This window comes from Rhynchophorus ferrugineus, unplaced genomic scaffold, assembly GCF_030347505.1.
Source record: "Rhynchophorus ferrugineus isolate W39M unplaced genomic scaffold, kcgeb_rfMv2 rfM2, whole genome shotgun sequence".
Classification (NCBI taxonomy): domain Eukaryota; kingdom Metazoa; phylum Arthropoda; class Insecta; order Coleoptera; family Curculionidae; genus Rhynchophorus; species Rhynchophorus ferrugineus.
The window spans coordinates 2,640,024-2,712,112 of NW_027472581.1; the positions used below are offsets into that span (position 1 = coordinate 2,640,024).

The 72,089-nt window shown below is 33.8% G+C and overlaps 18 non-coding genes across 18 annotated transcripts; all 18 read left to right on the plus strand.

Annotated features, from left to right (window-relative positions):
- The first annotated feature begins 19,552 nt into the window (after positions 1-19,552).
- TRNAA-UGC (transfer RNA alanine (anticodon UGC)) lies at positions 19,553-19,625 on the plus strand. The gene has a single exon. It is a non-coding gene; the product is annotated as a tRNA-Ala (tRNA).
- A 234-nt stretch (positions 19,626-19,859) lies between these two features.
- On the plus strand, positions 19,860-19,932 carry TRNAA-UGC (transfer RNA alanine (anticodon UGC)). The gene has a single exon. It is a non-coding gene; the product is annotated as a tRNA-Ala (tRNA).
- Positions 19,933-20,167: 235 nt separating this feature from the next.
- TRNAA-UGC (transfer RNA alanine (anticodon UGC)) lies at positions 20,168-20,240 on the plus strand. Its single transcript has one exon. It is a non-coding gene; the product is annotated as a tRNA-Ala (tRNA).
- Positions 20,241-22,465: 2,225 nt separating this feature from the next.
- TRNAA-UGC (transfer RNA alanine (anticodon UGC)) lies at positions 22,466-22,538 on the plus strand. Its single transcript has one exon. It is a non-coding gene; the product is annotated as a tRNA-Ala (tRNA).
- A 542-nt stretch (positions 22,539-23,080) lies between these two features.
- On the plus strand, positions 23,081-23,153 carry TRNAA-UGC (transfer RNA alanine (anticodon UGC)). Its single transcript has one exon. It is a non-coding gene; the product is annotated as a tRNA-Ala (tRNA).
- Positions 23,154-24,002: 849 nt separating this feature from the next.
- Positions 24,003-24,075, plus strand: TRNAA-UGC (transfer RNA alanine (anticodon UGC)). The gene has a single exon. It is a non-coding gene; the product is annotated as a tRNA-Ala (tRNA).
- Positions 24,076-24,155: 80 nt separating this feature from the next.
- TRNAA-UGC (transfer RNA alanine (anticodon UGC)) lies at positions 24,156-24,228 on the plus strand. Its single transcript has one exon. It is a non-coding gene; the product is annotated as a tRNA-Ala (tRNA).
- A 233-nt stretch (positions 24,229-24,461) lies between these two features.
- On the plus strand, positions 24,462-24,534 carry TRNAA-UGC (transfer RNA alanine (anticodon UGC)). Its single transcript has one exon. It is a non-coding gene; the product is annotated as a tRNA-Ala (tRNA).
- An 80-nt stretch (positions 24,535-24,614) lies between these two features.
- Positions 24,615-24,687, plus strand: TRNAA-UGC (transfer RNA alanine (anticodon UGC)). The gene has a single exon. It is a non-coding gene; the product is annotated as a tRNA-Ala (tRNA).
- Positions 24,688-24,920: 233 nt separating this feature from the next.
- On the plus strand, positions 24,921-24,993 carry TRNAA-UGC (transfer RNA alanine (anticodon UGC)). The gene has a single exon. It is a non-coding gene; the product is annotated as a tRNA-Ala (tRNA).
- Positions 24,994-25,532: 539 nt separating this feature from the next.
- TRNAA-UGC (transfer RNA alanine (anticodon UGC)) lies at positions 25,533-25,605 on the plus strand. The gene has a single exon. It is a non-coding gene; the product is annotated as a tRNA-Ala (tRNA).
- An 80-nt stretch (positions 25,606-25,685) lies between these two features.
- Positions 25,686-25,758, plus strand: TRNAA-UGC (transfer RNA alanine (anticodon UGC)). The gene has a single exon. It is a non-coding gene; the product is annotated as a tRNA-Ala (tRNA).
- An 80-nt stretch (positions 25,759-25,838) lies between these two features.
- Positions 25,839-25,911, plus strand: TRNAA-UGC (transfer RNA alanine (anticodon UGC)). The gene has a single exon. It is a non-coding gene; the product is annotated as a tRNA-Ala (tRNA).
- A 233-nt stretch (positions 25,912-26,144) lies between these two features.
- Positions 26,145-26,217, plus strand: TRNAA-AGC (transfer RNA alanine (anticodon AGC)). Its single transcript has one exon. It is a non-coding gene; the product is annotated as a tRNA-Ala (tRNA).
- Positions 26,218-26,297: 80 nt separating this feature from the next.
- Positions 26,298-26,370, plus strand: TRNAA-UGC (transfer RNA alanine (anticodon UGC)). Its single transcript has one exon. It is a non-coding gene; the product is annotated as a tRNA-Ala (tRNA).
- Positions 26,371-26,603: 233 nt separating this feature from the next.
- On the plus strand, positions 26,604-26,676 carry TRNAA-UGC (transfer RNA alanine (anticodon UGC)). Its single transcript has one exon. It is a non-coding gene; the product is annotated as a tRNA-Ala (tRNA).
- An 80-nt stretch (positions 26,677-26,756) lies between these two features.
- On the plus strand, positions 26,757-26,829 carry TRNAA-UGC (transfer RNA alanine (anticodon UGC)). The gene has a single exon. It is a non-coding gene; the product is annotated as a tRNA-Ala (tRNA).
- A 387-nt stretch (positions 26,830-27,216) lies between these two features.
- On the plus strand, positions 27,217-27,289 carry TRNAA-UGC (transfer RNA alanine (anticodon UGC)). Its single transcript has one exon. It is a non-coding gene; the product is annotated as a tRNA-Ala (tRNA).
- The last annotated feature ends 44,800 nt before the right edge of the window (positions 27,290-72,089 follow it).

The following is a 72,089-nucleotide window of genomic DNA, read 5'->3' on the forward strand; positions in this document are numbered from 1 at the left end:
AATAAACTTAATTTTTTCAAATAATTCTTAATTCGTATTTCAAGCCAGATTGACACGAATGGCGAAAAGTATTCCTTGACCAGGATGTAATCCCTAAATGTAATTGAAACAGTAATTTTCTCAATACATTGAATGTTCTATAATACAATGGATTTATTTACAGACATTACAGATGGATTTACAGATAAATTAATAGCAGAAATATTTTTTCAAAGGTAATCAATTACTGGTAACAAACTGGTAACTATAACGGGTATTTTTCCATATAATATTTTGAAGTAGACGAATCTATACCTTCAACTTCAGGCAGATAAGTACAGGGCATACCCAAAAACAACAACAACAAAGGAACCAAGTGTAACAAAGTGTACATGTGGTAATGTTGCCATCAAAATTTATATATATATATATATATATATATATATATATATATATATATATATATATATATATAATATTATTGGCATAAGTCGTATTTCCTAGAAGCACAAATATACCCAACATAGACGACTTTTGACTAGTCTTAATTTCCTTTTGTTATCAATTTCGTAAGAAATATGAGAATAATCTTCGAGAATTTCAGCAAGTTTATAGTTTGTCGTTTTTATAAAACATGCATGAAATTGATTCTTGCGATGCTCTTTGTTTTGTTCACAGTTTACTTTAAAATTAGAAAACCGCAAGAAACCATCACTAATATCAGTTGGTCTAAAATACATATTGCTTCAACATTTGACTTATTTACCAAATTTAGTTACATTTTGCGAGCTTTTCGGAAAATAACTACACATTATATTCTATGAATTAGATATTATTTGTTAAGCAAGTGTATTAAATTTGAGCAATATTATACTAAAAAATAAAATCATTTCTACAATTATAAATCCATTCTGTTCATTCTCGTCTCTGGAAATATCTGTCCCATTTCCCAGAATGTATTGAACAATAAGTTCTATATTTCAATATATAGTAAATAATTTTGATGACTGTCAATATTGAACCTTATTGTAATTAAAATTATTAAGAAATAACTTTGAAATAGCATTTTTTTTTAATTTAATGGCGAATCATAGAATTAATTAAGTTTAGAATAAGAATAATAACAGTACATAACATTAAGAAAATAATTCAGTAGCTGTAGTAACTAAATTTACTGATTAATATTATCGGTTCGTCATATACTAATGTATTATGAAAGAATATTTAAATAACTAATTAATGGCGAGTTTATATGGACATTTATCACTAATTTGGCACATTTGGTGTACGAGTTGAATTACAGTCGTCATATTAATATAGGGTGGATTATATATTCTTTTGTTTCGATAAGGCTACAAGGACTTCAATAAGTATCTAGAACATCCAAGATATGGTGCTCACGTATTCAAAAATGGTTTGCTTTTATTAGGTACCATGATATATTAGGCTACTGTTAATGGCTATTTTATAACCATGGTATAGTTTCATCTTTATTTAATTGTAACAAGAAGAAAAAATAATATTTTTGTTTAAGAAGTTGGTCTACTTATGTGTATTCATATGTATTCACAACAGATTCTGTATTCATACAGTATCTGTTGCAATGACAAGTAAGATAGAGACGTCTAGTTGCATAATATATTTATTTAAATATTTGTCTGCTACTTATGCAAATAAACCAACTCTTCCTGACACGTCAGCAACAGTCTACATGGACTTTCACTCTGTTTTAAGCATACATTTTTGAAATTCATTGAATTCAGTACTTCATCATATTCAGGATTGAGCATCGGTGAGCCTATAGGTTTTCGTCTCTTCTATCGTCTCGTCGAAATACAAATATAAAATGTACGCATTATTATCAATAAACGGATATTTTTTTATTTATTTTCACGTTACAAGTTAAATAACTATGTTAATGTATAATAATAATTTCTATAGTTGGCCATCTTAATTTTTAACTATCGTAAGCCTATTGATATCAGTTCTGCGATATAATGTTTGTGGTTTTAGATATGCTGAATCAGAAAATGTTTTTCTTTTTGTCATAGGATGACACGCTTGTTGGTAATTTAGGAAACTATGTTAAACGAGTTATTACATATTTTTTTAATCCAATACACGTTCACTAATCTATCCATAAAACTTTTATTTTTTCCAGTGAGCGTCTTCTTTGTACCTTTTTGATTGTGAGAGAGATAACAGAATAAGGATATGGAACGTTATAAGCCGTCTAATGTCTGGTCCAACCAAAATAACTTCCTTGACCTTTGCTACTGAGAGGCCTGGAAACTTTGAAACTACGTAATTTAAGTAAACTCCATCTTTGAAAATTGATTTTACAAATTTCTCCAACAATCTCAATTTGTATGCAGCAGTGTCAATATATTTTTTGTAAAGTTATCAATGTTTCTTAGAATACGTTCTTTTCGCTTGCTTCAAATTTCTTGGACAGCCAACTCGTTTTGTTCTAGTTATTTCCTGGATCTCCACCCTCTCTTAGATGCTCCACTTTGGGAAGAACCAACTCCAAGTTATTGTATGTTTCTTTGATATGTAAGAAATGGATTCCTACAGGAATGGAGGCATGAGAAGTTTCGTTGTGAAGCATAATTATATTGAGACTTCTTTTGATGAATCTATGAAAATCCTGAAAGAAAAAGTCTCCTAAATTCTGTTTTTATTCCATGTTTTTTTTTCAGCATACTATAATTTAGTATCAGAATTTTTTTCAAATAGAGAATTTTTCTCTAGAATTTAGAGAATTAGAATATTTTCAACAGAAATCTGTTGAAAATATTCTAACAGTCTTTTTTCAAGCCAACACTATGTAATCGCTGTTCAAATAAAATGTGACATGTATATTAGTCTCAAGTTAAATAATTAAAGTAGGGATTCGGCTTGCTTCTTTTACCGATTAACCCAGTTTTACTCTTTTCTGTTAGTCCCGACGTTCAAGGTGATCGAATATTGATTCTTTCGCCTGCCTGTTGCTTTCTGCCTACAAGGATGTACTTCTACGCCACTATAACGACATTTTATAGAATTAAATTCGTCACCTGTCAACAATTTGAAATATATACAATTAATTTGCACCAAAATATCATAATTTCGCATTAATCGACACACCATCTTCTTCTTACCTCTAATCTATAAAACAGCGACAAAAATCGTTAGTTTACATCAGATTGTGGCGCCATCTAACAAATTTAAATCTAAGTTCTAGCAAACCGGCACAAAATCCAATAAAATCGTTCCTGTAAAGTTTGCAGGAAACAATCCAAATATTGATTAATTTTTGCCCCGAACGGTTGTTTACGTTTCTGTTAAGAGATGGCGCTTGGTGTTGCGACATAGATAACAAAGACTTCCAACAGATGGGGCTAATATAAAATTGCAAATGTTTTAAATATATAGTTGCGGCATTAAAAAAAATTACTTTTTTTAATTATTAGATTGTAAATATCAGAACAAATATAGAATGGGTTATTTGTATTATTATTATTACTACTAATACTAATTCCTAGTTTATAATGTATGTTAATAACTGTTAATTATATTGACGAAAACATGGATTAATAATTGAAATGGAATATAGTTTATATGGTTAGAGGTCTATCTTATGAAAATAACTTTAAATAAATCATATTTTGGACAGAATTGGTTAATTAAGTACTGATGTTTTTAACATTAAATCAACATTGAATTCGTGCAACTTGAGCGTAACACGGAAACAGGCTGCAGGCTTAAGAGAACCAAACCGTGCGACATTGTATAGTTGTGTAGCGAAGTGTCCTGAATGATGAAAACATTGAAAATGCTACTAATTCTGTTTGGTTTTATTACAATATAGATTAGAGTCAATGGGTCTTCCTAGATACGCATAGGCTATTAAGTTACTGAAGAGACAAATTGTCAGTTAGTCAGCAACAACTAGTATTAATGTATTAAAAGAAAATATATATTAAGGCCAATAACAATCATAGACACATTGAATTATAACTGCTATAAACTAATGTAGCTATCAACTTAATGTAATTAATTATGTTTACCTAACAAACTTACGGGTAAAGCTACAAAATTGTATCAAAACCACTAATCATTGTATTAATTGATGTTTAGACTTAATTATATTGGATCAGGTACGGGAGTTCTATTTAATTAGTATAAAGCTAAAGCTAATGAGGTAGTGAATTAACAAAATCCTACAGATTTTTAAAATAGAAATAAAGTATCACTTTGCGTTTTAAATATATTGCCTGCAAATTATAGTTCGTTGACTTCGGACCTAAAAAAGTTAATTTATATTACCCGCCTAAATACAGAAGACGCAACCATTTAATCAAGCTTATTTCCGTAATGTAACTCAGGATAACAACTTTATTTATACAACGGTAAAGGCGATGAAATGACGCTACAGTTTTCTATAATTAGAGCCTTGCCCTCTGTAACATACTATTTATAATAGAAACAAAAGTTTATCTCTCTATAATATTGTCCATATAGTTTATAATCACTAGTAATAGAACTATGACTTTATTTATATTGGAGAGGTAAATATCTATTATATCATCAATCAATTTCTTGAGAATTATCTGACAAAAAATGCCAATAAAGATATATATTGGCTCAGTTAATTTAATGGCAATAACGAAGCTGTGATAGATGAGCTAGATATTACATACTTTAGTCCGATAACTTAAAATTTAATACAACAAACTACAAGAAGAAACTTGTGTTGCCAAAGTGATGCCTACAGTATTTTGCAAATTCGTTTTAAAATCAGATGATCTTTTCTTAGTGTTAGAGTTGGTCTGTATACTTACTTTTATTACTTTTTTATTACCATCCACAGATTTGGAGCTATTAAGCTGCAGTTTTCAGTCCCTAGTCCATTTGTAGATCTTGTTGAGCGCTACTTGTACTTTTTCTATAGTCTTAGAGAGAGATACATGGGCCCTCCCATTGCGATGACTTTCGTTTTGCTTTTATTCATTGCCTTTTTCATAGTGTCATGTTCCACCTGTTTTCCATAGATGTTGTGATCTATCAGTTGTCGTTACTACAATATCAGCTAATGCTCCTACCGATATTTCTGTTTTTCCATATTTTTCTTCCCTATATGTTGCCTTGTTTTGTCTATTTGATATGTCTTTCAATTCTAAACAGAGTTGGGCTTAAACACCCGCGTTGCTCCTGCTTGGGTTTTCGTTAAAAGTCCAGAAGGTTGTTTCCATAATATATAAAATGTCTTTTTATAATAGGATGCTTTTCAGATGAGAAATTGTTTTATTGAGCGAGAATGTTTTGTTAAGCCAGATTATTTTTGTCGGGCTAATTATAAGCTAATATTGTTAGTGTGCCGTTAGTCTTGTTGCGGTTTGAAGTTTGACTCATGGGAAGTCGTGTTGAATTGGTCGAGATTGTGAATATACTTAGAGCTTAAATTGATTTGTATTAAATATTAGATTAGATTTATAAATAATGTACCACATAAGTTAATCTCATGAATCTCGTATTACTTTCGTAGTTTTGGATACCGGAAAGAACCCAGAACCACGTGGCACTCATTGTGCAAAAATCTCCCAAAGGAAACGTTAAATTGGTTTGACATAGGACCCATAGATTGGCCCAACTAAGAGCTACGAGAAGCAGATAGGAAAAGTAGGCTACAATTGACAGAATCATTTTTTAACCAGAAAAGTGGCAACATATCATTAGTCAAAACGGTCCAAATATTATTAATTAATACCTCAAACTTATATGAATAAATTCGTTTTGAAAACACTAAAAAGAGCAAAATTAATTTTCCCCCAGCCATTATATTTATTGTGGCCTTGTGCTAGAAATCTTACAAATTTATTTTACATTTTTCCGTGGATTAGTCCCGTGCATTTTGGAAAGTGTTCAGTAATGCCTCGTTAAAATTTCTCGGCATAAAGAAAGCACTAAAAGTCTTTGTCAAGTCTCTTACACTTTACCGCCAGAAAGTTTTGTGGAGTAAAGCCGAGCTCTGGTTATATATCCTGTTTAACTTGATTGGCAATGTTCTTTAAAATCTTGGTAGGTAAATTTATTACGCAAGTTTTGAAAGGATAACAACGAAAAGTTAATCAATAAAACGCTAATTATTTTAAAAATTTTCTATAAATTTTGTAAATTTATTAACACATTATTCTTTTTTTTATTCATGAATATTCTCGGTAGATATTCATTCCGCCATTCCCTAAATATCATTTTTCAAAAGTTTCAAAAGTCTCCGCTTCGTTCTTTGCATGAAACAGTTTTTAAAGTAAATTAATAGTTTTTGTGTTCTAAACCTTTTCCTATTTTGTAACCTATATATAACAAAATTATTTTTCTTTTAAATCTGTTGAATATATCTTCAACCCTGTAACAATCTTAATATTGTCTCTTATAACAAACTTATATAAAGCTGTATTGCAACAGCACTCTATTAATTACTGCTGTACGCCTCATTTAATTAATTATGAGTACACAATAAACTTTAAGGCAAACCTGCAAAATTGTGTTCAAGCTAATATTGATAATTGTGTCAATTAAAATCTGCGCAGTCCTATGATATAATTAATTTGAATATACTGAAATTTACAATTTACATATTCTTGTAGTGCAAATTTAGATATTGTAAAAATATAACGAGATAATCGACATAATCTACTCGAATTATCGCATGTTGAATAATAGCTTTTAATAATTTGTATCTTCTACCATATTTCGATTTCTATAAAAGATTTATATTCATGGCACGCTGAAATGGCTCTTCCTTGTTTAAATAATTAGTAAAATTATTAACTGTTGTCTTTATATTCGTTCAACCAATTATTCAATCCAATGAAATGTTTTCAGTTTTCGGTTAAAAATTTTATACCTAACTGACCCTTAAACCTAAAACCTAAACACAAAAATATATATTTGTATTCTGTTAGTCATTTGTTGTGCCTGAGAAACTAATTAAAAATGTAAACTTTCAGGTTTTAAGTTTATGGCTTAAGGGTCATTTAAGTTTAAAATATTAAAAAATTATTATAACAGTCACGTTAATCACTACATAGTATAAAACAAAGTCGCATTTTCTGTCCCTATATCCCTATGTGCGCTTAAATCTTTAAAACTACGCAATGGATTTTGATGCGGTTTTTTTCAATAGATAGAGTGATTCAAGAGGAAGGTTTATATGTATAATACATGCATAATATACTAAGGCAACATTGCTAATTTTAGAGGTTTCTAACGTGATGTCGTAAATTAACCTATTTTTTTAGGCTTATTTAGCAATTAGCAAAAACGCTGCCTAACCCTACGAGTTAGATCAAATTAATGTACTACAGTATTGTACACCATAAAAAGGTCTACAAAAAAGTCCGCGATAGTATTTGTTTATCTTTTAGGGATAACCCACATTAACCATTTTTATTGTTTACTTTTTACGTGAGAAAATGGCTTATTTACGAAACTATTTTAAGCAATACGGCATTAATCCTTATCGAATTAAGTACCTTAAATACAGTGTGCAATTAATATAGATCAATATGGTTCCTTACAGCATGTAAATTAAACAAATATTTTCGGAGATATTACAAATTTAAAATTTGCGTTTAAAAATGTGTAATGTAATAAAAATTGTATGAATTTAGATATTCCAAAGATAGCAGGAAATCTTCATAGTAAGTATAGGGGAAGAGGAATTGTTTTACTCCAAATTTAATGCGTGCAGGCCAAGGGCAGTAATGAATGAACCAAAAATACTGGATCGATTTTAATCATGTTTTCATTGAGTGACATAGGCATATATATTTTATGCCCGTGCAAAGTCGGAGCGGGCCGCTATGTTTTTATATAAAACGTTCATATTTTTTCTGTAGTGTATTTAATTTAGTATCAGCATTGCACCCGTGCGAAGCCGGGGCGGGTCGTTAGTTTTATTATAATTTCTATTACGTTAAAACAGCATGTAATTTTTAAATTATCAGTATTAAAACAAAGACGAAATATCTTTATTTTTTTTGGCTCGAGGACTGCATCTCTCTATGTGTCATAAGTACGGCTTAACAGCACACATCCTATAATCCACCCCATGTATTCAACCGGCTGAACCTTTCCCCAATAACCTACCATTTCTTTACGCACTTCAATAACTACTTCACCAAACAGAATAATCTCAAAAAGACTTTCAAGAATTCGGGGCGTCTGTAATATTAAGTAAGAATTTTATACTGTTGGAATAAATATACTGATTTCTTATTGGTTCATAAACAACTTTCGTTTTATATTTGGTTCGTTCGATTTGCCTTGGACTCACAAAATATGTTCTGTGATGAGATATAATCGTTACAGGTTGTGCAGTGTTGTTGTTTTGATTATAATTTAATTAAATACTTTGATACTTATTAAGGATAATTGTTCATTGAACATATAAAATCGGTTTATAATAAATAACGTAACTTATGCTACATCCCGTTGCATAGTTATGTAGCATTAGTATATATTAATGACTACTTCTTCTTTTTATTGTTAAAAGTCTTCTTTTAAGTTCTTATTTTATGATAGACACTTTGGGCTTAACATGTATGTAAATATTTTAATATGCACTAGGTCTTACTTATAATTTCACTGAACTATATCATATGGTTTTACTCTCTTTGGTTTATAAAATAAGCCATCATTATGTAGGATGTAAGAATCCACAACATTCGTGCCTCCGTTCATGTCTTTTACCATAGTCTTTGATAACGCTATCGACAGTTTCTACCTTTAGGTCCGTATGAAAATTATCATTACGAATATACTATGGAGCAACAACATTATCTCCTAGCACTATATTAGTATTTCAAGTAATCGTTTACACATATTTCTCCGTAGATGTTTTACGTGTTTTTCATTAAAATGCATAAATTTAAGTATGCTCTGTTACATCCATTTTAACCAAATCTTCTAAGAGGTCATTAGCTGAAATTAAACATGGTTGCGAATACCTAGAAGATGTCTTATATGAGATATGGCCAAAAGGACGGAGAGATACAACAGCTCCCAGTAATTTCTTGAACTAAAACAAATTAACATAATATTTTTGCAGACAACTTTCTACCGATGCAATAATAGAAACCTCACACATACTATTATTTATTTATCGGCTGCTATTTATCACCATGCATGAAGGGAAATATCAGTCGAAGTTATATCGAAATAAATCGCAATTTCTCTAAAAATCGCGGAATGAAAATATTATCTAATTATTAACTATATCTATATTATCTCTATATTATATTATCTTATATTATTCTTGACCATCTGGATGCCAATATTGCGGAGAAGTGACCTATCTAGAAGAAGAAAATCATTTTGCAACAGGACAACGCTTCAAATATAGGAAAATCTATTGGTTAATTGGAAGAAAATCACGAATATCAGTACTTATATATTTACTATACACTTATAAATTGCTATTAGACAAGCAAGCATTGAATTCTATATGAACATATGGAAATCAATTATGGGATGTTCTAAGAAAAGTAATAAAAACACTATAGAAGTATTCCAGAACAAAGTCCTGAGAATTATTTTAGGTGCATCCAGACCCTACAAGACTGATTACTTACACCGAGAGCTTCAGATACTGACTGTCTCTCAAGAACTTAAGAGAATCGCAGGGAGAACACAGACAGACTTCACTCCCATATCGCAGTATTACAACTCGTGGATAACACCAGAACAGGACACAGCCTCAAAATAATCCACCCATTTGATCTACTGTAGTGCAGTATAGTACATGTAATAGAAAAACAGCAGTATTAAGTCATACATATACAATATTAAGACAGAGTCTGAGATGGGGTCGATGGACCCTGCTGGATATATTACCAGATTGAAGTTACCGTAAAGACAAATTGTAGATCAGCCGGAAAAGAGGAGTAACAATGTAATAAATATATAATGGCGATGAGAAAATTGCGGGATTTCGGACACTATTTACTCGGCTAACTTCTTTATTCTGCTGATTTGGCACCCACAGACATCTATTTGTTTTCAAACTTGACGGAAATTGTTTCTAGAAAATGTTTAGTATCGAATGAAGATAATGAAATGGCCATCTTTTTACAGCCTTTCAAACTCTACCTTTTCCGTAAAAGAATGCTGATGTTCAATCACTAGATCAGGTGCGTTGAAGCCAAGATGGATTATGTGGAAAATGAATGTATTTTTAACTCAAAATCATAGATTTTCATTTTCTAATCATGACCCTTTTATCTCTTTGGGAGTAATTTCACATTAAACTCACATAATTATGATAGCTAACAACTGGATAGTGCTATATTATTTGTAGAGTATTCTTTATGATATACTTGTATTGTATAGCTATAGAGATTAAGCAGTATAAATGAAAAACATGTGTTATTTTGTCTAAATGAAAGATCGCTATGATATGATTATTCATCCAATCCAGATATCTAGAAGAGTTTAGTTTCTTCAGTTTGCTTCAGTTTACTTCAGTTTAGTTAATCTTAAGTTTAGGTAAAATATGCAATGAACAATCACAATCTTATGATACTATCATGGTAACTGATTTCAACCAGCTTAGAATTTAAATAAATTAAATAGCAGAGAGATGATTCGCAAATACCAAAACAATAATTAAACAATGACATACTAGCAATAATTGCTTAAAATTAAATGGAAACCCCAAAAACAATTTATATTCAAGGGCATTGTTTAAAACCGACAAAAAAATCAAGCAGTCTATGAACTCCGATTCGGCTTTAATTTGATTCAGTCAGATGTAGCCAGCTATAAACGATGGTTTATTGAAAAAAAAAACGTCCCGATAAAAAATTCCCGACAGTCCCTTTCGCTCCTTAAGATGGAAAAAGAAGATATCTAAAATTGGGTTTTCGCTGTCAGGAAATAATACCTTTTCCGTAATATGTATAAGTCGGGATTGTATTATTTTTATTATATTTATCGGCTATTGAAGTATAAACTGAAAAATACGGCATAAGAATATTATATATTATGTTAAAATTTATATTATCTCTTGTTAATTTTCTTTTTTCTTTTGTTTTTTCGTGGTTGTTTTCTAATGTATTTCTAAGTATTGCTAATGGAATGTCGGATTAAAAGATTAATTTTGTTTTGAAGAATCCTCTGTTTTTAGTTGAGTAATGTTAAGAAATATCAAAACGTCACTAATAATTAATTTGATCAACTGAGAAGTTTAACAAAATTCACGTGGACAAATAAAAACAGTTTAATTAAAAAACAATTGGAGTTAAATCTTACTACGGTTACTACCGGTTACTTTCTGGGATTTATATATTTTAAAATGTCTTAACCAAAAATTAAACGCTTCATGTTGCGAAACTGTGTCTTTTTATATGTATATTATAGTTTAGATAGGTCTGGGGTTCTATTTTACTAGGCAATTTAAATATACTTGGCATAACTTGAGACATGGAAAAATAATTATGACTTGAGACAATATACAAATATCACATTATATCGATTGAAAAATGTATATTTTCTGTATGTATATATTAGTTTAGATAGGTCTGGGTGGGTCTGAGTGCTCTAATCTATCAGGAAATTCAGATATTTCTGACATTGGAAAACAATTATAACTAGAGACAATAAACAAGTATAGCATTATATTGATTGTTTGGTGAATCCAGAGCAAACTAGGAAAGGCACTTAGCGAAATGGCTACCAAAAGCATGTCACATGGGCTCGTTGTTGAGTGCTCCGTATAATGGGGCACAAGTGCCAGCGCTAACAGATTAAGTAAAACGGCCCCGGCCTACAACAGAAAAATACATCTTTTGGCAAAATTAGTTATTTTCTATTCAACGTAATTCCCTTCAAGGGTGATACACTGATTAGAGCGACCCTTCAACTTTTCGATACTATTTTTGTAGTACGATTTGTCCTTTGTTTCAAAATAGGCCTCAATTTTGGCTCTTCATTCGACGAAATTTTTTTCCCAGTGAGCATACTTTTGAGATCTTAGAACAGAAAATAGTCGCTGGGGGTCAGATCTGGAGAATATGGTGGATGAGGAAGCAATTCGTCGATTTTCGCCATAGTTTTCACTGACTTGTGGCACGGTGCATTGTCTTGTTGCAGCAGCACTTTCTTTTTCTTCAAATGCGGCCGTTTTTCGGCAATTTATTCTTTCAAACGGTCCAATAATGCTATGTAATAGTCGCTGCAGATGGTCCTTCCTATTTCAAGGTAGTCAATGAAAATTATTCCATGCGCATCCTAAAATACAGATGCCATAACCTTCCCAGCCGCTGTTGCGATTCCCCAGGCTTTGGAGCGGGTTCATCGTGCGCACTTCACTCGGATGACTGTCGATTGGAATTCGGAGTGAAATGATGGAGCCATGTTTCATCCATTGTTACATACAACATTGTCGATGCAACAACTCGGGTTTATTAGGCTGGATTATCTTCAAACACTGCTCCGAATCATAAACTCGTCGTTGTTTTTGGTCAAACTTGAGCTCGTGCGGCACCCACTTTGCACAAAACTTTCTCATACTCAAATATTCGTGGATGATATGATGTACACGTTCAGTTGATATATTTAGAGTGTATGCTATTTCATTCAATTTTAATTTACGGTTATTCAAAATCATTTTGTGGATTTTTTTATATGTTTTCGTCGGTAACAGCCTCTTTTGGCCGTCCATTGTGTTAAACGACTTCAGTGCTCATTTCACCACCTTTAAACTTCGCATACCAATTCTTGACGGTTGATTTTCTTGGGGTAGTGTCCGGAAACTCAGCATCAAGCTAAGTTTTTGTTTCAATTGTATTTTTTCCCTTCAAAAAGCAAAATTTTATCAACACGCGAAATTCCTTTTTATCCATTTTTCACAATAACAAAAGTTGCTTCACTCCAAATACTATAATTCACAAACCAATAAGCTATCAAATTTATACACGCATCTTTTGAGGGTTAGGGCTAACTAAAAACATATGGATTTAATTCTAGTAGCGCCATCTATGTGTTAAGCTGGGGACTTTTCAATTGACCTGATTGCGCGTAAAAAATTAGAGCTGATAGAAGATTACCTGTTGTGGCTTCAGCCATAAGACTTCAAAAAAGTATGATGCTGTTGAATATCCGAGCATTTTAAAAATCTGTAACGCACGTACCTCTTCGGCGTGAGGATTTCATTGCTAAGTGTGTTTTATTTTCCTAAAGTCTGAAAGAATCATGATACAGGAGAGCGTTTTTTGAACCGGCCTTCTCAGCTACCACCAAGAACCCGAGTTGTGATAGAACAAGATACATCCATCGCATCAAACAGAATCACAAAATCAATGTCAAGAATCAAGAATTAAGAGTAATTAATCAGCAATCAAATATCAGAGTCGAGAATCAAGAAAACGGGTGATTTTCTCACTAAAAGCAGAATCTTCGTTGAACGAAAACATGAGTAAACAACATCAAATCTCAGTTCGCGCCGTTTATTTGTTTAATTAACTGTTGGATCTAAGGACGGAATTGATATTAAGTGAGAGAGATTCTCAACAAAACCAGGTATCCAAAATCAGGGTATATTAGTAAGTGAACACAAAGTCATTTATAACCCTCTTCAACGTAAGTATTAATTTCTAATTATAATTTAAAGTGAATCCAAACTCGTTCATAATCCTCTTCAAAATATGTATCAATTTGTTACTAAAATTCACATTTTTGACACGTATTTGTGTTTTATATTTTCTAATTTTATTTTCCTTATTAGATATAACCTCGTCTTTGAGCATTAATTTACGTAAAGAATTAAAATGAACTGCATTTTATTACAACATTCTTTTCTCTTCTTAACCTTCAACACCTTCTAAGAAACTTTAATATTTATTGTAATATGTGTGCAAAAAATCTTGAAAACACCGTGAAAATCTATGGGCTAATCATTATATATTGAAAGCTTTTTGACAATTGCAGTATGTTATCATATTTATATCGTATGATATCAGTAGAAAACTATAGGGAAACCTTGGGAACATACAGCGTCCTTGAAGAGAGAACGAACAGTAATAATGATTAGATGAAAAGTGTGATGACCAACTGTAAAAAAACTGTTTTAAAATCATAGAGTGTAAAGTGTAGAAGATCAACAGTGTCAAAGTCCAAAATAGATTGCTCTGGTGAGGTTATCCTGCTTTTAGTAAATGCAGTGCATCATTTTAATTAAGGTTGTGATGCCTACAACAGATAAGGCGAATGGACCCTATATTTATGATAAAGATTTAGATATTAAAAAATAAAGAAATATTATTATTGTACTAGGGGACCCAACAAACGTTATCACACCAGAATATAAACCCTAGAACAAAGAATAAAAAAATCATAGAACCCTATCCCAATGCCACCTAAAAAGTCCGATTATGAATCTACACCATTCTTGCATGCATATAAAATCATACAAAATATTTAATTAAAATCGGTGCAACTGTTTTGAGAGAGCCGGGTTCTTTGGCGCAGTGGCTAAGGCGACATGGCGGCCCTCCAACTGTTGCAATAGTCGTGGGTTCTTATCCTGCCGGGGAATGTATCTAATTTATGTTTGTGATTTTAATTGTAAGTGTCTTTAGACAACAGTGGAATATCCGACAGGAAATAACCAGTCACGTCAGTAGTCAGGCTGGGTAAGACCGCACGTCTTCTGGGATGGTCCCTAAGTTGGTCACAGGCCAGTCAGTAGAACCGTGAGACCACTCATTAAACTCATTAAACTACAGGTCCAATCCAAAAGACTTTAATATATTAAAAAAACTGTTTAGGAAGTGGTCAGTAGTATAGACAGGGGCAGAAGAGTTTTATACATACATACACTATCGTCACTACAAGAAAAAAACTATCCACCAAGCCTTGCAATTGTTAGTACTGGTTAGATTCATGATCAATGGATTCGGAGAATATTAATTTTTTCTTTAGATCACCTTCTGACTTTTTGTTGTGGCCTTGTTTGGTCTCAATTAAATGGTCAGGTGTATGGGATATTTACTGATCTACAGGCTATATCAACAGTATCAGAAATCAAAACATGTTTAAACATATTTATGGGATTCTTTCGTGTTTCAATGTGAAATTTTTGGATAACTTCGCAAATCCATTTGATTTATAGGTCATCGTGCAGTTCTTCGTTGGTTACGTAGCGATAGGCATTGGTAATCAATCGAAGAACCTTGTTTTGATAGCGTTGAATGACTAGTTGATTTGAATTTTTAGTGTAAACCCATATTTACACCCTACATCCTAATTGGCTTTATAAATATCTTATAGATCAACCTTTTTGACTTTAGATCAAGTTGAGAGTATGTTTCGAATAACTAGTATAGTTGTTTTATTTTGGTTCTAATGTGTTTTGCTTTTTGTCTAACGTGATGTTTCCAATTTAATCTACCGTCAAGATGAATTCCGAGGTATTTAGCTGATTCTGCTTGAGGAATCGGGTATCCACTAAGTGATATAATTAAGTTTTTATTATTTCGCCTCAATGCAAAATTAACATAGACAGATTTGGAGCTATTAAGTTGAATTTTTCAATCTCTCGTCCATTTGTAGATTTTATTGACTGCCACTTGTACTTTTTCCATTGCCCTTGGCAGAGATATACCGTTCTCCATAATAATTCTGTCGTCAGCAAAGGTTCCAAGAAAAGTGTAGAGCAGTTATAGGAGAAGTCCTAAGACGCTACCTTGTGGTACTCCAGTCGAAATAGTTTTAAATGTCAAGAACACCATTTCGTGCCATACTCTACATTTACTTCCGAAAAGTTACGACTAAAGCAATTGAAAATAGTTAAGCGGTAACAATTCGCACATTTTACAGATTAATCCCAAATGGAAAACCCGATCAAAAGCTTGTGAGACATCCAGGAATATTGCAGAGCATTTTGCAGATTTATTTTCAACAAATGCTTTTTCAAAAGCCGCAGTAACTCTGTGCACTTGATCGATTGTTGAATGGTGATTCCGAAAACAAAACTGGAAATACGGTATTATTATAAAATTGTTAACACGTTTAAATATTAGTTTATCAAATAGCTTTGATATTGCAGGTAATAGCGAAATAGGCCTGTAAGATTCGACTTGTTCTGCAGGTTTGTCAGGTTTTAGGAGAATAGTTATTTGTGCCGTCTTAAAGCTTTCCGAAAGTCTTGAACAGGCATTAAATATATATGTCAACATGATGATTGCTTTTCGTGGCAGTTCTTTCAATAATCCAATAGCTACTTCAGGTTAATAAGCAGGACATGTATCTATGGTAGATTCTATACCATTCGATTGAAATATGTTAGCTAAGTATTGTGCGAACAATTCAGCTTCTTCATCGTTGCGTCGAACCCATTAATTTCGATTATGTTTAGTTGGCGGTAGTCGAATAATTAGTCTATTAAATCTTCGAGTTCCTTTACATAGCGAATAATCTTTGTCTGCTTCTGGCCTTAATTCATTTATTTTTGAAAGCAATTCTGTATATATTCTTTGATCTTTTGATTCGTCTGATTATTAATTGTAAAGAAGACGCAATTCATAGTTCCAATAATTCTAAATCTAAAATTAAATTTAACCAATAACAATAAAATTAAAGTCCAGATATAACGTATATGCATGGGAAAGATATTTTAATAGATATGTTAAAACTAATTTTACAATCTGGAGGAGCAGAATAATATGCTCATGTCATTATTCAAACCATGCCGTAATAATCAAAATGGGCCATTGTAGTGTCCAATAATGAATTCGATTAATTACAAACGAAAAGCTTTTTTCACACCCACGCACCTTAATGAATATAAATCACAATTGACGGTCTCAATTCGAATTCGTACTTGAAAAACTCTGACCCTTCTTGATATTATCAAAACTTCCCCCATCGATAATTTATTTCCTTTACAATGCAAAATATTTTACAGGAGGGGACTATAGAGCATTGACATTAATACATATATTCAGGTATAGTAAAATGAACAGTTATATTGGATTGGAATGAAAAATATCTTCAAGCAATATCCAAGTGAATGTTACATTTTCTATTTGTAAGAATGATAAATATCATATAATATATTTTAACATATATGTGGTAAATAAGATATCAATCTTATTTATATGATAATCTTAGAATCACCTTATAATAAAAAAATTAGGAAAATAATAAAAAAAATATATTAGAAATACTTCTTGCTAAAACAATATAATGTGTTCAATATTTACCTTTAATTGATTTGTAACGAACAAGATATAGTATTGGTGTAAAGATGGTAGAGAGCTCACATTGCATGCGAAAAGCACCGGAATCGATACCCGGCGCCTCCAACTTTTATTTTTTTAAGTGAGCTCCATTTATGGGTCCGGTTCTTGTTTTCCTGTCTTAGATATGGCTTTGTCATAGTCATCGGGGGCGTAGTTCAGATGGTAGAGTGCTCGTCTTGCATTCTAGAAGTACAGGGATCGATACACAGCGCCTCCAACTTTAATTTTTTTAAGTGAGCTCCATTTATGTGTCCGGTTCTTGTTCTCCTGTCTTAGATATGGATTTGTCATAGCCATCGGGGGCGTAGCTCAGATGGCAGAGTGCTCGCTTAGCATGCGAGAGGTACCGGGATCGATACCCGGCGCCTCCAACTTTTATTTTTTAAGTGAGCTCCATTTATGTTTCTAGTTCTTGTGTTCCAGTCTTAGATATAGCTTTGTCATAGTCATCGGGGGCGTAGCTCAGATGGCAGAGTGCTCGCTTAGCATGCGAGAGGTACCGGGATCGATACCCGGCGTCTCCAACTTTTATTTTTTAAGTGAGCTCCATTTATGTTTCTAGTTCTTGTATTCCAGTCTTAGATATAGCTTTGTCATAGTCATCGGGGGCGTAGCTCAGATGGTAGAGCGCTCGCTTAGCATGCGAGAGGTACCGGGATCGATACCCGGCGCCTCCAACTTTTATTTTTTAAGTGAGCTCCATTTATGTTTCTAGTTCTTGTGTTCCAGTCTTAGATATAGCTTTGTCATAGTCATCGGGGGCGTAGCTCAGATGGCAGAGTGCTCGCTTAGCATGCGAGAGGTACCGGGATCGATACCCGGCGCCTCCAACTTTTATTTTTTAGGTGAGCTCCATTTATGTTTCTAGTTCTTGTGTTCCAGTCTTAGATATAGATTTGTCATAGTCATCGGGTCCGTAGCTCAGATGGCAGAGTGCTCGCTTAGCATGCGAGAGGTACCGGGATCGATACCCGGCGCCTCCAACTTTTATTTTTTAAGTGAGCTCCCTTTATGTTTCTAGTTCTTGTGTTCCAGTCTTAGATATAGCTTTGTCATAGTCATCGGGGGCGTAGCTCAGATGGTAGAGCGCTCGCTTAGCATGCGAGAGGTACCGGGATCGATACCCGGCGCCTCCAACTTTTATTTTTTAAGTGAGCTCCATTTATGTTTCTAGTTCTTGTTTTCCAGTCTTAGATATAGTTTTGTCATAGTCATCGGGGGTGTAGCTCAGATGGCAGAGTGGTCGCTTAACATGCGAGAGGTACCGGGATCGATACACGGCGTCTCTAACTTTTACTTTTTAGGTGAGCTCCATTTATGTTTCTAGTTCTTGTTTTCCAGTCTTAGATATAGCTTTGTCATAGTCATCGGGGGCGTAGCTCAGATGGTAGAGTGCTCGCTTAGCATGCGAGAGGTACCGGGATCGATACCCGGCGCCTCCAACTTTTATTTTTTAAGTGAGCTCCATTTATGTTTCTAGTTCTTGTTTTCCAGTCTTAGATATAGTTTTGTCATAGTCATCGGGGGTGTAGCTCAGATGGCAGAGTGGTCGCTTAGCATGCGAGAGGTACCGGGATCGATACCCGGCGTCTCCAACTTTTACTTTTTAAGTGAGCTCCATTTATGTTTCTAGTTCTTGTTTTCCAGTCTTAGATATACCTTTGTCATAGTCATCGGGGGCGTAGCTCAGATAGTAGAGTGCTCGCTTAGCATGCGAGAGGTACAGGGATCGATACCCGGCGCCTCCAACTTTTATTTTTAAGTGAGCTCCATTTATGTTTCTAGTTCTTCTTTTCCAGTCTTAGATATAGCTTTGTCATAGTCATCGGTGGCGTAGCACAGATGGTAGAGCGCTCGCTTTGCATGCGAGAGGTACCGGGATCGATACCCGGCGTCTCCAACTTTTACTTTTTGAGTGAGCTCCATATATGTTTCTAGTTCTTGTTTTCCAGTCTTAGATATACCTTTGTCATAGTCATCGGGGGCGTAGCTCAGATGGTAGAGTGCTCGCTTAGCATGCGAGAGGTACCGGGATCGATACCCGGCGCCTCCAACTTTTATTTTTTAAGTGAGCTCCATTTATGTTTCTAGTTCTTGTGTTCCAGTCTTAGATATAGCTTTGTCTAGTCATCGAGGGCGTAGCTCAGATGGTAGAGCGCTCGCTTAGCATGCGAGAGGTACCGGGATCGATACCCGACCCCTCCAACTTTTATTTTTTAAGTGAACTCCATTCATGTTTCTAGTTCTTGTTTTCCAGTCTTAGATATAGCTTTGTCATAGTCATCGGGGGCGTAGCTCAGATGGTAGAGCGCTCGCTTTGCATGCGAGAGGTACCGGGATCGATACCCGGCGTCTCCAACTTTTACTTTTTGAGTGAGCTCCATTTATGTTTCTAGTTCTTGTTTTCCAGTCTTAGATATACCTTTGTCATAGTCATCGGGGGCGTAGCTCAGATGGTAGAGTGCTCGCTTAGCATGCGAGAGGTACCGGGATCGATACCCAGCGCCTCCAACTTTTATTTTTTTAAGTGATCTAAATTTATGTGTCCAGGTCTTATATTCCAATCTTAGATTTGGCTTTGTCATAGCCATCGGGGGCGTAGCTCAGATGGCAGAGCGCTCGCTTTGCATGCGAGAGGTACCGGGATCGACACCCGGCGCCTCCAACTTTTATTTTTTTAAGTGATCTAAATTTATGTGTCCAGGTCTTGTTTTCCAATCTTAGATTTGGCTTTGTCATAGTCATCGGGTGCGTAGCTGAAATGGTAGAGCGCTCGCTTTGCATGCGAGAGGTACCGGGATCGATACCCGGCGCCTCCAACATTTATTTTTTTAAGTCAGCTCCATTTATGTGCCAAGTTCTTGTTTTCCAATCATAGGTTTGGCTTTGTCATAGCCATTAGGGGCGTAGCTCAGATGGCAGAGCGCTCGCTTTGCATGCGAGAGGTACCGGGATCGATACCCGGCGCCTCCAACTTTTATTTTTTTAAGTCAGCTCCATTTATGTTTCTAGTTCTTGTTTTCCAGTCTTAGATATAGGTTTATCATAGTCAACGGGGGCGTAGCTCAGATGGCAGAGTGCTCGCTTAGCACGTGGGAGGTACCGGGATCGATATCCGGCGCCTCCAACTTTTAGTTTTTTTAAGTCAGCTCCATTTATGTGTCCAGTTCTTGTATTCCAGTCTTAGATATGGCTTTGTCATAGTCATCGGGTGCGTAGCTCAAATGATAGAGCACTCGCTTTGCACTCTAGAAGTACAGGGATCGATACACGGCGTCTCCAACTTTTATTTTTTTAGGTGAGCTCCATTTATGTTTCTAGTTCTTGTGTTCCAGTCTTAGATATAGCTCTTTCATAGTCATCGGGGGCGTAGCTCAGATGGTAGAGCGCTCGCTTAGCATGCGATAGGTACCGGGATCGATACCCGGCGCCTCCAACTTTTATTTTTTAAGTGAGCTCCATTTATGTTTCTAGTTCTTGTGTTCCAGTCTTAGATATAGCTCTTTCATAGTCATCGGGGGCGTAGCTCAGATGGTAGAGCGCTCGCTTAGCATGCGATAGGTACCGGGATCGATACCCGGCGCCTCCAACTTTTATTTTTTAAGTGAGCTCCATTTATGTTTCTAGTTCTTGTGTTCCAGTCTTAGATATAGCTCTTTCATAGTCATCGGGGGCGTAGCTCAGATGGTAGAGCGCTCGCTTAGCATGCGATAGGTACCGGGATCGATACCCGGCGCCTCCAACTTTTATTTTTTAAGTGAGCTCCATTTATGTTTCTAGTTCTTGTGTTCCAGTCTTAGATATAGCTCTTTCATAGTCATCGGGGGCGTAGCTCAGATGGTAGAGCGCTCGCTTAGCATGCGATAGGTACCGGGATCGATACCCGGCGCCTCCAACTTTTATTTTTTAGGTGAGCTCCATTTATGTTTCTAGTTCTTGTGTTCCAGTCTTAGATATAGATTTGTCATAGTCATCGGGTCCGTAGCTCAGATGGCAGAGTGCTCGCTTAGCATGCGATAGGTACCGGGATCGATACCCGGCGCCTCCAACTTTTATTTTTTAAGTGAGCTCCATTTATGTTTCTAGTTCTTGTGTTCCAGTCTTAGATATAGCTTTGTCATAGTCATCGGGGGCGTAGCTCAGATGGTAGAGCGCTCGCTTAGCATGCGAGAGGTACCGGGATCGATACCCGGCGCCTCCAACTTTTATTTTTTAAGTGAGCTCCATTTATGTTTCTAGTTCTTGTTTTCCAGTCTTAGATATAGTTTTGTCATAGTCATCGGGGGTGTAGCTCAGATGGCAGAGTGGTCGCTTAACATGCGAGAGGTACCGGGATCGATACACGGCGTCTCTAACTTTTACTTTTTAGGTGAGCTCCATTTATGTTTCTAGTTCTTGTTTTCCAGTCTTAGATATAGCTTTGTCATAGTCATCGGGGGCGTAGCTCAGATGGTAGAGTGCTCGCTTAGCATGCGAGAGGTACCGGGATCGATACCCGGCGCCTCCAACTTTTATTTTTTAAGTGAGCTCCATTTATGTTTCTAGTTCTTGTTTTCCAGTCTTAGATATAGTTTTGTCATAGTCATCGGGGGTGTAGCTCAGATGGCAGAGTGGTCGCTTAGCATGCGAGAGGTACCGGGATCGATACCCGGCGTCTCCAACTTTTACTTTTTAAGTGAGCTCCATTTATGTTTCTAGTTCTTGTTTTCCAGTCTTAGATATACCTTTGTCATAGTCATCGGGGGCGTAGCTCAGATAGTAGAGTGCTCGCTTAGCATGCGAGAGGTACAGGGATCGATACCCGGCGCCTCCAACTTTTATTTTTAAGTGAGCTCCATTTATGTTTCTAGTTCTTCTTTTCCAGTCTTAGATATAGCTTTGTCATAGTCATCGGTGGCGTAGCACAGATGGTAGAGCGCTCGCTTTGCATGCGAGAGGTACCGGGATCGATACCCGGCGTCTCCAACTTTTACTTTTTGAGTGAGCTCCATATATGTTTCTAGTTCTTGTTTTCCAGTCTTAGATATAGCTTTGTCATAGTCATCGAGGGCGTAGCTCAGATGGTAGAGCGCTCGCTTTGCATGCGAGAGGTACCGGGATCGATACCCGGCCCCTCCAACTTTTATTTTTTAAGTGAACTCCATTCATGTTTCTAGTTCTTGTTTTCCAGTCTTAGATATAGCTTTGTCATAGTCATCGGGGGCGTAGCTCAGATGGTAGAGCGCTCGCTTTGCATGCGAGAGGTACCGGGATCGATACCCGGCGTCTCCAACTTTTACTTTTTGAGTGAGCTCCATTTATGTTTCTAGTTCTTGTTTTCCAGTCTTAGATATACCTTTGTCATAGTCATCGGGGGCGTAGCTCAGATGGTAGAGTGCTCGCTTAGCATGCGAGAGGTACCGGGATCGATACCCAGCGCCTCCAACTTTTATTTTTTTAAGTGATCTAAATTTATGTGTCCAGGTCTTATATTCCAATCTTAGATTTGGCTTTGTCATAGCCATCGGGGGCGTAGCTCAGATGGCAGAGCGCTCGCTTTGCATGCGAGAGGTACCGGGATCGACATCCGGCGCCTCCAACTTTTATTTTTTTAAGTGATCTAAATTTATGTGTCCAGGTCTTGTTTTCCAATCTTAGATTTGGCTTTGTCATAGTCATCGGGTGCGTAGCTGAAATGGTAGAGCGCTCGCTTTGCATGCGAGAGGTACCGGGATCGATACCCGGCGCCTCCAACATTTATTTTTTTAAGTCAGCTCCATTTATGTGCCAAGTTCTTGTTTTCCAATCTTAGGTTTGGCTTTGTCATAGCCATTAGGGGCGTAGCTCAGATGGCAGAGCGCTCGCTTTGCATGCGAGAGGTACCGGGATCGATACCCGGCGCCTCCAACTTTTATTTTTTTAAGTCAGCTCCATTTATGTTTCTAGTTCTTGTTTTCCAGTCTTAGATATAGGTTTATCATAGTCAACGGGGGCGTAGCTCAGATGGCAGAGTGCTCGCTTAGCACGTGGGAGGTACCGGGATCGATATCCGGCGCCTCCAACTTTTAGTTTTTTTAAGTGAGCTCCATTTATGTGTCCAGTTCTTGTATTCCAGTCTTAGATATGGCTTTGTCATAGTCATCGGGTGCGTAGCTCAAACGGTAGAGCACTCGCCTTGCATTCTAGAAGTATAGGGATCGATACACGTCGCCTCCAACTTTTATTTTTTAAGTGAGCTCCATTTATGTTTCTAGTTCTTGTGTTCCAGTCTTAGATATAGCTCTTTCATAGTCATCGGGGGCGTAGCTCAGATGGTAGAGCGCTCGCTTAGCATGCGATAGGTACCGGGATCGATACCCGGCGCCTCCAACTTTTATTTTTTAAGTGAGCTCCATTTATGTTTCTAGTTCTTGTGTTCCAGTCTTAGATATAGCTTTGTCATAGTCATCGGGGGCGTAGCTCAGATGGTAGAGCGCTCGCTTAGCATGCGAGAGGTACCGGGATCGATACCCGGCGCCTCCAACTTTTATTTTTTTAAGTGAGCTCCATTTATGTTTCTAGTTCTTGTTTTCCAGTCTTAGATATAGCTTTGTCATAGTCATCGGGGGCGTAGCTCAGATGGCAGAGTGCTCGCTTAGCATGCGAGAGGTACCGGGATCGATACCCGGCGCCTCCAACTTTTATTTTTTAAGTGAGCTCCATTTATGTTTCTAGTTCTTGTTTTCCAGTCTTAGATATAGCTTTGTCATAGTCATCGGGGGCGTAGCTCAGATGGTAGAGCGTTCGCTTTGCATGCGAGAGGTACCGGGATCGATACCCGGCGCCTCCAACTTTTATTTTTTAAGTGAGCTCCATTTATGTTTCTAGTTCTTGTTTTCCACTTTTAGATATAGCTTTGTCATAGTCATCGGGGGCGTAGCTCAGATGGTAGAGCGCTCGCTTTGCATGCGAGAGGTACCGGGATCGATACCCGGCGCCTCCAACTTTTATTTTTTAAGTGAGCTCCATTTATGTTTCTAGTTCTTGTGTTCCAGTCTTAGATACAGCTTTGTCATAGTCATCGGGGGCGTAGCTCAGATGGCAGAGTGCTCGCTTAGCATGCGAGAGGTACCGGGATCGATACCACGCGCCTCCAACTTTTATTTTTTAAGTGAGCTCCATTTATGTTTCTAGTTCTTGTTTTCCAGTCTTAGATATAGCTTTGTCATAGTCATCGGGGGCGTAGCTCAGATGGTAGAGCGCTCGCTTTGCATGCGAGAGGTACCGGGATCGATACCCGGCGCCTCCAACTTTTATTTTTTAAGTGAGCTCCATTTATGTTTCTAGTTCTTGTTTTCCAGTCTTAGATATAACTTTATCATAGTCATCGGGGGCGTAGCTCAGATGGTAGAGCGCTCGCTTTGCATGCGAGAGGTACCGGGATCGATACCCGGCGCCTCCAACTTTTATTTTTTAAGTGAGCTCCATTTATGTTTCTAGTTCTTGTGTTCCAGTCTTAGATACAGCTTTGTCATAGTCATCGGGGGCGTAGCTCAGATGGCAGAGTGCTCGCTTAGCATGCGAGAGGTACCGGGATCGATACCCCGCGCCTCCAACTTTTATTTTTTAAGTGAGCTCCATTTATGTTTCTAGTTCTTGTTTTCCAGTCTTAGATATAGCTTTGTCATAGTCATCGGGGGCGTAGCTCAGATGGTAGAGCGCTCGCTTTGCATGCGAGAGGTACCGGGATCGATACCCGGCGCCTCCAACTTTTATTTTTTAAGTGAGCTCCATTTATGTTTCTAGTTCTTGTTTTCCAGTCTTAGATATAACTTTATCATAGTCATCGGGGGCGTAGCTCAGATGGCAGAGTGCTCGCTTAGCATGCGAGAGGTACCGGGATCGATACCCTGCGCCTCCAACTTTTATTTTTTAAGTGAGCTCCATTTATGTTTCTAGTTCTTGTTTTCCAGTCTTAGATATAGCTTTGTCATAGTCATCGGGGGCGTAGCTCAGATGGCAGAGTGCTCGCTTAGCATGCGAGAGGTACCGGGATCGATACCCGGCGCCTCCAACTTTTATTTTTTAAGTGAGCTCCATTTATGTTTCTAGTTCTTGTGTTCCAGTCTTAGATACAGCTTTGTCATAGTCATCGGGGGCGTAGCTCAGATGGCAGAGTGCTCGCTTAGCATGCGAGAGGTACCGGGATCGATACCCCGCGCCTCCAACTTTTATTTTTTAAGTGAGCTCCATTTATGTTTCTAGTTCTTGTTTTCCAGTCTTAGATATAGCTTTGTCATAGTCATCGGGGGCGTAGCTCAGATGGTAGAGCGCTCGCTTTGCATGCGAGAGGTACCGGGATCGATACCCGGCGCCTCCAACTTTTATTTTTTAAGTGAGCTCCATTTATGTTTCTAGTTCTTGTTTTCCAGTCTTAGATATAGCTTTGTCATAGTCATCGGGGGCGTAGCTCAGATGGTAGAGCGCTCGCTTTGCATGCGAGAGGTACCGGGATCGATACCCCGCGCCTCCAACTTTTATTTTTTAAGTGAGCTCCATTTATGTTTCTAGTTCTTGTTTTCCAGTCTTAGATATAGCTTTGTCATAGTCATCGGGGGCGTAGCTCAGATGGTAGAGCGCTCGCTTTGCATGCGAGAGGTACCGGGATCGATACCCGGCGCCTCCAACTTTTATTTTTTAAGTGAGCTCCATTTATGTTTCTAGTTCTTGTGTTCCAGTCTTAGATATAGCTTTGTCATAGTCATCGGGGGCGTAGCTCAGATGGCAGAGTGCTCGCTTAGCATGCGAGAGGTACCGGGATCTATACCCGGCGCCTCCAACTTTTATTTTTTAAGTGAGCTCCATTTATGTTTCTAGTTCTTGTTTTCCAGTCTTAGATATAGCTTTGTCATAGTCATCGGGGGCGTAGCTCAGATGGTAGAGCGCTCGCTTAGCATGCGAGAGGTACCGGGATCGATACCCGGCGCCTCCAACTTTTATTTTTTAAGTGAGCTCCATTTATGTTTCTAGTTCTTGTTTTCCAGTCTTAGATATAACTTTATCATAGTCATCGGGGGCGTAGCTCAGATGGTAGAGCGCTCGCTTTGCATGCGAGAGGTACCGGGATCGATACCCGGCGCCTCCAACTTTTATTTTTTAAGTGAGCTCCATTTATGTTTCTAGTTCTTGTGTTCCAGTCTTAGATATAGCTTTGTCATAGTCATCGGGGGCGTAGCTCAGATGGCAGAGTGCTCGCTTAGCATGCGAGAGGTACCGGGATCGATACCCCGCGCCTCCAACTTTTATTTTTTAAGTGAGCTCCATTTATGTTTCTAGTTCTTGTTTTCCAGTCTTAGATATAGCTTTGTCATAGTCATCGGGGGCGTAGCTCAGATGGTAGAGCGCTCGCTTTGCATGCGAGAGGTACCGGGATCGATACCCGGCGCCTCCAACTTTTATTTTTTAAGTGAGCTCCATTTATGTTTCTAGGTCTTGTTTTCCACTCTTAGATATAGCTTTGTCATAGTCATCGGGGGCGTAGCTCAGATGGTAGAGCGCTCGCTTTGCATGCGAGAGGTACCGGGATCGATACCCGGCGCCTCCAACTTTTATTTTTTAAGTGAGCTCCATTTATGTTTCTAGTTCTTGTTTTCCAGTCTTAGATATAACTTTATCATAGTCATCGGGGGCGTAGCTCAGATGGCAGAGTGCTTGCTTAGCATGCGAGAGGTACCGGGATCGATACCCGGCGCCTCCAACTTTTATTTTTTAAGTGAGCTCCATTTATGTTTCTAGTTCTTGTTTTCCAGTCTTAGATATAGCTTTGTCATAGTCATCGGGGGCGTAGCTCAGATGGCAGAGTGCCCGCTTAGCATGCGAGAGGTACCGGGATCGACACCCAGCGCCTCCAACTTTTATTTTTTTAAGTGATCTAAATGTATGTGTCCAGGTCTTGTATTCCAATCTTAGATTTGGCTTTGTCATAGCCATCGGGGGCGTAGCTCAGATGGCAGAGCGCTCGCTTTGCATGCGAGAGGTACCGGGATCGATACCCGGCGCCTCCAACTTATATTTTTTATGTGAGCTCCATATATGTGCCCAGTTCTTGTTTTCCAGTCTTAGATGTAGCTTTGTCATAGCCTTCGGCGGCGTAGTTCATAAGGTAGAGCACTCGTTTAGCATGTGGGAATTACCGGAATCAATACCCAGTGCCTCTAACTTTTCTTTTTTTATTCAAATATCATGTCTTTTCTGCATTCAGTACCTGATTTTTCAGTTTTAGGCAAGAAAAAATAGATATGGGAATTATCATCTCGCGAATATTTTAAAAATTCTTGCTACTCCAGTGGCTGGTAAAGAGTTAATGCATCCAACAAAAAAAGGCGTGAACGTATTCGTCAGCTAAAGCTACAAGCTATTAATAATTCGTACTAGCTCAAAGCTAGCTACAGCTATCAATGTATAGACATTGTTTTAAAAGCTATTTTAAAACAGTATTATCTAAAATAAACGATACTACTTTGACAGCCAATTGACCCGCATTACATATTTATCCTTCAAACGTCGAATAGCGAGGAAACATAAACTTTTATTCTGTTTATCAACTTAATTCTAATTAGCAACCTCTAATTAGATTTACTGTGAAGGTAAAAAAAAACGCAATTTCACTCACCCTAATAAAGTTTAGTACTTTCTTCTCCTAGTCATCTCCATGTACATAACTCTTACACCCAGATTAAACGGTCGCAAACTAAAATTTACTAATGGCAACCCAAGATATTTTCTCGAATTTTCACAAGGTAGAATTTTGCGTAGCCTTATGATATTAGGTGAGGATCGAACGACTCGCATCCTGGGGGATTAGGACAAAATTTAATAAGCTCGCAAAGTCTCGAAATCCTGGCAATTTGGCTGGAAGGCTCAACGTTTTTTTATAGCATTGATCTATTACTCCTACCAAATTTTATGGCTTGCCGAATGTTGATTTTAAAGTAATATCTAAACAAAATTTTATATTTCAACAATATAGACGGAATCAGAAATGTATAGTCCTTTCAATAAAATAACAAGTGCAGGTCATCAAAATTTATAACTTCACAACATAGTAACGTTGCTGCATAAAATTTAAGTTTTGGTTATTAAATTTAACTTAAATTAAATTTTAATTTTATTAAAATTAATTATTGGTACAAATTATCAATGTAAATAAAATATTTTTTGCATGCATTGTTACTAGTCATTGCAGACTAACCTACAAGTGAAATTACTTTACATTAACTTCAATCGATACATATATCTGGGGGGATCCATCTGCCCTATCTCTCTAATGCGATAGCGTTTATATATTAACACTGCATTTTTTCTATTAAAGGCACCTCACTACACTACTCTACATAAAATCAAATGGTTTTATTCTTTTAAGTATGATTCATGTTCTGGTATTATCCAAGAGTTGTATTAGTTCGATATTGACATGAGAAGAGTCTGTCCTAATGTATCATTGCAGTTCTCCGGAATACCTGAGTGATGTTCAGTATCTGAAGGTCTCGGTGTAAGTAACCAGACCTGTAGAAGCTGGGTCCACCTACAATACTTCTCAGAACTTCGTTCTGGAAAACTTGTATTGCATCTACATTTGTAGGGATGTTACGCAAAATTTGTATTCCGTATGTCCATATAGGCTTCAGTACTTGCTCATATAATAGCAATTTATTATGTACTGATAATTCTGATTTTCTTCTATTTAAAGAATAAAATTAAATAAAATAATTGTGGAAAATTACGTTATAAAATATAATTTATTTTAACATTATACTACATCTGATGCATGAATGACCGATATCACTGACATATATATGTGTTGATAATTGACTATAACAAAAAACTTTCATTCAGTCACAATACTTTCAGAATTACTGTTCAGTTACATATTTCAAAGTTATATTACAAATTTCTAATATATCGAACACTTGTGATTTGTGAATTTCATCTATCTATCTGATGGATTTTACCCAAATCGAAGGCGTTATTGTAGACAATGCTTCTTTCTGCAGTGTATCATATTCGGGGTTATTTCTAGGAAAAAGTAAATTACATAAAACCCAAAGTTTAATTAATTTTTATCAAGTGAGAAAAAAAACACTAATTCAACATTGAAAATAAAGCCATGCCCATTTCTACCTTTAAGAATTACATATTCTGTAATGAATAATTAAAAAATATCATGACTAGCAATATCTAATAAAATAATATTCTAACTTTTACCATTTCCACCAACTTTTCTTGTCTTGATACATGACAAAACAAGAGTGGGTCTCACAAGACATAATTTATTATATGTAATATTATATTTATGTATGCTAATGCTTATTTAATTACAGATTGTCTCGGATACATGTACCGACGCATTAGAAAGTATTCACTCTCTTTTTAACTAAAGTAATACTAACTACTAGAGTGAAAAGAAGAAAATCCCTCCGAGTTTAAAGCGAAGTTCTTACAAAATGAATTTGGCGATACATTTGACGTTATCTATAACGTGCATCGGCTGTTTCATTGGAAGGACAATATGATGATGATTTTGAGATAATACTTCAATATTTACTATATAAGATCCAACAGGCTTTTCTTGTTAGCGTTAGCTGTCGGAATAATTAGAATAAATAACCATCAGACTGGGAACTTGTCATCCAGATTATTCATATAAATATTTCCTCATTCATATAAATACTGAAAAGAAAATCATAAACGACAATAACAATAAACAATTTGATGCAATTTGGTATCCAATAAACCATGCAATGAAAATAGTTTTATTTTTTTCAATTCCGTTTTATAAATAAAGCAGTTTAATACATCATTTGTCTTTATTTGACAGTCCCTATAGAAACATTATTCATCATTTGCTCTAGAACATTAAGGTTTTTTCAGTAATATTTCCTACGAAGTTCGCAGGCTGGAGTTTTTATGATGATAAATTATTAATGTTCAAAAATGTATCTATTATATTAATGTATATCGATGGTATGTGTAACTTTTAAAACATATTGAGAGTTATGTTTAATATAGTATAGTTGAGATTTAAAGAGATTTAAAATACATACAAAGGTATTTTTAATTATCAGCATGAACTTCTTAAGATTTTCTAAGGAATGACAATTTCAGTATTTTAAAACATTCTGGGAGGATCTAGCTAGAATAGCGTAACAATGGACAAACGAATATAATAATGGAGCAACATTACCAGCTTTAGCCGGCATGCGTTGCAATACCTCATAAAGTAAGGCTGTTTGGTTTTCTAATATTTTTACTTTGTCACTTTCGACGATTTTCTCTTCATTTTGCGTTTTTTTTGTGTTTAAAACCTGATATTCTATACAAACAGCGTGGAATACATAAATGTGTATTGGTATAAATAAAATTGATATAACAAATTAATTATATATAATATTTAATTAAACATATGACAAACAAAGGTTTATGTCTAAATATAATGAATTATATGTATCTAGAATATATATGATATCGATAGGGAATTGAGAATGGATCGTAGATCTCGATGCGGCAATTGATTGCTTATAATCAAGTGTTGCAATGTGAAAGAAGATCCACACTAGTATTAGCAAATAACCAGTCAGCAAGAAAAATTTTAGGGTACTTTTGGAGCTTGAATGCTTGGGTAGATTAATTTTAGGGACTAGTGTAAGCTGTATAGTTTCAGCTGTAAGTACATTTTAGTGAGCCTGAAAAAGCAGGTTTACCCATTAGAGATAAATGCACTAACAAGTCCTGTACTGGATTGGGAGACGTGAGTATAAACGTGTCTGTTCTTCGGACCGAGGGTGAGTAGCTAAAAAAAATAAGCTCTCGTGAAAGAGAGAGGGTGATCCCTCTTAAGGTATAGACGGAGCCAAGTATCTATAAAAGAAGCCATGAGAGTCAAGGACGGAAATTTGGAAAGTTGAATATAGAATAAATAAAGGGATGTGAATTCAGTTTTCGAGAGTAGGAGGTAGGAGTCCTACCCGTCGGGGGTAGGAGTGTAGGTGTCCGTGAAGATACTAAGTAGATGGAGGTAGGAAGTGAAATTGACTTAATGGAAAAGGCAAATTTAAGGAAGAGGTGATATATATATATATATATATATATATATATATATATATATATATATATATATATATATATATATGTAAATGTTGTATATTACCAAGTAATATGACTAGAGCATTAATGTATTTTTATCATCAATATATTGACAAATGGTGGATTTTTTTCTGATATTCAGTTGGAGTATATGACTCCTACATATTATTACCTCAAGTATTTAGGAACGGTAATATAGAAAAAGAAAGTAAAATCTACCGCTAAAATAACAAAACGAATTTACCAAGCTGGAATAGCTTTTGTATCTTTATAATAGTGACAATCTATGAGAAGAAGTATTACAATCAAGACTAAAGTAAAGTCAACCGTTTTCGAAAGCTTATAATGTCAATGGTTAAGATGGCTCCGAGACTTGGGCAATGTAACATTATGACATATGTAAACTTAAGGTTAAGGCTAAAGTTTACTTAAGATAAAACAATTGATGTAAATTAGAGGAATAAATTCATAGAGGCAGATTACAACGGATTGAATATATCTAGCGAAAGAAAGGTGGATATATTTCTCACACGATAACTTGACGTTGCGCCAGGCTAGAATAGCTGCGACCGATTACCAGCTCTGAAGAAATTTGGTAACAGTATTTACCAACAGCAGCGTTGTTGAGAAGACTGATGATTATGAGTCATTACTCCCTTTTCACAATCATGTTAACAGACTAAGGAAGCATTGAGGACAAACAAAATGACGTTATCATAAATATGACGATTTCCAAATAACTTTTTAATTAATTTAAGTTCATAGTTAAAATACACATTTTAATTTAATAAATACATTTTTTGGGATATGGTTCTGAGAGATTATCAAAGTCTCACAGAAATTTCAGTATAGTTATATAAATAAAGAACAAATCATTATTACTTACTTAAAGATTATTTCTTTGCATTATAAATATATGAACTATGGCTAGATCTATAGCTATGATAAATGCTGGGTAACATTTTATCCAAAATAAAATATATCCATTATGGATATATTTATTTACTGACGCATAACCACAAGGAACTAGGAATGTAGATTTTACGCTAAACATTAAATTTTGAATCAGTTGGGATTCAAGTAGCAATATGTCAGAAAGGTCTTAAAATAATTTTCAGATCAAATTGATTTAAACATACAATATATAAAAAATTAACTCTTAACGCTTCTTACTAAACTTGTACAGCAAAGTTACATACAAAGGATAAATCTAAAACTTATCAAACCACCTATTAACTTATCTAACAAAAATATAAACCGAAACAATAAAACAATGTTTCAGATAACCTTATTACTCTAAATTAGAATGATTAAGAATAGCCCGAATAGCTGTGTTCTCAAGAGAATTATCCGTCGCTTCCCTAAATAAGCTTCGAGGGCTTCGATTGTCCTTTGTGATGTCGAACAAAACATATTTGGTTATTTAACACCATAATGGAGACGTTAACGAATTATTGATTTAGTGTTACGAAAAAAGCTTTTACTGCTTTTAATAATTTGTAGGTGGTAAGCACAACATCGTACAAAACAAAACAAGTATTTTATATCCCACAAAACAATCTAAATATTACTACAAGATGTAGTCCTCGGTTGCAAAAGTTAAACAAAAAGATGGGAAGGTCTATCTTTTCATCTCTTTAATTTACAAACTGTCATTTGTAATTAAATTGCTATAGATTTGAATTCAATTTTTTTAGAAAAACTGTATCTGTTAGGATAATATAGTTTTCAAGCCGTTTATTAACTACAAAGAATTGATCAACATTATAAATTATTTCAGTAATGGGTTTGTCCTCCTCCACTTAGCACCATCTCATATAGGTTTTAAACATAATCTTGACCTAACCTTTTCCACTGATCACGGATAATTATCTAAAAATATAAAAAATTATTAATTTTCCCAGAAATTATTTTTATATCTCTTATCTCCACCCACCTGTTTGCAATAGAGGGAGGATTTACTCATTACTGAAACAAAATTATATATATTGATCTGTTTGTTTATGTGCTATAGTTCTGTCATTTCGTTTGAGCGGCACAATTTCACGCGGAATCGATAAGTAAACTATAACTATCTAATTGTAAAGTTTACATGAATATAATCATTAAATGTATTACCAAAAAATGTAAATAATTTATTTTTATTAAGAGTTGTAATGAAAAATTTGTGTGCTAAAGTTTTGTCGTGATAAAATAGATAAAAACTTTCAGTGTTGCTATATCACTGTAAAACAATTAACCAGGTTAATTTGGCTTTTAGGTTTTTTTTAGCAGCATAAAATTTGTATTCAATTTTATAATAATAATTTATAAAGCACTGAATGGGAACGAAGTTGAGAAAATGAAATGTGTCAAGAGAAAAGTTTCATTTTTAGTAATTTATTAGGTTAATTGAAAAGTTTGGGCTAACGGTTATGGCTTTACTAAATAAGTTAAAAATTCATTTCACTCACTGAGTAACAAATCTGCTAAAATGTCTACAGTACAGCCAATAAAAATACTTATTTTTCTAATATATAATTTTTACTTTTTTGATAATAAAATAATACTGTACTATTAAGAATAACTGGTAAATGTTAGTTCTTTGGTCTATTTGTTTTTCTATATTTAATTCTTATTATAAGTTCGTTCCGTAACGACTTTTCCTCTTTTTAGATCTTTCACATCACGTAAACATTTAGAAATTGTTGTCTGTAATTTTTTTCAGTACTAGCGCTGATAAATTTATTAAATAAAATATAAATAAAATTATAATATGTAAAAATACATAAATATGTGTAATAAATATATATAAAATATATGTATTTAAAAAAAAAACATTTGACAAAAATTTTGATATAACATATTATCAACGTTGCAAAATCGCTAAATTAAATAAGAGATAATAACAAGAGATAGCTCAAAGACCTACTGACAGTATTTTCATTTCATTCCCGGTTAGTATAGAATGTAAATATTTAGAGCCCTCATGTTCATCCTCTTCACAAGTACCTAAAAGCCAATGAGGTGAAAAAAATTAACTTATGTTGAGCTCTTCAAATGATTTCTAAAACACACTAGCCGAGGATGTATATTCCCGAATCCTTGACCTAAATTCAGACCATCTTAGTTAAGTAGCCTTAAACCAATATATTTATTTGGACAATAACACTTTCTTTTCATTAACGAATTGAACTCCTCAAGGTAGTTATTAAATTGATGACACTTTAGCAAATTTTTTCTTACTTAGGCAATAAATTTTACACCAAAATACCTATATAATATTTTACCCTCGTATATTATATATCTGTTAATCCTCTCTAAATAGATTTGCATTCAGGAGCTATTATTTTATTGGAGCTGCAACTATTGATCCAAGAAGAAAAGTACATCAAAAAAGTATACCATAAAATATCAATAAAGTATATCAAAAGTAAAAGTATATCATTTTCGTAGTGTTTTTCAGAAGGGGATTTAAAATTTAAGATTTCTGAAATTTAAAAAATAAATATTTGATATTCATATATATGAGTAAACTTACCCCATCTTACAAAAACAAAACATACTGTAGCGATCATAAATTTTCTTTGATACTTAATCCAATCTGTCTAGAATTTTTAACATTATCAACCATTTTTCAATGACAATCAAATACTTGTTCGAACGAAAACGATTCTGCATTTCTCTACTATCTATGCATCCAGGTACACAACCCTTCCTAGGCCGATAATTCACTTTACTTTTTGTACTACCTACTTTATATACTAATGAACTAATAATTTAGTCTCTAAACGCACTATGCCATATGTCAGCCATACTGAAAATAGCGCTCAAAATAAATAAACAACAAAGGTACCATAGAAACGAAGTGAACCAATCAGATTCCTTCGGGGCTTATAGCGTAGCGATTAAAGCAAGTAATAGGTTAAAAGTAGTGACATCTAGATGTTGGACGTCGCGAAACATTTACCTAAAATTTCCTGTGAAGTTAAATCTCTATTTCTCTATGGGCCTGACAAGGAGATTGTTGACAATAATCAGATATGGAAGTGGAGAAAATAGAGATTTGATACAAATTAAATTTTAAAAAAATGGATATGGACTGTGCTCATTTTATCAGGTTCAAATTTTAAAAACATATTCACAATTTATTTGTACACTAACTTCTCCTTGGTATTAAAAACGACTACAAATTAATTTAAAAATATCAGGTAAATCACCAAATATAATTAAAAAAGCAACAACCTAGTCATTTCAGTGTCTATATTAAACAGGATACGTTTAAAAATCATTTACTTATTTGAATTAATTTTAATGGTTTCGGCGCCATCAAACAAATCCGGCAACCGCGCCCATTATCTTCTTAATGTTGTCAACGTCAGCCCGTCGGATAGGGCCGCAGCTTCTAAGGGCTTTTAATCCAGGGAAATGGAACAATTTCTGCGGCAAAGGAAGTTAACGTTGAACTCCCGTTAAATCTTGACCATTAAATCACTTTATGCGTTGTTGTAGCAATATGTACAAAGCTTCTGGTTTAGATATTTCATATACACATAGTTCGTCAGTTATTGATTTTATATACAACCCTAAATTTTCACTTTTCTATCACCAACCCCTGCTTTTTAATAGTTATTTTAACAATTTTATCATTTTTTATCCCGCTCGATAATATCGATTATTATCACATGGTAAGTTATCCCCTCCATGTGTCTCTACCGGTGTCACTTCTCATCCAGTAAACAGCACGGAGTAGAGATGACAACGAAGATGGCCTCCTATTTCTCTCAAACAATAAGCCTTCTCTCACTCCATCTACAGTTTTCGGCTATTATTAGTGTTTATCTGTCAATAGGAGTAGTTAAACATTTTTATTATCTCAGTGTAACGTTGATATTCTGAATCTGAAGGCACAACAGTTATTGCCAGAGGAGTTGACATCATATAAATGTATTGATACAGTTTGCGGTGCCACTGAAGCTGTAAATTTTTCAACACAGTTTTTGAACTCACTGGATTTGCCACGCAGGCTACCGCATAACTTACAATTGAGGGTTGGATCTCCAATTATTCTGTTCCGTAATTTGAACCCGCCACGGCAGTGCAACGGTACGCTATTAGTCATTAAAAAATTAATGAAAAACATTATCCACTATTTTAAATGTTTCGAGGTGAAAATATACTAATACCACGAATACCTATTAACTATACCTACACATGTGCCAATTCAATTTCCGATTAGATTGGCATTTACAATGACTATTAATAAATCCCAAGGCCAAAGAATGTCTGTTTGTGTTTTAGATTTGAGCATACCATGTTTTTCACACGGACAATCATACGTTGCATGCTCTCGAGTGGGTAAACCATTAAGTTTGTTTGTATTAGCTATAGCCGAGCTAACAAAAAATATTGTTCACGCTGTAGCATGTTCAATTGTAGCATTAAGAGATTAATATTATGTAATTAATTAATGATATAAATAATTATAAAATGCAAATATTCATTTTATAAATATATAAGTCAAAATTTATCACACATTCGTCTGAAGATAGCCCTATCGTCATCAAGTGGATCTGGTAAAACAATCCTAAGAGCAAAATGCCATGGTTGATCCAGGAAAGCCATGGACGTCGACACTGATGCGGAGTCGGTCTGCCAACATCAGTTAAAGAGATTGTTGCAAAAATAGCAGCAACAGCGAGTAACAGAATCCTCTTGAATGACAATACTCAGCGACACATTGCAAAGATTGCATCGTTTCAACACTTTTGCAGCTTGAATCGGATATCCTGCAACGCCTACCAAACCCTCCAGACCTAGTACTTACTGATTATCACTTGCTCATATCAATGCAGCATTGTTTAGCTGGTACATGATTTCTAAATGCCGAGGAAGTTCGAGAATAGATCGACAATTAAATGGTTGGCAAACTATCATAATTAATTAGATATAGTAACGCTCTATTCCAAGGAATATTGTAATGGGTTATAGAAAATGATGGTTGTATGTCACCATATATATCATACCCATTTCTCTCGATAAATGCCTTTTTAAAGTTAAAAAATAATCACAGTACCTATCTTAAAACTAAAATTAAAGCTTAGTTAAGTCAAGTGTCGACTCTTGTTCCTCCAAAAGTTCAACAAACTTATATGAAGTGATCTTGACTCGGGCATCTTGTATTGGATCCTTGAGCTTATTCTTTCCATACATAACGTTCAACTAGGCTAAAACTCTTCTGTTATCGTGACTGCATCTAATTTATAAAGCAGTATTGTAATATAGAACACCCCTTAATAAGACAGTTACCGCACAAATCTATTAGCATTTATGCAAAAGATTTTTGCATGTTTTGTACCGTTTTGTTGTCGGGAAAGTCCGACATATTTAACGAATAATTCTGGTAAAAATTTAGTGTTTTTCGAAATAATATTTGGATTTTGATTTGGGTTGAGAGAGAAACACAATTTTATTTAATTAAAATATATCATTTCAACAATAAAAATTGGTGTCCAAGTAATTAAGAAAAATAAAAATGCCAATCTATTTATATTTCCATTTCACCAAAAGCATACGGAGGATGGACAAAAGAATAGGAGATCCTGATATACAACGTGGGACAAAACTCCCGCTACCATTTTGATTGCCTATAACTTCGCTGAGAGAAAAGATAAGTCAGTTTGGTTTTCCTAAAAAGTTTATTTGGTCTTTTTTTTTTTTGTTATGATTGAAAAATTATATCGGCTAAATGGTGACCGCGATTCGCTATGCAATTTTCGACTCTTATTTATGACATCCTGCAACATCTGAGGCTGAATTACTTCCATTTCGTGAAGAATGTTGTCTTTAAGATGTTATGTAGATGTTAGTCTTAGTGGAAAACGTAATTCAATAATTGAATTGTTGAACTAGCTGTGTGTACTGTCGCGCCATCTTGCTGAAACCATATGTCCTATAGTCTTTGCTCTTCCATTTTAGGCACAAGAACATTTCGAAGCAAGTCTTGGTACCGTTCAGCAGTAACAGTAACTGCAACACCTTGGTAATTTTTAAAAAAATAGGGACCAATAATGTTTCCCATATGAACACCAGACCACACAGTTGTTTTAGGGGATGCAATGCTGTTTCATGAATTAATTGTGGATTCTGCATTCCCCAACACCAACTGTTCTGTTTATTGGCGTGGCCACTAAGAAGAAAATAGGTTTCATCGCTCATTATCAATTTAGACGAAAAATATTCAATTTCATCAGACAGCCTTAGTAAACATTATTGTACTCCACTCGTTGATCAGGATCTCTCGATGGCAATTTTTGGATTAATTGAATTTTGTACGGGAACATTTTCAAATATGTTTTCAGAATTCACCTTAAACTGCGTGAAACACATTTTTGTAACTGGGAACCACGCCTCCGAATTTATGTTTCTGGAGACTCTGCAGCACTATCGCGCACCAGAGCCACATTTTCAGCATTACGAGACCTACCTTGTCTTGCAGAACGAGGCCTGCCAACTGTCGTACCATACTGTCGAAAATTCATATGTAAACGATAAATTGTGGTTTTGTGAGGTACTGGACGATTAGGATATTTTGGACGCAATTTTCGCTGAGTCACGATAATGGAATGATTACTTTCACTAAATATTGTCACTATTTCTGCTGGTCCTTGTGGAGCATATTTATCCATAATAAAATATGGACGTCTACACAACACAATGTTTAATGTGAGACTGAGCTAAACGTCACATAACCAAGGTGGCGCGGAATTAAAATGGTAACGGGACTTTTACTCCACCTGTTCTACACTATATGTTCTACACTATATCTAATTTTAATAGGGTGTTGGGTCGCTATTCTACCAAAACACTCTCTCCTTGTGTGTCACTGATGCCCTAAAACACTCCTAATCTCTCAAACCAATATTACATTTTCGTATCTACGGCAGCATTATAATCTTGGAATATTGCAGTGTTTGGCAGCAATATGGTAGTTATAGTAAGACATCCATCAGTAAGCATAAAGAGATATTCATTAGAAGCAATCCGATAAGTGATGTGAATTAAGGTACAAATGAAATAACAGCATATTGACCGCAGGAAGCAGACAGTCCGGATAGTAGCTTTATTCTGGGGTTTTCCATATATAAACCAGGACATTTGTAGGAATTAATTTAAACAATGATTAATCAGACCATAACACATTTCTTCAATCTTCCAGTGTCGAGGTTTTATATAATTTTTAATGTTCATCCATTTCTGTTAGTTAACTTTATTCGCTCATGACACGTTAAACAATCATTCACAGATCACAAATTTCACCCATTTATTGTTTCAATCGTCACAGACCACTGAAACGAAGCCTACAAGATACTGTAATATAAAGTGACCATTTACGTTTCATTATTTATACGAAAGCAGTGTAGCCAATATGCAACAAGATATACTGTACATGGAGTTTAATATTTTGTGTATCCCCTCTATCTGCAATAAAACCTCTGAAAACTTTTGAGTCTTTCCTGCTATTAAATTCCAGAATCTTTTTTAAATTTATTGCAAATTTCATTTAACAGTGCTTGCCCGAGGTAAATTTCTAAAGAATGTTTATTACATTGTAATCAAATATAGGCTTTCTTGATTCCACATGAATGATTTTTCGGTAACTGGAACGATATATACTTGCGGTTTTTTCAATAAGACGCTATATAAGAAACAGACAAAAACCGTACTTTTCGTTTTTTAATAACCCCCAAAATTACATTCTATATATATATAAAATTTTTTCATCCTAAGTTGTAAAAAACAAATTACACGTTGCTTCCGGGGTATTAAACTTCAGATTTTAATTATGGAAACGTGCACTTCTAATTTACTTGAAACATATTAGAGATTATATTTAAAATAAGCAGTCTTGCTAATGATTGTTGTTAACTATCATTCTGATGATAATAGAAACATAACTTAAAAGCCAGACATGTTCAGACCTAATTCACTTCAGTTGGATTAGAATAAAACATTAAACTCTTAGATAAAATCTAATTATATGTATTGTACTTTATTTTTTATTAATACCGGTTGTCAAAAAAACTTAAACATGAATTATACATCCCTTAAATGTATCTTTAGGTTATCATTCTAAAAATGTAATCACAAAAGAAATAAGAACGGTGATTACTTCCCAGGTTTTCTAAAAATTTTTTAGCAAAACAAGCAGGAGTTGTTAACGCTAGCTTGAAATATATCCGCCATGGTCTTCGAAACTTCCATTTTATGTGTTTCCTTGGGTAAATTAACTTCTAAATCGGCATGTTTAGAATTTTTATTCGGCCAAACATCATTAAGCATCTCTATCTGCTGTAAAAATATATTAAAACAATCTGAAACAAGAAGGAATATATTCGGATTTCGAACTGATAAAGGTTGGCGTGCCACAGGGTGGTGCGTTAGGGTAAGTGCTATATCTTTTTTATATCAGTGATCTCTCCATAACAATATATGTCATAGCTGCTACCTATGTTGATAATAAGGCAATATTAGCAGTGCCAGAGACTGCAGTTAACTCAACATGGAAACTTAATTTCTTATAACCAAATACTAAGACCAGTATGAAACTATGGAATTCAGCTGTGGAGCTGCGTCACTGACTCCAATATCGGAGTGATTCAAATATTCTCAAATAAAGTGCTGAAGTATATCGTGAATGCGTTTTCGTACGTATTTGTGACATACATCGCGACCTAGCAGATGATATAGTCACGGGCACTATCAGAAGATTTACCGTCAAAGAAAATTTCAGAACCACCTCAGCACTGAAAAGTTCCGATCACTAAATATGCATATTGTCAACCCTCTGATCTTATTAGTCAGTTGTAGTTAATTGTTAATATGCTAAGACCGAGATAAATTAATTATTTAGGTTTGATATTCTCTAAAAAACGCAGAAACGGTACCCATTATTTTAGCAATAAACATTTATTTTTAGGAAAAGAATACTGTACACATACCGTACACATATCGAAAAGTGATTCACTTTTCATTTTATTTTGTTATGCAATTATGAAAAGTTTGATTATAAACAAATGAATACGCACCTTCGAACCAAACAATGAATAACATCAAATTATTTTTGGGGGCCGAAACTTTCCGAGAGGAACTGAACGCCACAAAAGTTGATCTCAATCACCAGAAAGTACGGCGAACGAAGAGCTGTTTGCCGAATACATGCCGAATTTTTGGGCATGTTCATATCTGTACTAACCATAAGATGCGAGAATCAGTGCAATATTGAAGAACAAATTCAAAGAAGCAGATTTTATAAAAGTTGAAAACAACGTTATAACAGGTCAATTCAAATGTCCCTGGCTTGATGCCGAGTCTCCGGACACTACCACAGAAAAATCAACCATCAAGGATTGGTATGCTAAGTTTAGACGTGGTGGCACTATCAGAAGATTTACCGTCAAAGAAAATTTCAGAACCACCTCAGCACTGAAAGGTTCCGATCACTAAATATGCATATTGTCAACCCTCTGATCTTATTAGTCAGTTGTAGATAATGTTAATGTGCTAAGACCGAGATAAATTAATTATTACTTGTACACTAGTTTTACTACCAAAATATTACTAAAGCTTATAGAAAAGTAATGTAAGTTTATAAAATGAAAACAAAATGAACTTCGAAATTGAGAAGTGGTAAAAGTAACGAACACCTCTATGCGCATGCCCAGTTTGAATATGTTACCTTTATTCATTGGATTTTGAGTACCTTCTGAGCAGCAACCTTCGACAAATTTAAACACAAAGGCGTAGTATATAAACTAATCAAAATGCTTCCATACAAAAGGATATTAACACCCTATATCTCCAACAGATAGTAACAAACAAGAGGATAAATATAATATTCCGAGTTGATGGAAATTCATGCAGAAATGCCCCAGTGTAGAGTCCTGGAACCTGTTCGGAAAAGATCTTCCCTATCTACCCTATCTCAGTGATATACCTACACTACGAAGGAAATAATGCTATTCTCAATCGCAGATAATACAGAATTATTAGCAGTGGATGAAAAAAAAATAGACAGGGGATGACAAAATAAAAAATCCTTGTACATAATAATTATTTACTATTTTATTTTTATATTATTTCATATTATTATTATCATATATATATATATATATATATATATATATATATATATATATATATATATATATAGCCTCATTAAATGAAAAAAAATTTTTTCATTTAATTAACAGCTTTTTTTTATAGGATTCAAAATTTCATTACAGTAAATAAGATTTAGATCACGTTAAATTAAAATTGGATTTAAAAATAGACTAGCAGGTGTATCAAGACCTACGTATTCTAGCAGTAACCAAGATTTCATATAAAGTTTTTTCATTATTCCCTCGTATATCATATAACTGGGATTTAATAAACTTAAATGAAAATGAAAATATCATCAAAACACACGGATTTTAATCCCAAGAAGATATATTGTAGATTAAATTTATAATGCAGAAACTATCAAATGAAATCACTATACCCTTGATGTGTTCTTTTATAGTCTAGACTAAAGTTTAACGGCATAGATCAAGTTACATTTAGTCAGGATTACTTTATATTATATACGCTAGTGAAGAAATGCTAGCACGAAATGAGAAGTGGATATTTTATACGTTAGCTTTGCGAAATAATTGTATTTTACAGCAGAAATACTATGGAATTTAGTTCTGAAATAAATCAGATTAGTTTAAATCAGAGCTGCTCTAGAAAACCTAATATGTTACTTCGTAACACTAACAACAATATTTCTCAACAAGTTAGAAGATATATATTAGAAGAGGCGTGATAAAGAAATACAACTAGAGATTTCTCATAGCAAAATTATATGAGGATCGTCAATTGACTTTCACAGGTTATATTCATATCTAAACACCACTTTATCTAATTTTTATGGTAAATGAAATAGTTAACGCTTAGGTTTGATATTCTCTAAAAAAGCAGAAACGGTACCCATTATTTTAGCAATAAACATTTATTTTTAAGAAAAGAATACTGTACGTATACCGTACACATATCGAAAAGTGATTCACTTTCCATTTTATTTTACATTTTATTTTGTTATGCAATTATGAAAAGTTTGATTATAAAAAAAGGAATACGCACCTTCGAACCAAAGAATGAATAACATCAAATTATTTTTGCGGACCGAAACTTTCCGAGAGGTACTGAACGCCACAGGAGTTGATCTCGATCACCAGAAATTACGGCGAACGAAGAGCTGTTTGCCGAATACATGCCGAATTTTTGGGCATGTTCATATCTGTACTAACCATAAGATGCGAGAATCAAGTGCAATATTGAAGAACAAATTCAAAGAAGCAGATTTTATAAAAGTTGAAAACAAACGTTATAACAGGCCAATTTAAATGTCCTTGGCCTGACATATAGATGGCGCTACTAGAACTAAATCCATATGTTTTTTAGTTAGCCCTAATCCTCAAAAGATGCGTGTATAAATTTAACAGTTGTCGGATCCTTAGTTTGTGAATTACAGCATTTTGAGTGAAGCAACTTTTGCTATTGTGAAAAAAAAATGGATAAAAAGGAATTTCGCGTGTTGATAAAACATTGCTTTTTGGAGGGAAAAAATACAGTTGAAGCAAAAACTAGGCTTGATGCCGAGTCTCCAGACACTGCCACAGAAAAATCAACCATCAAGGATTGGTATGCTAAGTTTAGACGTGGTGGAATCGGCACCGTAGACAGTGAACGCAGTGGACGCCCAAAAGAGGTTGCTATCGACAAAAACATTTAAAAAATCTACAAAATGCTTTTGAATGACCGTAAATGGAAATTGAATTAATTGAAATAGCAGATACTCTCAAAATATCAACTAAACGTGTACATCATATCATTCACGAACGCTCGCTGGGAAGAAATATTTGTCGAATGAAGAGGTGATCGCCGGAACTGTGGCCTATTTTGAAGCAAAGGACAAATCGTACTACAAAGATGGTATCGAAAAGTTGGAAGGTCGCTATAATCAGTGTATTACCTTTGAAGGTTTGTTACGAGACCAGAACAGTGAAGTGTGAACACAGAAGTGAAGAATAATGAATAATATTCTTGCGGTACCAAGAGCGGCGCATTGGTTAAGCAGACACTCTCCCGACACTCCCCGGGCGCTGTCTATGGATTGATGATGAGGAGAGTTATACCAGTAGCAAAGATGGTCTTACAGTACCAGTGACTGCTGATTCTCTGATCAAATTTATTTTTAGCGTATTCATTAAATGAAGTATTATTGTATGAAGCAAAATATTGCAAATATCTTAAATGACAAGATTTTAGCATATTTATTATACATAAAATAAGTAAACAGTATTATAGCTTAGCCACCTGAATTTTGATATTATATTAAGGGTTCCGTAATCTGTTACTTCTAATATCTGAATTAAATTAAATATAATTTTTATTGGAATATATTCTGTAAAATTTAATACTTAACACAGACGGATACCGCAGTATTAAGTTACTATTAAAAGGGTTGCCGCTCTTTTTTATGCAGGATTTTTAAGGATTTTAATTAAAAGACCAGTTCTGAAATGCTCCCAACTTCCTCTGATTCTCAACGTAATGAGTTTTTTTTAATTAAATGTTTTGTTCCTTACGGTTAGCGTCTAATTACATTCTTTGGGAAATCATTCGAATGCACAATCGATAGCGGTCAGTCCGCATCTAGGATATATGCTAGCTTATGTTTTATATAGTATAGGGTGGACTACATATATTTCCTTTTACGATTCAACATCAATTTGCTGAAAATACTATTTTCAAATGTTTGAATATTTTAAGTTCATTGCTTGCCGGGTACAATATAACACAATGGGAGTATATAAAATGGGAGTAATAATGAAAAGTTGATTCACCACGACAATGTCAAGCTCAAAAAGTCATGGATTACTCTGGGAGAGCTAGACACCTCCAGGTAAAGTGGCTTCGACTTTCTACTTATTCAGATCGATACCAGGATGCTTTGGTTGACGGTTTCGAAACGCTGACCGAAACGCTGCCAACCCAATATATTCCTTTAGATACCGTTGCTGATCGTCATGTTGGCAGAAAGTTAGGAGAATATTGTAGGAAACGATGAATGTGAAGTATTCTGATCAATATATTTTGTATCAGGTTTATTCAATAAACGCAATGAAAATAATGCAACAAGTTATCGAAATACATGTAAGTACCTATTTAAATATTATACATTATCATAATAAATTAGTAAACTTATCACTTTATTGACTGATTTTTCTAGTAATTATCTTAAAATAACTTAAATATTTAAAACTAAAATCAAACAGTGACTAAAACACATACTTTTGTGCACACAAGTGTGAACAAAACATTTTTCCAGTGAAACATTGCGGGAAGATTTTTTTAAATTCAATCTGAACAAAAAACAGCTGAAGGTCATCGAATATGTGTGAAGCTTATGACGACAACCATGCTCTATCGATTTCAACACGTGAACACTGATTTGTACGTTAAGTGGTGATCTTGATACGGAATTGTCTTTCTGGACAGCCAACAAGATGTACGAGTAATAATACAAAAATGTTATTCTTCAACATGATAGCACTCGACTATATGTTGCAAAACCGCTGAAAACATACGTCGAAAAATTAAAATAGGAAGTGCTACCCCACCCGCTGCATTCTCCAGACCTTGTCCCTTCTGATAAATTACATTGTACCGGTATTGCATAATAAGTCTTCAAATTAAAAAAAAACATTGTGAACTAATTTATGTTCCCAATAATATATCATGTAATACAATATGTTGTTATGAATTCCATATTCGATTAGGCATACGAATCAAAATTAACTCCTATTTTAAAATTTTCTAACAAATGTAACAAGAGTTATTTATTTAAAAAATCATATAAACAAACGCGCGTTGATCTTCGTAGAAGACGAAGAAAATATAAAAGGCCACATTCATTTGTGACTTCGCTTCGGTTTTGTAGGAATGATATGGAATGATTGTTGACATGCGGGAGAGAAAACAAGGTTGTAAAATAAATACAATTTATTTTCTGTCTTCCTTCATTCAATTCTTTATTCTTCATTCAAGTCAATACTTTCTTCTCCAAACAATTCAATACCTTCTCTCAGGAATACTTTATTCTTCTTATTTCCAATAACACTCTTTTCCTCGGTGTCCATGCAAATTACTGTCAGACTGTGTTCACGTTGTGGACGCACAGTGTTTTATTGCTGAAGCTTCTCCCTCGGGTTCTTGGTGGTGGTGGACAAGGCTGGTCCAAGAAATCCTTTTCTGTACCCTGATTCGCTGAGAATATCTGGGTGGGAAACACTTTTCCAGCTAGGAACTTCTCACGCTGATAAACCATGTGCGTTTCGGACTCTTAAGGAATGTGTTCTTGATATTTATGGTTAGGCGCCATAAAGAGTCCTCTACCAGGTCTAACATCCGACACGTTTCGTCTAGCCTCGGTACCTCAACCGTCATTATCCGAAACACTTGACAACGAGCTGACGGGAATCATCCTTGTTGAACACGTCTATTCTGTTTACTTGGTATCTTTTTGCCTGTCTATATTTACCAGACAGGTAGGACAGGTTTTTATCGGGTCATAGTTATTTTACATATTATATATATATTAAAAACTTTGGTTAAAGGGTCTAAAAATTAGACGCTCTAACAATAGAAGCGAAATAATTCTACAATTAGCGTAACTTACATTTTACAGGGCTGTCCCAACCATTCATAATAAATTTTGTGTCGCAACATTGATATTTGAATATTTCCTGTACTACATAAGTAAATACAGCCTTGTCCAACTTGTCCATAATTTTTTTGGAAATAAGAATCATGGATTTTTTTTCCTTTTTCTTGTCCATTCACTATTTTCATTTTCTAGTAGAATTTTCTACTAGCAATTGATAGAATAGCAGATGGAAGGTTGGGGTTTACAGCTCCTATTTATTTAATTAGTAATTCTGTTGTTATAGACAGAGTCTAGTAAAAATAAACATCATCTATATAGATTCTACTTCTATATAGACTATGATTGGTCATAGAAACACCAAAAGCCGTTGAATATTATTATTTCTCAGTTATTGCTACATATGTGCAGAGCTTATGACTTATCCCGTTCATCACCATTTATACAAAAATAATGCCCAGCTAGCAGCTATACAATTGTTAAAATGAATTTCTACGAGAAAAACATTCTATTATCACTTTTTCGCAACCTAACACGTTAAAGATGTTCTGGACCACATACAAAAACACCATGACATATACCGTTTATAAACAAACGTTATAATTCATATACATTATTTATGTAATACTACTTTACACTCGGCGACAATATTGCTCCAACAGCAACAAAATTAGAGCGATGTTTTTTCATGGTGACCACTGAATGATAATCAATGAGAAAATTTATTTGGGTCACTTCATTTATATGATTGAAACCAAAAATAATCACCCGTAGAAAACATTGACTAAGACCTAAGAGAGCGATTTACACAGCTGCTTCCGAGTGTCAGTGATGGTGATACTTGGTAAACAATATTCAAAGTTCCCTGATGTCAATAATAATGTAATAGCTCAGAAGTAATCTACGTATACCCGTTAAGGATTGATGGTGAATAAGATGAATATATCCTGATTAGACGGCTATACAGAGAAGTTATATTATCGAATTTCAAAAAAAAACAATATATAAAATGGTTAACAGGTATTGTTACGTCTACAAAAATGCACTTTAATACGTGTTGGCCTAAAGAGGTTGATTCTTATTGAAAGGATTATTCAATATCTCCTAGAGACAGTCCTTGTGGACATATGAAGAACGTATTTCTTCAAGACATTGTCTAAAAACTATTATTAAATTGATTCAAAGTTTTATTACATTAAAAACACTCTGAATCAATGACCCTTAAAATTTTAAATAAGGAAATATTAACAGAATCAATATAAATTCCTAAAAATAAATGTCGAATTAAATACAATTATTCACCTTTAGGCTGCCTAACTTAAGCATTTCGTGATTGTCGCGTATTTTCGGTGGACGTATAATTATTTCGAAATTATTTATAAAAGAAACACATCGCTGTTTTTACTTGATAAAATTGCCCAATTAAATTCGCTCGAAATCATATAAAGGTTTTCTAAATCACTTTGGGGGCACGACAATGATGCCGCAAAAGGGAATCCGTAGGGTCAAAAGTAGGGGCGAGGTCTTTTCGGGAATGCCATAAAAGGTATTGAAAACTGGGGTTTTTAAGGTTTTCGACGTCAGCAAACTCCGTAAAAATAATACGTTTTCTTTTCCTGTTGGATTTAAACAATATAATTTACTACGAAAATATGTTATATATGTGAGAGGGAGTTCAAATTTTAAGATTAATTAACTACAGTTTTTGTAAAAAAAAAACATAATTATACTTAATTGAAAATTTTGAACAGAAATTATTCGTGTCAGAAGATGACGGCATAGAAACTTTTAATGCATCAATACCGCCCTGAACCGTCATATATTGGTAAAATATTGTGAAATTTTAGTCAAACTCTATCATTTAGTTATCGTTAAGTCGAATAGTCACAAAGAGCAGATCTCTGAAATTTTAACAAAATTTTAACATTCATTTTTGCGTAAAAATACCATCGTCGAAATCAAGAAAGTGCTTGATAAAAACTTTTTGCACTTTAACTTTACGTCATTAGTTTCAATTGTTAAGAAGTAGTTGATTTACACTAAGATTATGAATGTACACGAGATGAGTTATTCTAATATTTATACTATAATAAGTATCCAAGTTTTGCTTCTTACGTATTAGTACATCCAAAAATGGGAGCCTGTAGTTACTCTTGATTTCCATTCACACAATGCTCGTAATGATACTTTACTATGCTTATGTCTGCAAATAATCGTGTAGTTTGTAACTTTAAATATATGCTGTTCTTTTCTCCAGACCTTCCATGAACAAGTGTGCTATGAATGACGTGGAGCACCAGATAGTACCGGATGTTTAGTAATAGTTAACATTCAAGTTACAATCTCAATTTATTTTATTTGCCAATGCAATTTTACATTAAAATACGTAGATATTTAATGTCATCTTTTAAAGTTATGTGCACAACTCAATACAGTTGGCATCAATTTTTAACATGTAAAGAGAAATCCTCCGATTTTCGATAATAAAGTCGTTTTTTAAATAACTCACAAATTGAATAACCCATAGAAATTATCATGTTATAATTAAATACAAAGCAAAATAATTTATAATCACAGCAGTTCTCATTTGTTTCTTTGGATAGAAACGACAACACAATTTAAAAATAGCGGTCTCAAATTTTCACGACTATATTGGATGGCAAAATGCTAAAAATGGTTGCCTCTCAGATAAAGAAGCAAACTTTATTACCATCATTCGGATTCCATATAAGTTCTGTGTAATTTTCATTAGTATGGGATGATCTTAACGAAACTAAACAAAACTTAACAATGATAAAAAGAAACCGTACAGATGAAACTCTCAAAATACATATATTATGATATGAAATAAACGGAAGTTCTGTTACATTTCCTAAGAGATTATATACCTTGTGATATCTGCTGTACACACAAAACCACAGATTTTTTGAAAACACACTTTTCATCGTATAATTTGAACCAGTGCTTATATCAAAATCCTAGTACAATTGCTGCATTTGACGTAAAATTATTTATGTCCTATCATTCCCATTATACGTCGATCATATTAATAGAAAATTTGCAAAAAATAGTATAATTTCACGACTGCATGTTTGGAAAAAGTGCCTTACATTTTTACATCATTATTCTTGAGTATAAATGATAATGATAACAATTTGATCTAAAACATCCATCTGCAGATCTTGGTTGATGCAATTATTTGATCACCTAGAGCGACTTGACGATGTTACTCAACTTTTCCATAAAGATTTAGCATGGCCAGTCAGATCGCCGGTTTAACAGCAGTAGACTTTTTAATGAGGTTTTTTAAAATCAAAAGTTTATCTGAATAAGTCCCAAAGGGTTCAAAATCTTAAAGACAATATTCGTCACGAAATTGAAGAAATTCAGCCTCGGATGTTGCAGGATGTCATGAAAAATGCTTTAAAAAGAGCCGAAAGACCAAGTAAACTTTTTATGAAAACCAAATCAACTTAACAACGGTTAACTTGCTTTCGGCAAAGTTATAGGCAATCAAAATGGTAGCTCGATTTTTGCCCCACGTTGTACAATATCCTCAATTCTATAAAGAAATTGACCTCACTAAGCTTTTAAAAAACTCCACTCCAGTTAAACAAAATTGATAAAATACTACAGGGCGTATTTAACTCAAAAGAATTACGTTTTATCCATTGCTGAAATACTTCATTTGATGATATACTTGAATGTGTAAACAGTTAAATAAAATGGTGAGGTAAATCATTACAAAAACGTCCATAAAAAGATGTCTCCAAATCTGACAGGGAAATGGCGTGTAAAAAAAGCAAAATGCCTTTATATATATCTTATCGGCCATTTACTAGTAGGCATTTTGAAACCAGGGTATAAATTATACGTCGAGAAAAAAGAATGTAATATTTGTTCTTCAAGGGCTTCAGAAACATCTTAGTAGGCACTTTTGTAGTGAAAAATTGCCGACAATCACTGAAATAATAATTATCGTTATTAGGAACATGTTTTAATTAAGTATTTTTTTCTAGAGATAATTTAATTAGACACATAAAAATATGTACATATAAACTAAATGTGTACACTTGTCGTGCTACCAGTAATTAATTTAATTAAAGAGACAGAAACAGCAGTGCGTTATAATATACCCTTTTCATAAACCTCGTGTGATTTACCTACCAGCCTAAATATAATATATGACACGTATTACAAAAAACGGGTTTAATAATTATAATATTACATATGTGGTATATATAATTGTGTTCGAACTATTCATACCCAACTAATCCAGGAAAATGAATGACTATACAACGAATTTGAATAACTTTCTTTAGGCTATGACTTTTATAAAAACATTGATATATAGTCAACCCTGGTAAATGAGTGACTGAAACTTTTATTAAATATATCTAGTCTTTAGTATATGTTTAGTTTATGTCAATTTAGTTCGCTAAACTCTGATTATTTGCATAGTTTAAACTGTATTTTATATTTTACTAATGTTCTTGCATATTCTAAGTATAGTTATGAGTGTATATGTGTAGATTCATTGCTGAAAAACTTCTGATATTTCTACTATTTCTTCTACATTAATGAACCAAGTGCTAGAGCAAATAACAACAATTCTGTACGGTGGATACATCAACACTATTGAAAAAGAATCATAAACTACAGGAAAGCTCATTATAGATCCAAATCTGGAAGGGCATTGTTTAACTTGAATAATGAACATATGAATTGTAAGTATATATGAAATGTAAGTATATAAGTAAATACATTGTAGGAATTGTAAGTACTTCATTATGCTTGATGCATATAATTGAATCGAAATAATGTTTTTATTCAGAGAACATTTTTTGTTCCAAAAAAATTAAAAGGAAATAAAATTTCAAATGAAATAAAGTGGCAGAGTTGAAAGCTCGAAATTATAATTTAATAGTCCTCCGCAAACCTTTTGAAGGAGACGAATATGTGTCTTCGACTTCCAGCAGATAGAAATCTACTGCCTACAAGTGTATAAATAAAATATATTTTTATTTTTTCTCTTTCAATATTCTCGACTGTCGCGTCCTCTGGTGGTTTTCAAACGCAAAAGTTTATTAGTATCTTATATATGAAAGATTGCCTTCTATATCGCTTTACTCTATAATACAGATTTCCAGGCCGATATATCCACAATTTTTAACAGAAGATAATGAAATTAATGGTATGGCCTGGATTGAGCAGCTCATGGTAACCAACTCTTTTCTAATATTCACACACACTTTCGCATTAAACCGCACATTCGCACTTTCGGCCAATAAGGTAAAAAGAAAAAGAGAAATGATTTTTTTTGTACATATTTGTTATGTGCAATCCAGTTTTCATATCCCGTGATCATTCATTTCTCAGATTTTGGTTCGTTATTTAGTTTATTTTTAGTTTAATATAGAAGTCTGTTCATTGAATGGCCAACTATTTATCATGAGAGTAAAAAGGAATGTTCAGCTATATTCTTATAAGTGGCACAAGTCTTCGATGAAGTATAGCTTGACGCTTTTCTTCATTCTAGCTGCGTAAGTGCATGTAGATTTAATGTATAATCAGATCGCCCAAGCAGCAATAACAATAAATAGTTATATTATTCCATATATAAACTTCGCTGGAAGGAACACATAAAAAAGGAAAGGAATGAACTGGAGTTCAAATATAGAGAAATGTACTAGTTAATTGGATCAAATTCGTAATTTTCAGTACATAATTACTATTGTATAAGCAAGTAGTCAAACCTATATGTACATGCTAAATTCTATTGTGAGGATGTTTCGCGAAAAGTAATATAATTAATCCTGAGAATTATTGTAGGTAAACCCTTATACTATAAAACTAATTACTTACACCAACACGTTCAAATACCGACTGTCATCTGGAGACATGTGGATAGACTATATTATCATGCCAATATAGAAGTAATACTCTTGGATAACAACTGAACAGGACACAGACTCAAAAGAATCAAACATTTTGATTTTTTTGGTGTGGTGGAATGTAGATAGGTGCATTTAATAGAAAAATAGCAGTGTTAATACATACACATTATTAGACTAAGATAGCGCCGATGAGTTCTCCTAGATACCTAGATATATGTTACTATAAAGGTAAATTGTAGGTTAGTCGGCAACGACTAGAAATAAATTAAAGCTATAAAAAAATATCTAGAATCTACTATTAGTGTAAATAACTAATGAAAATTAAAAGATATAGAAGCATGAATAGAATCAATAGAAGAGTCCACAGCCACTGATTTGTTCGAATCAAGGATGATCCGAAAAATTATTTGTAGCAGCGGAAACACAATCAACAAGTTGCTTCTTTCGATCAATGGAACAATGTATCTTAAGAAGTAAAATTGATTAATAGATTACAAACGTAAACATCGACCAGAAGCAAAATCTTGAATAATAAATGTAGTTTTCGACTTTTTTCCAATAACGAATTGGAATTTTAAAAAATCGTATTAATATTCCAAATAAAATAACGGCAAAATCCCCCGCAAAAAAATATTGCAATAAAAATATTTATAGCCGATTCGGTTTCCATGCCTGTCATATATTATCGCTTCATAAAAGAGAATTGTACATAACAAGGTAGCAATTCATGGCATGATGCGGAATTCTATATAGACTGGCTTAATTTGCATAGAAACACGTATAGACACAAATTTTACCAAAAAAAAAAGAATTTTTTCTTTGGCAATATGTAGAAACGTGATATAACCTGACACATTTGTGGCATTGTAAGAAATATATTTAAAAAGGGATTTTGGTGATGCATTATTCATGGCTGTTTTTTTTAGAACATATTAGTATTTTAAGCATAAGATACTATGTTTTACGTATGTTTAATAATTTTATTAAATGGTTCCGACAATTTATAATTAGGAGAAAATAAACATAAGAATTTTGAGTTAGCATTTAGAGACCTGGAGAGTATATTATAAGAGAAATCAGCACATACACCGAGTAATGGCTGATACGGGTTTCAAACTTCACTCAAAAATATCAGTTTTGACTTAAGAAAATTGTGGTCTTATCAGAATAGTGGCAAAATTCGTCGATTAAATATGACATATGCCACTGGTCAGTGGTTAACATTCCCCAGCCTATTATGATTCACCATATTAAAAATCTCATAAAATATATATCATCATGATACATTCTTATTATCGATTTTTTTGTCTATCCAGTATTAGAAAATAATTAAAGTGGTTAATGAAATTGTAATAAAATGAATCTCTTGGGAATGACGAATCGAAAAATTAAAAGTGTAGGAAAGATCATTACTACTAAAAAAAGTTATCACACCAATAGCTTGATTAATGGTATTTTTCTTTCATTATCCCGATACGATATGAGATTGCTTTTTTCCTAATTTCGTCTAATATATTATAGTTTTTCTACTTGCTATATTTGGACTATTCGTTTCTAAATATTAACAGAAGTAAAAGATACTAATGGATTTCTTTTTAACGTACAGGTGGAGTATCGAAATTGTATTTTTCTTATTTATACCAACAAAATCAATACCCGATAACAACATATGTAAAGAGAGATAGGGATCCTTACAAGGTGTTATTAATTATGTATAATGTATTTCCGTTCTGATTTTGGCAGCTTAAACTGGCTCTCGCTATGAGAAGCTGAACACATTCCTCTAAATATTATTAAACTTCTTCAGGTGACCTTAAAAACGAGCCTAGGAAATACAACACAGCCTTCAATTACAATATAGGATGAAGTTCAGTTTTAGTGAGCTTTTTCCTGTACAGAGCTGCAAAAAATATCCATCCATACTAAAAGAAGTCACAAAATACTACAGTTTGAGCAGCACTCGAATTAAGAGTCAGAAAGAGAAAAAAATAGAGATGTTCCAGGCTCTGTTGACGAGTTCTAAACCGTAAAAAATGTCAATCAATCACACTTGGAGCATTTGACTTGAGTAGGGAGGGAATTGGTGGCATTTATGGGCTTCATAGTTCAATGCAAAGAAAATTGAGCATAAAAGCCATCTTATACTTAAAGAAATATAATCTATGATCTAATTAAATATTTATATTAACCGGGAACTATATATTATTTAAAAATACTTAAATCTTATTAACATTTTCCCCTAATACTAAAAGAAAACAGTTTAGTTCGAAATTATTCCACAGACAAAACAGCTTATTTCGAACTTTTTGAGAGCTTTATTAGCATCTCAATATTAATTTTCATCGTAAATTAAGCCCTTTGCCGGAAATAAAGGCTCTTTTATTATTTATATGCAAATATTTTTCTCCAGTTTTAATCAAATCTACGCTATTGCTTCATTATTACTCTATCTGAATTTAATTGTTTCTTATATATTGTTATGATTCAGTCTTTACTCTATAATCGAGGAATGAACCTAAACTGAATACAGGATGCGTGAAAAACTAATCCATGACACCTCAGTTAAAATTCCACAATAAAAAAAACTTATATGCCCATTTTATTTATCGGATTGCTTTATATATAATTGTTATATGTTCCTATAATCAAAGAATATTTAAAATTTAAAAATGTCCTGGAACCTATTAAAGTATTATCGAATCCACATAACTGCAGACACAAAACTTCATCAAAATTGGCCCAACCGTATAGGAGGAGTTCAGTTACATAGACACAGACAGAAGAACTATACATGTATAAAAATAAAGCGATTGACCAATCAGCTTCAAGAAATTTTTAGGGTCAAGACAATGCATGTAATCCAACGTATCGTAAGTTTTAAGGATGATGTCATGGTCAGCCTGTTATAAGATCTAGTGCCTTCAGAACGGTGACCTCCTTGTTGAGTAAAAATTATTTTGAAGGGGAACAGGAACGTTGGGGAATAAGTTATTTTAGTTTATCCTAATCGATGAATTTAAAGCCATAACAGAATGGGGTTTATTGTTTTGATTCTAAAAATTTTGTTTTTAATATTTCGACCTAGCCAATAGCTGGAAAAGCCCTTGGCATTCTTAAAAAGTACCGATTTAGGCTGCCATAGGAACCAACCATCGATCATGAAACAATTTTACAACATCTGCATTAGTCCTGATCACTGAACTGAAAGTCTGCCTAACATTTATTATTGTCTTTAGGCAAGAATGAAAAATCGGACAAGGAAAATGATCCCAGTCACGCCAGTAACCAGGCTGGGTAAGACCGGATGTCTTCCGGGATGATCTCCAAGTTAATCACATACCGGTCACAGACTTAACGCTCTTAAGGTCCAAGGCCCGTGGTTCGGAGTCCACGCTAAACAGTAGCTCCAGTCCAGATAAAAAATAGTTGGTAAAAAGGAGACCCTAAAATATACATAAAAGAAATAAAATAACTGGCAACTTTTGATACAACATAGCAGAAACATTATATATTCTACAGTCATATTGTGCAATCATTGTTTTTCCATAGAAGTGGCATTAGTGGCATAGTTAAAAATTCAAAATACTTTTGTACCAACCCCTTGCTTCAAAACATTAAGTTACGTCCATCTGATAAATTGACAAAACTTATTGAACAGCACAGTACCATGCAAAACAGTCTCATAACTAAATTAAAATAAACTAATCGATATGTATTAAAATATGAATTAACTCAATCAAGCAAATAACAAAATAATTTATTATGCAACAGGAAACATTCTGAATTTTCCCGCACAGAAAATCAATTAAACTATATTAAACTTTAAAGGTAATCGGTTTATAATTACATTATATCGAAATAAATACAATTTAATGAAATAGAAGCTAGAAGCCAAAGACTTTTGCTTTTAAGGGATTGCGGAAAAAATTTGACAAAATGTCAAAGATCAAATGTCATTTTAATTCGATATATTCAGAAACCGCATAACCTTTCCAGCAGGGGTACTCAACACCTCAACATCAACCCTCGTCGAAAACTAAGAACTTTAATTAATGGCATAACATTATGCCGGATTGGGGTTGAATTGGTACGTGATCATATTTCAACTCTCTCTCTAGTAGGCTAATTAATTTTCAGTTGTGGTTATCTCATCGTAAATTTGATTCTATTTATACATATATACATTGATCGCTGGGTTAAATTCCTTTAAACTCTAGAATAATAGCTAACATTTAAAAGTAGTAAAATATTCAATCATTTTAGGATGAACAATATAATATGAACACCATTTTCTTTAAGATAGCTGTAATTTTTCACGAAATAGATTCCAACACAATATGATCCCATTGTAGTATCAGTACCATCGACAATTATTTTGCTAATATCAGCAATAGAAATATAAGACTTACTCTATGACCTAAAACTTATCAGAACGGTTCAAGTATGTTAAAGTCTGGCGATTTTTCTAGATAGGACAGCATTTAGTTATATTCTAATGCTTCTTAAATATAATTGAAATTATTTGTTATGATCTCAAATCCTCTATAAAGTAGATAATAATTCGTTTAAAAATATTATAGGTATTATAGATAGTATAAAAATTAGTGTTGGGGACTATCGACTGAAAACCACTATCGACTGTTTAGTAATTGACTACTTTTTTACTTACGCTATTTTTGGTCCGACTGATTTTGTAACTATTTACTATAGACTGTTTCAGTCGTGAACTTTTGGATACTATTGTTGGTTCAACTAGTTTCATTCGATCGTCGTCGTAGCCGCGACCTTGACAAAAATGTACCCAATTTATGCTTATATAAATTTTTATGTAATATATACAGTTTTATGATTTTTTTGGTAGTTTGCTTGTAAATAACAATATATTGTATATTAATATAGCAGCATTTTTGAACGATATTTTTCAAGATTGTTAATGTAATAAGGTAAAAAATTAAAATTGTGAATGATAAATAGTAAAATACTTTTGACTGTTTTTATGACAATCATAGGTAATATTTTGATTACTCTATCGATTTTTGTTAAAAAATATTTCCGTTCAATAATAAATAAAGCATTCTATTAAATTACTAGTCACAGATTACAGATAAAATTCCAGTTAAAAAAGAATAGTATAATTATTACAACTAGAAATAAGAATAATATCGAAAAACTAAAGATCTGATCGCAAATATGAGAGAAATGTAACGTCGCCTATTGAAAGTTGTGTTTCGGTTAGATGAGGAAAGAGAGGATCAAGAGAATTTATCACTTATAATGTATGGTAGGTTCTGAGCATACTACAACGTGTGGCAAAAGTCCCGCTAGCATGGACGTAATTTTCGCTGAATGGCAGTAATGGAATGATTATTTTCAATAAATATTGTTACTATTTCTGCTCGTTCTTGTGGCATCTATTTATGTATAATGAAAGTTGGATATATACACAACACAATGGTTAAAGCGAAAGTGAGCTAAACGTCATATAACCAAGATCGCGCGCAATCAAAATTGTGGCGGGACTTTTGCCTCACTTTATATCATGGTCAAAGTGTTAAATGTACATCCTTCAAAAGCACTTCAAGTATGTTTACATAGTGTATTATCATCTTGCAATATAACTATATCATTGAAGATGTTGAGATGTTAATTTGTTGTAATCCGAGCAGTGATGAGAATACAAGGACCAGCTGAATATCACGATATTACAATTGAAATCATAAATCATTTTTGCCCCCACCATTATTATGTGTAAGAAGTGAGCAGTTCGGATTTCAGGCTTTTTTAAAAGTTTTCCATACATAAACTCGGCCGTTTGTAGGAAGCGATACAAACGATAAATCAATGGACCATACCACAATCTTTCAATTATGAAAAGTCCAGGACTTGTGGTCATTTATGCACTTTCACTATGATCACTTATGCGTTTTCGCAGCGTAACGTTGGCTACTGTAAATTGTTTTGCAATTGTAACCTTTCAATTAATGGAAATAATAAATGGCTTTATGGAGATGCCGCTCTACTGATTTTGTCGAAAGAGTATTGCTCAAGTGAGTGTTGACTTCTTCTGTCACATTATTTACACGGAAGCGCGTTGCCAACGTACAACAAGATGTACCATATTGCATGGTGTGCTATATTGCAACTTAATTTTATTGTTATTCTTTATTAACGTGTAATTATTATGTTATTGTTTAGTTTACTCGTAAATGTTAGATAAAAACAAATTATTCTAACTAATGGATATTTATTAATGCAGCTCAAAGCTGAAAAGGCTAAACCTTATCCATATTCCAATACTTTGAGTTTTACCTTTTGGTTTTAAGTTGCGATTTGAATGGTTTTTAATCAGTTGTAGGGACTAGCCCTTCTCTAAAAAAGGGTAGTTCCTAATTGAATAATTTTGCATAGCAAATGTTATTATATGCAAGAAGTTTGGAACTGTGTTAATCTCAAATGACCCTAAATAGAATCTGAATTTCTGAATTAGACAGAATGTATACAGTTCAAACTAAAAATACTATCTTACATATAATATTATTCCAGTCCTCAATTAAATACTTACTTATACGTTATTCTTTTGCTACTGATAAAGAATTCGACCTTTAATGTTGCACATAGCTATAGCTTTTCTAGGACAATAACAGACATGAAGAAACGATGCCAGAAATTATGAAATAACAACATGCTCGACTAGTGTTATGGTTAAATTGAGGCAATATACAAAATATAATTAACAAAATACAAAATCACTGCAAGAAATATATATTGAACAACAATACAATTTTTACGTTTCACTGTATTTTTTTATTACATTAGTAAAGACCTTCATTAATCATCAATATATAAAAAAATAAACATTATCACTGAGGTTATAAAACAAATAAATTGAAGAAACATACAAAAAAAAAACGCTACGAACCCAACATCAAAATCAGGAAAATATATTAGTTCCATGACTGAAACTCCAAATTATCAGTTTACAACAAACCTATTGTATATAAGTAAATGCTAAGACCGGTGTGGAGATTAGATTTCAGATGTTGAGCTGTACTCAGTGATTCCAAAATAAAGTATTGAAATTTATTGTGAATACGAGTTGGTATGTATACATTCCTGACCTTGGACTCGACCTAAAAATTGACGTGACCACAGACAGTATCAGAAGATTCGTCGATTCTCATTAAAAGAGACTTCAGAATCATGTCAAGACGGAAGAGTCCAGACTAGTATCATTAGATGACATATAGATAAACCATCAGATTGGAAGTCCTCGGCCAGACACACAGATTGCGCTATTGGAATTAAATCCATATGTTTTTAGTTAGCCCTAATCCTCAAAAGATGAGTTCATAAATTTGGCAGCTGTCGGATCACTAGTTTGTGAATTATAGTATTTCGAGTGAAGCAACTTTTGTGATTGTGAAAAAAATATATAGATAGGAATTTCACCTTTTGATAAAATATTGCTTTTTGATGGGAAAAGTTGAAGCAAAATGTTGGCTTGATGTTCAGTTTCCGGACACTGCCCCAAGAGAATCAACCATGAAGGATCGGTATTCTAAGTTATGAGTACCGAAGACAGTGAACGCAGTGGACGCCCAAAAGAGGTTGTTACTGACGAAAACATTTAAAAAATCCACAAAATGATTTTTAGTGGCCGTAAATTGAAATTGAATGAAATAACAGACACTTTAAAGATATCAACTGAACGTGTACATAATATTATTCACAAATACTTGGGTGTGAGAAAGCTCTGTGCAAAGTGGGTGCCGCGCGAGCTCACTTTTGACCAAAAACAACAACGAGTTGACGACTGGGAGCAGTGTTTGAAGATAATCTTGCGTAATAAACCCGAGTGTTTGCGTTGATATGTGACAATGAATGAAACATGGCTCCATCATTTCACTCCAACTGACAGTCATCCGAGTGGACTGCACACCATGAACCCGCTCCAAAGCGTGGGAAAACGCAACAGCCGGCTGTCAAGGTTATGGAGTCTGTATATTGGGATACCCATGGAATAATTTCCATTGATTACATTGAAAAAAGAAGGACCATCAACAGCGACTATTACATAGCGTTATTGGACCGTTTGAAGGACGAAATCGCCGAAAAATGGCCGCATTTGTAGAAAAAGAAAGTGCTGCTTCACCAAGACAATGCACCGTGTAAAAAATCCATGAATTGGGCATCGAATTGCTTCCTCGTCCACCGTGTTCTCCAGATCTAACCCCCAGCTACTATCTCCTGTTCTCAGATCTCAAAAGAATGCTCACTGGGAAGAAATTATTGTCGAATGAAGAGGCAATCGCCGAATATGAGGCCTATTTTGAAGCAAAGAACAAATCGTACTAAAAATATGGTATCGAAAAGTTGGAGGGTTGCTATAATTAGTATATCGCCCTTGAAGGGAATTATATTGAATAAAAATAAAACTAATTTTGTCAAAAAAATGTGTTTTACTATGATAGGCTGGGAACTTTTCAATTGACCTGTTGAATAAAACTAATTAATAATAGTTTTCGAAATGTTATCTTAAAAATGAAGCAAAGAAAACGAAGCCTACGAAAATTTAATATCGAATATTAATAATAATCTAAATCATGTCCGGTTCACTGGTATGCGAGGTCTTCCATTACACGCTAGCTTCACGGATTCAACCCGGTATAAAATTGATGCGGTCCAACCGGCGATTAAAATTGTTCCGAACGCGCAAAAATGTCAAGAGGTTAGAAACCTTAAAGCCAGGTTGCCGACGGTCGCTGAATATGAATGATGTGTTCTCAGTCATTTGAACTGAATATGCCCTGTGTGCTGTTATTTTTTCACGTTCGCTCTGAAAGGTTCTTTTGTGTGCGGCCCTGTTCTCCGTCATTTTTTTTGTGGTGAAAAAAACATGTTTCACATACTTTTATTTCAGTAATATTTCATAACTTGATATACTTTCTAAATTTTAAAGTATCGCCCGCAGTATTACAGTGTCTTTTTTGTATTTATTACGGTATTTAAAATGTATATATGTAAATGATGATTAGACCAAACCACATTTAGTTCACCGACTATATTAATTAATTTATTTGGTCTACAAATTATTTTTTTGGGTTTATTCTTTTTATTTTAAAGAATTACTATGAAAAATCGATATAATGTATTTTGTTCAAAGTATTTCGAATCATCAGCTACTATATTTTCCCATATTTCAGGCAAATTTTGGATTCCATCTGAGCGAATGAACACATTTTTTAGTATTTTCATAAGAACTGAAATGCTGCTCAGACCTCAGACTCGAAACAAGTAGTAATTAGACGGAGCAAGGTCGGGAAAAGACGGCAAGTGGGGTAACACTTTCCATTTTAATGTTTCCAAGTATATTTTGGTCGGTTTTGTAACATGTGATGGAGACGGTTTTTTCATATTCCGTGTATTTTTCACGTAGTGTTCCATTAAACCACATCAATTGCGGACGAGAGCGATGGCTGTCCATAACGCTCTTTGTCTTCTTTGTCAAAATAACCACCTTTAAAATGCCACAAATAGTATTCACATGTTGAAATCGATGCCATACTCGATTGCCATAAGCTTCACACAACATTCGATGACCTTCAGGCGCCTTTTACTTCAAATTTAAGTAAAAAAGGGAAAGTCCCTTTGAATACAATTTACTCAGTACAAATTCAGATTTTTTCAACGCATTAAAAAATATCTTGTTCGCACATCTACGGAATGACACACATTGAAAAGTGAAGTCATTTAAGCTTTAACGTGAAATTTTACATGAACCCGATGGGATCTAATACAGAGTAACATCATTTATTAAATATCTTTAAAATTTAACGTATATGTACGATATTTAGAATAGTTACAGTATAGACATAGCAAGTTCGATTCGAAGCAGCGTTTCTTTAGTAATACTTTAGTAATTAAATAATTAACCCATACAGCAGCGTACTTGAAAGGTAACCATCCATAAAACCTGGATATAACGTATAAGGTTGGCTTATACAGTTAAACGATATTGCTCTTTGACAGTAGTGATTCCAGTTGATTCTCGTCATATTTTGTTCTCTTTTACTCAAGAAAAGTGAAAAATACAGTGCAGAACTATCAAAAATTTAAGGTATTTATAATATTCGTTGAAAAAATCGACGAAATACTAAACATATCGAGGGGAACCGACAGATTTTAACTGTTGATATCGTCATGGGCATATATATTAACCATTCGTTTTATCATTTTACTGTCCATGTACTAAAGAAGTGTTTATCATGAGCTGCTCAAACCTGGAGAACACATATAAGTTTGTGATTTTTTCAATAAAAGATTTATTGAAAAAATAACGTTTTATTTCTAAAGATAATTTCTTTGTAGCTCATTTAATTTTGTTCCAATTTTTTATTCCTTCAAAATAATTCAAGATTTCTCAAGGTTTTCAAAATAGACATTCATTTTAGTAACTAGTCATTAGATAAAAATCTATCACCCTGCCATTTCTTTAGATTGGGAAACAAGAACTCTCTGAGGGCTAAACCTAGAGGTAATACTGAATGGCGTAGTATCCCTCGTAGGCTAATTTATGTATTTTTGTCATAGTGACTACACACGTTTGTGCCTAAAAATTGTCTCCATGGCACAACATGTTTTGTAATATATCCATGTTTCGTCAACGCTTCCATCTCGTTTTATCTCCAAAACTCCAGAACTTTACTCACCAAACGTTCTTTCATTCTACGATCGCGGCCAGTTTTAAGTGGATTGAACATTCAAGAACCCCAAAACATTTATCAAGCCTTATCTTGGTTTCGGCATTAGTTTCCCTGTTCAAAAAATAATACTTAATGAACACACGAAATTCACACTTTTATAATTTCGCTTAAAAATCTAGACGTTTTCGGCTAGCAATGGCTATTAAATAGTAACTAAAGGATGCAGCTTTCTGAAAATCTCACAGTAGTCTATTAACAGAGGCCAGTGATATATTTAAAGTTACTGGGTGGAAAATTCAAAAAGTCACTAACTTATGAAACTCTCCTCGTATAATAATAAGACAAAATGTAAACATCGAAAATTTAAACATCAGCAATTGATAATATAAAGGATGTCATAATTTTTTAACAATATGAACAATGAAATAATTCGCTCAAGCTATACACCATTATATAGATATTAAATTAAATAGTATCATTATATAGAAACCAACATGTCTTACACTATATGACCAACAATGATGAATTGTCTCGCAAACGCTACAATATAGTCAAATTGTATTCGTTATTGATTTCTCAACCCCCCTTGAGTGCTTTGTACCACTTGCAAGCAGTATTTTCAATAAAACTGATTTGCCATATGCTCCTTCTAATATTTCCTTTATTGAATAATTTAGTTTATTGTAAGACGTACTGAGACTAGTATTTTCAAATTCAACTGAAATAAACTTCTAGGCAAATTCGCGTTACTTTTGTTAAACTTTATATATGGCGATGTTTGTAAATACTTTATTTATTTTTATAGATGCTAAAAGAAATTTCTGATATTTTAGAAGTGTATATCATTAGAAATTGTCTGATTGTTTTTTTAAATATTTTCCTTCATTATATTTTTCATGTTTCCTATTCATTTCTTTTGAGGTTTATCCGAAAATGCTTTAGATGATTCGTAAACTATTAAGGCCTTATATATTCCTTTGAATATACCCCATATTCAGTTCTCTACAGAATGGCATAAGAAATATCCATTTTGAAAACTAAAAGAAGAAGATATTATATCTTAAGATTTATGGCACTCATCAAATTAACCACGAAATTTTCATAAGATATTATTTTGAAAGAGATTATATTTCGTCCTAATTATTCAGATTTCGTTGTTATTTTGCATCATTCTTTAATTTTTAAGATATTTTAATATAAACATCTCTGCTATTTTTTTGAGAAGCTATGTTCACTTGGTAATCATTTACAGTTTTCTAAAAAAAAACATATTCATATATATACAACAAGTACGTATTCGCCTTTGAAGCGTGATACTTGACGTCATGGTGTAATATTAAAATTTATGCATTACAGAGATAGAGCCAAATAGTATTGGTACCAACACATATCCTAGGCCTTGGTGAGTAAAGTGATTTATATTATTCTACCCTTAGATTCTCTATATCTGAATACTGTCTATATGAAAATAATCTTCGTAGAAGAATATAATATTGCTGATAGAGCAATACTTAAAATATCCCTGATCTCCTTTAATATACCTCTTTACCCCCCTATATAACGTCCATACATTAAAATTGAAATAATAAATTAAACAATAATTTTAAATTCTATATATTATTAAGTATAATCATATATACGAGAACCACATTCACAAAATGTATTACGTTATTAACGTAATACGTTATCTATTTACTCTCTTTATCCTATTAGGAGAAAAACAAGATTCAGTTTAACTGTGCTCGAATTTCGACCAATAGTCAAACCACATTAGTAAGTGTTATTTTACACGAACAAAAATAAAATCAAGCTACACATATACAAAATAAACTAGTTAAAACAGAACTTGTTTCCATGGACATATGAAATAAAATATATGCGTTGAGTAAAAGTAGCTCTTAAATCGAAATCAAGCAAAAAAAAGCGGAGAAAAACATCTTTTCGGATTTGTAAAATTTGCCGGTTACACAAAGAAATCTGCTTTCGGTTGATTTTGAGCATAAATAAATATCTGTTACGGACAGGAAATTATACGTATAAACTTTCGTTTGTTGAATTAGGAAATATATATCTTGACATTTTGATAGCCTTTTTGGTCATTTAACAAAGAGTAATAATATCTCTGGAATAGAGGAAAATATAATCGTACATGTGTATACCAGGTTATTCAATAAGTACTGTCATTCGATAATAAACACACTATTCTAGTTGAATTACAATTTATATTATATTCTTAAAGTAAGAATCCTGGGAACTGTAGAAATATATACTCTACTATATATCAATTTTATGAAATGTGTAAACAAATCTATGCCAAAGGAAGTTAATTCTGGTTCTTGTAGAATAACATATCTTTTCCGTTGGAATTATCACCAAAATTGGAACTATAGTCAATACAACAGCCAATGCACGTCATAAATAACTTTTAAACTTGGAGCAGATTTTTCATTCTCATTTTACTAGTAGCATCACGTTAGACAAAAAGCAAAACACAGAACCAAAATAAAACCACTATACTGGTTAGTTGGAAGATACTCTCAACTTGATCTAAAATGAAATTTGGACCTATGGGGTGCAAATATGGGGTTGCACTAAAAATTCTAATCAGTTAGTCATACAGCGCTGTCAAAACAAGGTTCTTCGATTGATTACCAATGCCTATCGCTATGTAACCAATGAAAAACTGCACGATGACCTGGAAATCAAATGGATTTGCGAAGTTCTGCAGGATTTCGCCTTAAAACACGAAAGAAGATTACTAAATTATACTAACGTGGAAGCAATACTGCTGGACAGCGCGCAGGATGTCAGGAGATTGAACCGAACAAAACCATACGAACTTGTATGAACATTTAGTGTGTAATATTAGTGTAAACTGTAGCTATAAGTTAATAATTAATCAATAATTATAATTTTATAATTGAGGAATACATACTGATTTATTTTCTCGCACTCGTCTTGCCTGTTAATTAATCCAAGTACATAGGAAAAGTAGTAATAAATTAATTGTAAATTAAGATTGTACTAAGCTTATCTAATAAAGATGTTATAAAAAAAATTACTAGTTAGCATTAATTTAGATAAAAAAAAGGGATTGTGTATTGTTCGTCGACCCTTTAGCTTAATCTATCTAATAAAATTTCACTTCTGTTAATATCGGTCCAGCTTGTTGTTAAATATCTGCAAAATTATACAAAAAATTAACGTCGAAAATTAAAAATTGTTGCTTGTTGTTAAATGTTGTTTTGGCGATTTGCTTGTTTTAAAACATTTCGAATTAATATTTGTGAAGCCAAATGCCAAAGCGATTGCTGATTACGTGTCTAATCACTTCCTTCGAATACAAACAAGTTAGTGTGGCACTTTCTTGGTAGTAAAATGCACTGGAGAGGTAAGTATTGATAGTATTAAATATTAAGTTGCTAAGGTTTTGTAGAAAATGGCGAAAATGTCTCAAAAATATAATGCTGGATACACCAAAAATAAACGGTTCACATATAAATCGGCTGACGAATCAAGATCACCTTTATATTAGTTCTATTCGAGATTAAGTTTATAAAATATCTGGAGACTATTAATAGCAAATTGAGATCTATGAGTGATATCCGTCGTTCCTTAATACTATGTAGGAGACATAGCATTTAAAAGATGTAAACATAACCCACGAAGAGATCTGGTAGAATTTTCGGGCATTATTTTTAAAAGAGCAATATTTTAAAAGCAAATAATAAAATTAGTGAGGATTTGTTATTCCTCTTGATGTATCTTGAGGAGACATGAATATTTCAATATCGAACATTGGGCAAGTTTTGAAAGAACACTCATAAAAAGAATGTAAAGGCAATAATTGATAAGTTTTGTTGGCCATAATATTTTTTAATAATTCATTGCATATATATTGTTCTTCATATTGGATAAAGGAACAGTTTTATTTCTGCATCATAGTTAGTGTCTTCATGAAAGTCCAAGGTGGACCGCTATGGTAAAATTAACCATAACATATCTTTGCTCAGGTTTGAAAATCAGTTGTTAAAAAACTTAAGGGAATCAATTATTGTTTTGGATAATACACCATTTTAAGACTTTTTGAATTGTAGACCATTTGTCATTGGCTCTGGTGCTTGTTAAAGCTCTGAGCTGGTCATTCCTATATAAAATCTCCGTAACAGTTCACGAATGAGTCTCTGAGCGCCTGTACAGTCGCGATGTTACAACGCTTTTTATTCCCTTAGTTTCCTCTCATGTTCACGCCCTGATCTCTCCTCTTGGCTGCTGTTCTGGGTATCCCTTTTTTCAAAATCGATCACCGTTTCGGCCCAAACGTTGATCTTTGCGATCAGATTCCTCATCGACTAGCCCGTCTTCGTTTCTTAACTGGTAGTTCCCCTCGGCTGTCCGATGCTTGTTTCGGGCCTCGACCCTTTTTCCAATTACGCATGTCTCCAGGATATGCGTAGTGTCTTCTGGTCCTGTGCGATCTTCGCACAATCCATCGGTCTTAAATTTAAATCTGTTCAGGTAATCTTGCATATTCTCGTGGCCTGTCATCAGTTGCACAGCTTTCCTATTCAGTCTTATGCTTCCTGTCCCTACTTGTTGGCAGTATTTGTAAAGGGTTCTTCCTTTAAATGATCGTTCCCAATATATCCGCCATCTTCTTTTTACCTCTCCTTCTTTGATCCTTTTGATGGTTCTGGTGCTGATCCATCCGTGGCTTTCCAGCCCTATTTCTTCCTTTTCAGTGGCTTCTTTTACAAGTCTGTCCGCGGTTACCATTTCCTCCGTTGTCATTCTCCGGCACCATCCTAGCGATAATTCACTGCCGGTTTTCTGCAAATCTAGCAAAGTTGTTTTGATTTGCATTGTGTTCTTGTACTCGGCCCACCATATGGACATCCTGCTGTCCGTTCGTATGGTGATTGGTCCCGGGAGGCTTCTGTCCCGTACCAGTTCTATGGCTTTCTGTACCGCCACGAATTCTACAGCTCTGAAACTCGATTCGTCTTTTATTCTAAGACTTATCTCTTTCTGGGCGTCTGTTCCTGTCTGCATCACTATTGCTATGCCTGCTTTCCCTTCTTTAGCACTAGCATCTGTCCATATCTTGGTGGTTTCGACGCTGTTTGTCCGATTTTCCCACCGTTCCTCCCATGGCCATGGCATTTCCTTCGGTTCTAATCCTTTGCGTTTTATGTAGTTTAATTTTTTAGAAATAGGCCTGAAAAAGGATGCACAGTAGATCAGATGGCTGAACACATGAGTACTACGCCTTCCTTCCTATCACTGCATATTCAATCCAATTTATTGATATGAATTGATATGGGTTATGGAAATTGGCACATATAGTTTGAGGTGAGTTGTTGATTGACACGACGGAGATATAGTTCAAAATTGTTTGCATTTGTTTGTATTTAAAGAAAAATGTACACAGATTACAACCAAAGAAACAAAGCGCACATACAATGATATCAAAATGACTTCAACAAGGACACTGCAACATAGGAAACAATAATTGAACTTCAAACGTGTTTAGTGTTATATTGAATATAAAGCACTATTTGATATTCGTTTTTGCGAAATAAAAATACCAGAAATGTTATTGTGAAACAATGCAACCAACAAAATATCATTAATGCACCAAATGCAATTGTTTGGAGTCCATTATCTCAAATTAATTTTAAAAATAGTATAGTCGACCATTAGGTAAATTTTCTAATGCTCCGACTAGTGTTAGTCACATTAGGCTTTTAGTATATTAAAAGTTTTCCTATATTTTAATGGCCCGCAATTTACAGTATACCAACTAAAAGTGCCAATACACTGTAACTTATCAGTTATAAATAAAATAGACAGTTTTACAGAACATCATTAAAACCTGATTATATCTGAATCCTTAATGAGTTTAGAACTGGTTTAGGTAGAGCGATCTACATATAAATGTAATAAAATCTTCGTGTCTTTCACACATGTTAGATTTATAGGTAATACGTGCCAAAATTTGCGAAAATAACATTATATCAATAACAAAAATTGCTTAGAAATAGCAAAAAAGTTTTGCAGATAATCATCTTTGAGTTATATTACAGACGACCGTTGAATATTAATCGGACATCTTTGTTATTTCAAGAAAAATGCTATAATAGTTACCTAGTGTTTGCAAAAAATATTAAGTAACGTATATATCCAATATATTGTTCAATATTTTCGCGAAAGTTAAAGGGAGTCGCCGAAAGCGAAAAAAATATGTTTATAAAATTGACTACTTTTAATTGTAATTATCTTCCTAATGATCACTGTAGTGATCCTCCGAAAAAAATGGTAGTTAATGTTTTTCATGAAGGATATTTTTTGAAGCATAAGAAGAATCTACCGGTGTTAAAGAGTGAGAATCAGTTCTCCAAGGTCATATAACGTCTAAGACACTCATTGCAAACCATCCGGTATGTGTGTATTCTATGAGTGACTGATTATAGAGAATTCAAATAATAAGAGAGAATTCAATTTCTTGTAATCAAAATATAAATACATATAAATACTTATAGCAAATATCTGATGCGATGTATATTGTAGTTAGTAACAATTATGGCTCCAAAGTACTTTTGAACATAAATAAATTCGTCATTTAGTCGAAATCAGATGAAGTCACAAAATACTGTCTTGGAAATCAGTCGATATCTCTCTATCCGTAAGATGGAACTATTTTAATTATTATATAGTGTAGATTCAGAGAGGCAAATAAAAATTAAATGACTTATCTGATAAACTGGGTAAGACTAACACTTTCTCGGCTATTGAACTAGAATACTTATTATTCAATTAAATTTATTTAGTGTTGAAACCAACTGATGCAGAGGTGTATTACATTAAAGGCAACAGCAAAACTAAAAGAGAGCTTAGAAAAATATTAGCATGCTGACACCCTAGTCACAAAATGTGTCGGTTTCCAAAAATCATCACAACAGATGCTTGAAAAAAACTCTGTAATTCATACCTTAGAGGCAAATAACAAAAAACATGAAATAACACCTGGGAGTAACAGGAGTGGCAGTAGCAGTAAAGATGATGAATTTATTGTTTGTGTAAACAGGGAGGTGACGAATGACACTAGAGACATCAAAAATAGAATTAGAGCTAGAAATAAAAAGATGAAAAAAGCAAAAAGCTTACCATCTTCAAACATTTTCCAAATATAAGAAATGTGTTCATACAATATAACATAAATCAGGATCTACAGAAAGAGTATTATCTTTAGCAGTTTCTATTCATTCCTCAACGAGAGACTTTTGTATTTCATATTTCAAATACACTACTTTTTTGTATTCTGTACTTTAAATAGATACGTGCTAGTATTTGGTAATTTGTATTTTAACTAAAGCAGTACATGTATTTTACAAAGCTCTAAGAACTAAGAATGAGTTCATAGAGATAGCTGATGATTTTTTCCTTTAAATTGATTTGCTGTCACAGAAAACAACACTGAAAGAAACTGGGGATTCTTCTGCAATATTCCTATTCAATATTTCGATAATGTTCAGTTTGAACGGTTGAAATCATAATATTAAAATAATTATCCCTGAGCAATATTTAAAAATAAAATCATATATAACTGATCGATAGTTCAGAGTCAAGTAAGAAGACAGCTATTCTGATATGAGAAAAATACAAGCATGTGTATCACAAGGAAGTGGACTGGGACCAGTTTTTATCTGCTGTACATTCAATAAAAATGTTACTGCTATGTTTGCAGATGATATATAAATTGGCAAGTAGTCCCGTATGGAAATACGGACAAATATCTTGGCATGACACTTGATGTTAAAATTAAGTGCAACATAGTAAGAAAAGTACAGAAGATGTACTGGTTACTGGGTAGATATTCAGCCCTGTTAGTATATAATAATCCTTAAATACTCATATAAAAATTCCAATAAACTTGTTACCCTACCAATAAGTCTTGAAACCAGTATAGAGATATGATGTTCATATTTGGAGTAATACCACCCATATCCATAAAAATATTATACAAAGATTCAAAGATACAAATACATAGAAGATGCAGGGTATTGCTGGTTCTTTATGGTACATTCATATTCAGAATGATAACGATAGTCTGCATAAGGACCTGAAAGTAGAAACTGCCGATAAAGTTGTTAAGGACTATGCCCAAAGATAGGACAGTCTCAGAGTCTCAATCAACTCATCAATGTTGAAGTTCTCCAGCTCTTGGATAATAATACTGCCAGATTAGAGAGGGTAAAACCATTTAATATAGTTCAGTGAAGTTATAAATAAACTTTAGTATACATTAAAAACAGTGACATGAATGTTAAATCCAAAGTGTCTCTCGTAGGGTAAATAATCGATAAATTTAAAATCGTAGCAAATTATAAAA